This window comes from Nesoenas mayeri, assembly GCF_963082525.1.
Source record: "Nesoenas mayeri genome assembly, chromosome: 5".
Lineage (NCBI taxonomy): Eukaryota > Metazoa > Chordata > Aves > Columbiformes > Columbidae > Nesoenas > Nesoenas mayeri.
The window spans coordinates 36,956,362-37,027,751 of record NC_137548.1 but is presented as its reverse complement, the minus strand read 5'-3'; the positions used below and the strand labels follow the sequence as shown (position 1 = coordinate 37,027,751).

The 71,390-nt window shown below is 43.8% G+C and overlaps 1 protein-coding gene across 2 annotated transcripts; it reads left to right on the top strand.

The window, feature by feature from the left end:
- Positions 1-23,154: 23,154 nt before the first annotated feature.
- Positions 23,155-70,670, top strand: ACTN1 (actinin alpha 1). 2 transcript variants are annotated; one of them, XM_080345435.1, is made up of 20 exons: positions 23,155-23,439; positions 28,711-28,830; positions 36,191-36,277; positions 36,820-36,907; positions 37,826-37,904; positions 43,971-44,052; positions 45,678-45,763; positions 52,478-52,570; positions 53,690-53,920; positions 54,447-54,594; positions 55,196-55,346; positions 57,733-57,841; positions 58,322-58,462; positions 60,260-60,442; positions 61,178-61,312; positions 62,165-62,344; positions 63,267-63,413; positions 65,873-65,938; positions 67,434-67,592; positions 70,032-70,670. In XM_080345435.1, exons 1-20 carry the CDS (start codon positions 23,415-23,417, stop codon positions 70,188-70,190), a joined length of 2,469 nt encoding a protein of 822 aa, XP_080201561.1. In that variant the 5' UTR covers positions 23,155-23,414; the 3' UTR covers positions 70,191-70,670. The 2 variants fall into 2 exon arrangements, with proteins under 2 accessions (XP_080201561.1, XP_080201560.1); XM_080345434.1 differs by lacking the exon at positions 65,873-65,938 and adding an exon at positions 65,247-65,327.
- Positions 70,671-71,390: the final 720 nt, after the last annotated feature.

Sequence of the window (71,390 nt, the reverse complement as noted above, 5' to 3'; positions counted from 1 at the left end):
GGAATGGGGAGTACAGAAGGCACACTTAAGAGATGAGCTGTACTCTGACATATTATCTGTGACTAAACGATTTGGCATTTTCTTACACAAACATGTTAGAATAAAAGCATTTATGAATATGCATCAAAGCAAGTTCGATATAATCCCCTAGCATCATAAAAGCTCTTGCTGTTTTTCTGTGTATAGTAGAGATTTCTAGGCAGCTTCCCAACAGAAGGCAGCAAGGTCAAAGAGCTTGATGTGGTACTAACTTTTACAGCCAATCCTTGGGCAACAGTGATGAATTTGCCATTCAACCATGGTGACTGAAGAATGATGGTTAGCTTAGTCATTCTTCATCATGAAACCGTTCCCTTTCCCCTAAAATAATTGATGTGCTTGAGAGGTCTGTGACTGGCACAGTGTTTGAGATTTCCCTCTTGTGGAACTGCAACAATGTTGTTGGTGGCGTAAGCCCAAATATGAGTGAGGTATTGGTGCGTCCGCTCTTATGTACGTAATAGGACAGGGCAAAATGACCCGTATGCTGCCCGCAGAACTGCTTGCTCAAGCAGTATTGGCTGTGGACCCACCTGAATGGAAGATACAGTGAAGAAGGCTTTAATTTTGTCGTGTGTAGCTATGCCCATGTTCTAGAGAACACTGTGTTTAAAAAAAACTCAATGAAGGGGGTGAATCTAGTGGTCTTTAGGCCTAAAGTCTGAAATAAGAAATTAGTACTAAGCTAAACAACTGTTGAGAACGTAGGTTAGGCAATGCCTACTTCCACATGTCTCCTGCCCTTGCTACTGTAATCTTAACAAGAGGCTGTTGTAGGAGAGGCAAATGAGGAGCAGTTGGATGTCACAATACAAATACTATAAGGGTAAGAGCACTTTTATTAGGCATTACTTATTCATTGGAGAAATGTGTAAAGGCAAAAGAAGCCCACCTTGAGTTGGCACACGCGATGTACCTCAGCACGTGCGGGAACATTTCTACTGGGTTATCTGTGAGATGGTGCTTGACACATCTTACAGGCTCCTTTTTAGTTGGTTATTAAATTCTATGCAAAATTTGGATTAAAAAGTTATGTAAGGAAGACTCAGGGTACAGCTTAGTAGTGGTCTGCCCAGGTCTACTTGCCCAGTCTTGGAGTGAATGGTTTGTTTTTCCCAGTATCCCAGCATTGCAGTGAAGTTTTTGTTGCCCTTCCAGGCCAGGGCTCAACTGGAACCAGAGCACTGTCTCCTAAGTGCCCTTTCTTCCTTGCCTGTCCCACACATATAGGATGTGTCAGGGGGAACCAGTATTTTTCTAGGGTGACTATGTAGCTCAAATGGAAGTTCTCCAAGATGAGAGCTTCCACGTTTGAACCAGAAGGGTCTGTCAGGAAAAACACTTTCAGCAAGGTGTTATCTTTTCCTGAAATTTTCTTCCTGAGTCCTGTCCAGAGAGGGCATCCCTCACTGTGATTAGTTGCAGCAGCTCTGGTATGAGTGTTGGTGTCACTTGCTGTGCTTTGGACTTGCAGTTCTGTCATTCCAGCTGCCTCGTATGGGTTTTGTGTCGTTCTTTAGCAGGAATCCTCTTTGTTACAAACTATGGTAGCTCCCAAGTAAAGCTAGAGTCCCTGCTGCCTCAACCTACCCTCAGGTGCAATGTCTTGTGTAAATAATTTGCCTTTCCCTGGGCAGAGACCTCATTTTATCCTTCACATCAGGAGGGGGAGTTGCTCCAACCTCATTGCCCTACTGAACCCCTGGGCTTTCAGACCTGATAGCAGGGGATGCATGTTGCTCTGTTACAGATGTAGTGCTGTAGCTGTTGTACTGATTCCTTCCTGTGTCTCCTTCATTGCCATGTTGGCAAGCACAGTGTGAAACAGGCCTTGGGGACCCTCCATGGCTGCAAGAGGATGCAGGTGCTGTTGACAGATACTGGGGAAGCCTGTTGTACTGTGCTGTTGTTACTGACTCTCTTGTCTCTGCAATTAAGTAAAAAACAACAACAACAACAACAACAAAACAACAAAAAACAAACAAGCAAAACTGTTTTTAAAAAGTGCTTCTTGGATGCACCTGCTTTTCCAAAGGCTGCACAATTCATGGCAAACAAGTGATGTCTTACAAGATGGGAGGATGTACTCAGGTCGCTGCCAGGCCTGTCCCCAGTGCTGCGTGTCTGCCAGGGCCTTTGTGGTGTGTGTGACATCCAGGCTGTATCTGTCCCCTAGAGACCAGCAGTGTTGTGTTGGCTTCTGCCTCTGAGTTGTCCCTCTTCCACAGCTGCCTCCTCTCTTTCTTCCAGCTCTGGCCTATGTGCTTGGCAGAGCAGCCCATCAGCCCAGCACAGGGTGCCTCTCTCCCCGTGTATGGCTTGGTACCCCATCCCTAAATAAAGGTGCACCCCTGTGCTGGTGGCTCTGCTGCCTCCTGCATCTGTCAGCAGTTGTGACTGGGTTGAATAAATCCCATGCCACTTACAAAGAAATGAAGATTATCTTTTTCAGCAGTTATATGGGATTAGAGGTTCCTCCTGTCCACAAACAAAACCAAACCAAACATTCTGCTGTGACAGGGCCCCAGGGTGACAGACTTCTGTGGTAGCTTGGGACCACTGCTGTAGAGCACCTCTGCATTTTATTTTATTTTTTTTAGTGCCCCCCATTTTGAAAACTATTAAGTGCCCGGTTTTACTGGCCATTAATTTGTGCAGCAGAGTGTTTCGTGCATTACGGAAAATGAGATGAGCCCGTGTCCTAGAGCAGGGGTGTCAAACTCATTTTAACTGGGGGACACGTCAGCCTCGCGGTTGCCTTCAAAGGGCCAAATGTCATTTTAGGACTGTACAAATGTACAAATGACATTTGGCCCTTTGAAGGCAACCGCGAGGCTGACGTGTCCCCCCGGTTAAAATGAGTTTGGCACCCTTGCCTTAGAAAGTTTCTAGGTAAAATTAGTGCTTCTATCTACCCATGTGCAAGTATAAATCAGTGGTCCTTCTACTTTGTTCTGCCTGACACACTAGACCACAGATCATTTCCTGTGATCAGGACCCATATTTGAGAGTTCTGAGAACAACGTATGCAAGTTGGGCACCTTGTAACTAAAATAACATACATTTCAGATGAGATCAGAGTTTACTAGAAAGAAAAAAAAAAAAACCTAAGGAAGGATATTGGTTAGAGATATGATTGCATACATACTCAGTTTAGGCAAATAATGTGATGGTTCACTGTTTTTGATGCCCTGTTTTATAGGGAGTGCTGAAGCACTGCTCTTTGAAGCAACCCACTTCTGTATCCACCCAAAATTACTATTTTTGTAAGGCTATTTAAAAACTTGCAGTACACAAGGTAAAAAGCACCTTATCCTTCAAATGATTTCACTTCTGCGTATGAGAGAAGGGCACCTCCCCGTGCCACCCTCAGAGCTGCTATTGTCGGTGGCATTTCTCACAGGTAGTTAATATGTAACCACAATGTCCACAAAAAGTCTAGATTTCAACAATTATTTCTGTACCTTGACAATGTATTTTTCAAGAGTGGCAAGGGAGGGGCAGGAAAGGGGAGATTTACTTTGTATTGCCTTAAAAAAGATAAACCATCCAACTGTAAGTCACCTAATATTGATCTGACCTTCATGTAAGTCAAACTCTACATAAAATCTGCTGTATATGTATGGAACAATTGCTGCGTAATTATATTCTTCTCTTTCTTACTGAAGTGAGAACATCTGAATTGAACATCTCAGATGATTTAAGGAGTTTGCTTACAAAAATATTTTGTTCCTGCTCTCTCATTGTGCAGGTTCAGGACCCCACTGTGCTCTGCCTGCTGGCACAGCATGGAGCTGTAATGTCCATAACTATTGTTGATCCCATTCCTTCCTCACCTGTACTTGTGGTCTCACTTCTTGGGTATTGCTGTGCATTAAGTCCATTAATTGGTGAGTTGCTCAGGGCTCTTCCCTGTTTTGTCTGGGTTTGTTTTGAGTTACTTTAGGACCCAGAAAGATGTTTGAGTAATTCCAATACAAGTGAATCCTTGGGCATTTATCACTGGTGACTTTTATTTGTCATTGTGTTACTCACCTGCCTCTGATTAAATCTATTTTTTCACAGCTAGTCTTTATAAACCAAAATATATTTTTACCTTACTAATTTTTTTTTTTGTTTTGGTCACTAATAATTACTTCAGGTGATATTTGTGCTTGTATGAAATGTTGTGTAAACCCTCTGCCCCCTTAGTTCTCTCTATGATAGAGACTGCCCACTTTATGCTTCCACTTTCTATCTTCTAGCTAGTTTATATTCCAGGAGAGTGCATCCCTCTTGCCCTATGACTGTTTACCTACAAAGGGTCAATGATGTTGTGACAACAGCAAAGTTAGGAAAATAAGACAGAAGTTGGGCAATGAAGAAGAAAGGTGCACGCTGCATGCTTTTTTCCTGGAGGTGTGGCAGGATGGGACAAGGCAGAGGTTTCTTCCTTATTAGGCACCAGCAAACGAGCACCAGAGCAGCATAGGAAGCCAGACTTTGTTAGTTCTGCTGCTTGCAGAATAGCTTGTTATCAAAGAATAAATAGGTTAGTATTTGACTTTGGGAGTAAGGCATTAATTTTCAAGAAGAGCCAAAACCAAATAGCAATTTAATACAACAGTATGTAGGAAATGGTGCACTAGCATTATTTTGCATCTTTCAAGAATGGCATGTTGCCTGTTGCTTTACTAGTCATTTGTTTGAGTTGCCAAGGACAGCTGATGCTTAGTGGTGCTAGGCAGCTAATGCACCTTCCTGGAAAAAAAGCTCTAATGATACCAACGCAGCTGTGGGCTTTGGTAGCCCAACAAAGGGAAGGGTGAGTGGGGGCGCAGCCTCAATGATTAAATTTGATGCCATTTAATGGTTAGCTAGGATCAGTTAAAGCCTCAACTAGGAAGATGGTGTTGAGTTAACCTGTGGCAGGTGCAGTCAGTTCAGCTGTACCTTGGTAACCAACCCATATGAGCGTGGTGGTGGTGGTAATGCAGGGGAGCCCATTGTCTGGAGGGACAGTAATTCTTGGATGTTGTCCTCTGCTGCCCTTTGTGATGAGACCTGTATGTCCTTCAGTAATGGATTTCCATTACCCTGCCAGGGAGGTGAGGCCTGTGATGGGATACTCATTTTAGTCACCAGACATAGAAGGCTAGTGGATTGCTCTTCGCACCACAATTAAACTAGATTCTTGATTGGACTTTCTTTGTGTTGATCAGGTCTGGTAGAATTTTTGAAAGCTAAGTGCAATTCTTTGTTATATATGAAGTGCAAATTCTGCTCCTGTGTGACTCTACCACATCTCTCTTCAGAAGATAAAGACCTGGAGTAGGATAACACTTCAAGGATGTGGGGAAACTTCTCTAAGGCTCACACCTGGTTTGAAATAAGGCTGTGGGCTTAGCGGTAGAGCAGCTGTAGTTCAGGCACACACTCGTCCTTGCTGCACCTCTTACTGGAGTAGCAAGGTTCAGCACGGGGGTAGAGTAGAGGGTTTGTTTTGAGCTTACCCTATCCTTAGAGCTGGAAAAACAGCTTTTGGGCAACATTGTTACCCAGTGTGCAATTACATTGCTGCTTGTGTGCTTCTGCTGTACTGGATGATGTGCAATTAGCCCCTTGCATGTCCAACTGCCTTTAACTCTTTTACGGCTTTGCAAGTCTTGAGCCCAGGAATCCTTGCCTAAGTTTAGATGTAGCCACGGCACAATGCTGAAATGTGACAGCCTGTCCTGGTGATTAAGTAGGCATTGTGTGCTACAATGTGACACCCAGCTTTCAAAGTGTATCTTGCACGGAGCCTCACCTTTCCTTCCTCCATCACCTTGGAAGAACTCCAGTGGATGGATGGCACTACATTAATCCATTAGTATTTATGTGACCAGAGCAATGGGGGATGCTTTCGTGTAATGATTTCCCCTGCAGGATTTTCTTCTTGCCCAGGTGAATGAGCAGAGGAGCAGTTAAGGGCTCCTGGCACAATAGTCAAAAAGTCAATTCTCAGCCTTCAAGAAGAACACATGCTTCCCAAGGTGGTCATAGCATGTGGAAGGCTACTGAGGTCTTCGTTTTATTCAGGCAAGGGGGATAGAGGTGAAGAGCGGCACACAGGCCCTTTAAGAACAAATTGGCAAAAGAAGAACTCAGTATTTAAATTTAGTGCAGACGAAGAGGGAAAAAATTCCCTGCAGCATCTGGTTTATATTACGGCTTTCTGCTTCAGTAGAGGATGTGTTTACAGTGAAGCTCCCTGGTGCATAGCAAGGGGGGTGCTCAAGCTGTTAGTTTCTGGGGGACTCTGAGCTCAGGGTATGCCTTGCAGTTGCCCCCATATCCTCTCTTTGGCGTCCTTAACTGATCCCATCCAGGTTGTTGAGCAGAGGGGTGTCCTGGTGGGTCCGAGGTGTTTGAGCACAGAACTCTGCCTTCCAGGGCTCTCCAACAATGCTTACTGTCCTGGCTGCTTCCCATTTTGCTCATCCTAGAAACAGAGGCAAATAGTCCCCTGATTGAGTTTATGCGGACATATGACCAGTGGCTACCTATAAGGATTATAAAACTGCTGATGTGTCTGTGTCCTGGCTGCTTTAATGCTTTAAATAGGGCAGGTCACTTCTGACTTGTTCTAATGCAAGGCTGAAGCTCAGCGTGGGAGGTAGAAAGAGCAGAAGGATAACTGGGTTTCAGTTGTGGTGAAATTTTTCTTCTATGTGTGTGTGTGTTTTCTTTATTAAAGCGCGGTTTGTGGTCTCTGAACAGTTTCAGCAGAGCTGAGCGCCAAAAGGAAACCTGAACATAGTAACATTAGTGGAGCGATCTACTCGTCAGGAAGCAGTAGAGTTTTGTGCAAGATGTGCTTTGCCCAGGTCTCTGATATCCCCTGCAAGTTCTCCGTTCCACCTGTAGCTTGTGTATCCTGTAGTTTATCTCCTTGAGGACTGACTGCACCTCTGGACACATCTGCTGTAAAAGTGTAGTTGTCATACTCGGCAGTGAGCTCCTGTGCTCTGTTTGGTGCGCAGGGAGGTTAAAAATTTTCCTGAGTTCAGTAATAATATAACTGAATTGCAAGACTTCATCATATTCAAGGTTTGGTTGGTTTTTTTTTTTGACCCAGAGCTGTGCAAAAAGAATTCCTAGCCCCACAGGGCTAGTGAGCATTTCAGTGTCTGCTGTTTGAAGCTTTTGGGAATAGATGCCATATGCTTCCAGGCAGAAGGAAGAGGAATGGAAAATTCTGGATTTATGTTCGTTTATAATACAGATTTTTCATATGGTCATTTTCTCCAGCTGCTGCTGGACCAGAGCCTGTTGCTGCTACCACCAGACCAAGATTAAAGCGCATAACACAAATAAACTCTTCCCCTAGCTATTTTTGCAATTTCCCTCATCCAAGAAAACACAGAACTAGTCTCCACCTCCCTTTTTTTCCCTCCTTCTGTCCCAGAACGAGTCAGGAGCAGTTCTTGTATTGCAATTTTCATCATCCCTTCTTGTAAAACAGCAGCAGAGGCAAACAATAATTAATCTTTGCCTGACCTCATTCAAATCAGTTCCCCTCAACTACCAGTCATCCTTTATAACTGAATGCGTCTCCCTACAGATGAATCAAAAGTTAAATGCTACCCTTGCTGCTCTGCCATCCTCATCCAACCAACCACTGTCATTTGAACTGTGGGGTTCATTTCCTAGTGACTGTCTTCCTAGGGGCAGCCTGCTAGCAGGGGGCAGAAAATACCTTTTCTACACTTCAGAACTGCATGGTTGATGGCAAAACTGGCAGCAATATACCTGTGCTCTGTTCTCTTGATAATGCTGTGGGAAACACTGGTACCTAGGGGGTGTGCAGCAATTACTGCAAAGGATCAGTCCTTCTTGAACTGTTAGAAATGTTCTTTGACCAAAAATGCATACACTCTTAACTTTAGTTTTACGACACTTTTTTTTTTTTAAGTGAAAAGTGTGTGTTTTCTGTGGAGGAAAAGTGATTTTTGGGGTGATTTAGGTTTGTTTGGTTTTTGTTCAACAAAAAAAAGCCAGATACTGGAAATCCTCAAATCCCAATATTTTGGGCAGTTTCCTTTCCCTTCTGCAAAATTTGGGTATGCAGCTAATAGTTCAATTGTATCTGTGAGGTGATTTTCAAAGGGAATTGCATCTTCCGTGATTTGAACCTGTCAGACTCCTGTAAAGTACCATTTTCTTTGGTAGCTTATTGTGGAAGGTGCCTTTAAATGGGTTCCTGCACAGTAGAAGAAAATATGAGCATGAGACACCTGAAGTGCAGCTCCTGAAAGACATCAGCACTCCATTGCTGAAGCAAAATTCTGCAACTTGTGACAAAGTATTTCTCTTATATATGCCCTTGCTGAAAACAGGCCTTTCTCTGTCGAGCAGGGAGAAGATGTCTCTGATTCACTCTAGCCAATATCTCAAATTGTCAGAGCTATGCTGAAACTCACTTTTCTAAAAGGGATGAAATTGCACTTATTGATTGGGAACACTCACTATTTAGTAAGAATATAGCTGGGAGTAGGATTAAGGAAGGTACAGAAAGGAAGGTAAAATTCTAACAACTTAAATTGTCAAGTAATGCAGAAGTGTCTAAAAATAATTGAATTTTAACTTTGTTTCTGGTGGGTTTTTACTCTTCTCTAATCCTCTCTCTTTCCCAAGATATTTGCATTACTGCACAGCATCTTGGGACATTTGGAATGGCAAATAAGAGTTGTCCTAATCGTTTCTTCCTGCCTGAAGCTGGTAAAAAAAAGATATCTAGGTCTTTTTATTTGAAATAGCTAAGACACCATTACCTCTGAGGCTTATTAGTTTTCCTTGATCAAAAGACCTGATTCTTCTCCTCAAATATATATATATTTTTAAAAATTCCTTCCTCCCAGTTCTCTGCCTACCTGAAAACTCTTCCTTAGAGAGGGAAAACTTTGTTGGTTTTGGGTTTTTTTTTTTCTCTCATCCCTTGACTGGGAGTGCTAAGCTTTGGAAACAGTACTAACATTTTTATACCCAGTATGATGCTTCCTCCTCTGGCCCACTGAAGAATGTACCTTTTATACCAATGGCCTTTCCTATAAATGGAAAGGCTCTGGGTATACGCAGAGCACAGTGAAAAAAAAGTTAGTGCTGGCACTCGGCATCCAGTTGACATCATCTGTCCGCTCTTGTGGTGAGCTCTTTGACCTCATCTCCTAGAAATGAACAAACGCAAGAATGTGAATATGTCTGTGGCTAGGATTTAAATCACGCTCTGTCCTCAGCCATTAGAGTTGCTCCCGCTCAAGCTCCTGCCTTCGGATTATTCATACGCTTTCCTGACTACCCCGTGTGCCAAGATAGCTTCCCCAGCCAGATACAGTAGTGTGGTGTTACTAATCTAGGTTACATTTGGGCTTGTTGCATCTTTCCAGAGTGTGACTGAGGAGCAGACCCTGGCTTTTGCAGAAGGTGGTCCTGGGCTGGTTCTGAAGATCTCGCCAGTCAATGGAGACGTCAGTTTTCTCAGGGTATAGGTGCTAGGACTTGCCTCCCTGCTCTTCCCTCATGCTCTGTTTCTCAGAGAACATTGTTTGAAGCCTGCAGCTCTTTGAGGTGGATAAGTAGAAACAGCAAATGTTTCCTGATGGTCTGAACTGGCTGGTAGCAGCATTTTCCTCACAGTTCTTTCTGCAGTGTGTTTCTCCCTATGTTCCCATAGGTTTTCCTGTCATCAGGATGGTGGAAGTCTTGCTCTTAGGTTTAAAAAGATATTAAGTTTTTCCCCTTAGTATCTGGCAAAGTGTTCTGCGTGTCTGCTTTTAAATAACACAGCAGCTCCTTATGGCTCCTTTGGACTTGGTTGGAATCACCAGACTTTTTCTGTCGTTCTGCCACTGTCCTCCACAGCACAGGGCCTGATTCCAACCCCCTGCAGTCAGTGGGAACATTCTTCTTGGTAGCCTCTGGGTCAGGTCCAGTAAGTCTACTGACTGCATTTCCCAGGCTTTACCTAGGGCAGCTATTCTTACAGGCTCAACACTCAGAAAGTATTGCAGATCCCTGGTGCATGTGTCTTTAAGCCTTGCTTCCTTTCTTCCTTTTCATAGAAGTTTGGAAAATTAGACCATAGCACAAGCTTTTTAAAGAATAACCAATATCAGTAAATACTAGCTCAGAGCTACTGTGCTACCTAGAACTGAAACTGCCTTTGCTAATTGTTCGGGTTGAATAAAAGATCAAAGAGGAGGAAAAACCTCTAATGTTTCTCTTTTAATCCTTGATATCAGTCCCACATCTCACTTCTTTTAGAGTGAGTTTCTTGCTTTGATAAACTGCATAAACAGTTTCAAGACAAACAAAATAAGTAAGATCCAAAAAAATAAAAATATGAGGTTTAGGTTTTGAGATTAATGAAGTCTTTAAAGAGTATATCCCCTTAAAGTTAGGTCATGTTTTGCTGAGATTCCCAGTCTGGAGTCTTAGTGGCCATGGGCAGGGCAAGGGAACGTGAAGTTGGAGCAAAGACAGCAAGCTGGGGGAAGCAGAGGAGCCAGCATCTTCATCTCTCTTAATGCAATTGCTGTTCTCTTGAGGTGTCTGAAACATTGAACCACACCAGTCTGGGACAAAGCTCCTGCTCTAATTATCCCCATCATAATTTTCAATCATCCACTGCCTTTTTTTTCTTACTTTGCTTTAAGATCTCCATCCTGCTCTGAACACATAGTCTGGGAAGACCTGGCCTAACCTCCCCTGCTTCTTTGCTCCACTGCAGTACTGAGCCTTAGTTCTTGTGCTTGCTTTGTGCAATCTCTGCAGGGTGCCTGTGCCCTAGACCACCGGTGTGGCTCCTACATCAGAGAGCCCTTGCCAAGCTGTTTTTTCCTACTACCGCTGTTTCTAGTGTCTTGGCTCAGATATTAAAGCACCCAGACACCTCTACACTGATTTTCACTGTGCTGTCGAGGTGTACCCACAGACTTGGCATGGATCCCTCAAAGCACACCTCAGAATCAGTCAGGACTATGTATGCTGGGTGAAGATATGAGATCCCATCACTTGCAGTGCATGTCGTGGTCAGGTGGTGTTAGAACCTTGCAGTGGCATGTGGCTGCCTTGGGACCCATGAGGATGCTCACTAGTTAGACCACGCTCTGGGCTATGATGCACACTGAGAAATAGCTTGCTACTCAGTGCTAGTGTAGACAGTTTAAATCATGTTTTATCTTAGTTCTTAGAGGACACATTCATGTCTCAGCAAGGAATATGTCTTAAGATCCCAGAACATAACATCTTCATAATCTTGCCACCCACAGTAGCTTTAGCCTCCATATCCAATTAAAAACAAGTTAGAATGCAATTCTATTTTAAATATGACTGTTAACTTAATAAATACCTTTCCCCACAAGCACAGGACGCACAGACATTGATATATATGAGTTTGTGTTGTTCTTACCTGTTTCATGTGCTGGGTATTTAAACTATGAGTGAAAACATGATTGTATCTACAGCTGTGCAAATGTGTGTGCCCACCTGAGAGTTACAGGCTGGGAACAGAGATGCTTGTGGTCAGTTCCCAGTGATTCACTGAGGATCTGATCATCTGGACACTGCTTGTATGCACTGTTGGAGGCCAGCAGATTCAGTGAGACATGTAGTGGATGTACTGGCAAGCTTGTGCCACAGTAAGGGCCTACTTCTCTTCATGCATGAGAAGCTGCAGATCTCTGCACCATCCTGATTATCTGTGCTGGCTTCACAGAGGTAACAGCAGTAACAGGTGACAACTCCTGCTCCTCTGTGTCTGTGAATAAAAGGAACACAACTGCTTGGGGTACGTGGAGGAGCAGCTCCATGTTTTCAGTCTGTCTCTGCCACAGGGGTAGAGGTGGGAGGGAGAAGGGATGCCAGTATGGTCCCTCTTAGAGTACTTGAGGCTCAGTTCTGTATTTTGCCCTTTAGAAGACATTTACTAGTCATGTGGGTTAGTGGTGGGACTCTTTTTGCAGTGTCTTTATGTAAACATTGACTATCTTGCCAACACCCAGATGAGTTAAATCCTTTTATCCAACAATAGATATGGCATTTCCTACTCTGACATTTTGTTTCACTCCAGAATGGCTGATGGATCTCCCATACAGCTCCCACATTGCCTCTCAATTATCCTGTTTGAGTAATAGCAACATCCTTTTTTTTCTGACCAACGTGAAGCAATCCAATTACACTCACCCAAACAACTGCAGCGATAATTTTTGTCACCTATAACTTATAAACATGCCCTTATGTTCATGTCTCACCAGTAGCACTCCTTTCTTTACCTTGTTAACCATGAGGTACCTGTCTTTGTTTTCAAGGCGCCATGCTGCCTCTCCCATTCTTTTTGTCTTTCTGCCATGAGATGGCAGCTCTCACCTTTGTCAGCCCCTGATGCTGAATATCTGCTTATTACATTTTCAAACAAATGTTTTCTTGCTCTTATTTGTGCTGTCTCTCTTACTTAGGAGTAATCTAGAGACAACCACAGTTTTGTTGTTTCCCCTCTAATTAGGTTGCCAGCACCAAGTGTATGGATCAAGCTAGAGCAAATTGCGCTGTGGCAGTGGGATGTAGCTTTTTAAAAACAAGGTGATTGCACCAAACATAAGAGAGTGTGAGGAGATGAGTCCTGTGGTATTGGTGGTATTGCAAAGGAGGCTACTGTTCAGATGTGGTTATGTAGCTTGTAGGAACTGTGAACTGTTTGTAGCTTTTTTTCAAATAAGGTCAATCTCTTTTTTGGATTAAATCTCTTTAGTTTACTATGATCTTGGTAAAGAATGTGACAAGGTAGGTTGTAGGTGTGTTGAGACCACTGCCAAGCACCCTGACTAATGTTGCCTCGTTGATCTGAAATGTGCTGTCTCCACCCTCGTCTCTGAATCTCCAATTGAAAGTGCTTTGGAGCACAGAGCAGCTTTTCATCCTGTGTCTGTGTAGTTTCTAGCACAGTAAGGTCCCTTCCACTCTTCATGGCCCTTACTTCTGTGGTAGTATGGATACATCACAGTCATCTTGTCCCAGGAGCTATTTTCTTTATTTTGGAAAATCCTACATCAAGTGAATGGTCTTAACAATTTAAGACCTTGTTCAAAAGGAGAATCGTCTTGAGCTGACGGTGATGCATTTCACAGCTAAAAATGAGCATGAGAGCTGAGCATTGGCAGCACATTAAGTCAGGGACAGTGATAATGACTGAGGGGACATCATAAAAGTCTTATTTTCTTCCTGTACATTTTAGCTAAGAGTTTGTGTCACCAGTGATGGGAGCAAAGCCCCAGTACATCCATGCCATGTAGCCCTCAGCTCTGTTGGATACAGGTGTCCTTCCTAATTATGCGCTCTTAGAGAGCTCTCAGGTTCACGCCAAATACTGCCAAACGCTGCTTTGGAGTCTCTTTCTTGCTAGAAATGCAGCTATAGGTTGTTTTAGCTGGGACAATTGCCATCATCCCTTAGAACACCAGATTATTTCATTTTTTTTTCTGCCTTTCAGAGCTCCAGAGTCACTGAAGTTCTGCAGCCTGAAAAGCCCAGAGCAATGCTTTGTCCTAATTTTGCAGCATCCATACAGAACAGTGGGCAAATACATTAAGTTGTTTCAATTATTCAACCTGTATTTAGAAAGCCTGGATAAATGAAGTTGTAATTTCCTCTTCCTCCTTTCCCCTTCATCAGCAAAGTAAACAGCTGAGGAGTAGCCACAGGAAAAAGCAGCACCTGTGGATCCTCCCAGGAAGCCAGAAGCAGCAGCCCCTCCGGGCAGCAGCATACAAGATTGACACAAAGGCTCTGGGTAGTCCCAAATGTCTCTGAACCTCCACTGCAGAAAGGCTTTCAGCAAGATCAGCTCCTGCACTGCCAGCTTTGTGGACTTAGTATGACCTGATAGCCCCATGAGAGCAGAAGCACAAGATAAATCTTTAGCACAACAGTTACGTTTACATTTGTCTGTTGAGCAATGTGAGTCTGCTGGAGTGAGGGCACTTCCCTGGCCTGTTTCCAGTTGAAAGAAGTTCCAGACAAACCGTGGATCTGCATGTCATGGTTCATGTTATGGTGCCAGGTGTGCACTGCTTTTCCCCTCCAGCCTTTTCCTGGGGCTGAGTGGTCACATCTCACCTTGATATCAGTACTGGGTCTGCATAAACCCTCTGAGAGAGTTTGACTGGGCGGTGGGATGTGAGGTGCAGAGCTGCCACCAGAGACATGAAGGTTTGTGAAGGTTTTCGTCCTGGTGTCCTGGCCCAGTCCTGAGCTGGAGTTCAGCCTCCACGAATCATAGAGTCTTGCTTTCAGTGGTTTGTTGCCACTTGTCCGTAAATAGTGGCGTCCTCATGCTCAGTAAAATGATTTCTTCCAGCATATCTTCAAATGCTATGCAGCATTTAGGAAGCTCAGCATATAAAGTGCAGAGAGAAGTTCCATTTAGTTTTTGTTATGAGAGCGCTTGAAGCAAGCTGACATTTATGAGCTGATTTTGTAAAAAAGAGAAAAGCATAATGAAGAGTCTTGCTAGTCTGAGCTTCACAATAAACTCTGAAAGACCACACTTCTAGCCAGTTGTTCTCCTTGTACAGTCTTTTTTGCATGTCTGAAGACCTCTTTTAAGTTCCTAGCCATTAGTGCTCCCTGGTAACTGGGATAAGGAGAGCTTGCACTTTACTGATCGGAAATGCCAGTTGACTGACGGATTTAATGGTCAGTAGCTTTCAAATGCCAGGAGCAGATTCTTCCTAAAATGGTGCAGCTCAGTAGCAGAAATGGAGATAAAGGCTCCAGAGGTACAAATGTAGAGAAGAACAAATATTTACCCTGTGTTGGACAGGAAAAGATTTCTGCCCTTGCCACTTTAGCTTGTTGTTAGTTAATAAAAGGGATTGTTCTGACTCCAAAGCAGTTAATACCATGCCAGTGGAAAAACAGTTTGGAAGGGACTCTGGCTTTTTCTTTTTTCATCCTGTCTTCCAGGAGAGCAGAATTAAACATTTTACAAGACACAGAGAACTGTATTCCACTGAGCAAAAATAAAAACTCCTACACTGAATTTACTTGTGCTACTTGCAAGTGATATGCTGATTCATTGCCATCGTCCAAAAGGATTAGCTGGTCGTTAGGAGGGTTTATTTTCCCTGTGCAATGGTCCCTAGCTCCACTGGATAAGGAGAGGCTTTGGTGGTGAACTTCACATTCTCAGTGAGGTCCAGCCTGGCTTATGCAGTTACAGTCAGGGCTGGGGCTATTTCTGCTGCAATGTTGTTCTCATCCTGAGCTGCAGGGACAGGTTTCGGGAAGCGGCTAAGCAGCCATGACTGAGCTCTGTGTTTCCAAGTTACAGGGGCTGTGCCCTGGAGTTGTGAAATGTGAGTAAACTTGTGATTCTCCTTTTCACCCTCAGTAATTCCTTACATCACCACCAAATGGTGCTTTAGGTGGATGCTTGTAACACACAGTTCAGTGTAATGATACCTCACGTTGTCAGGACATAGTACCTCAGAAATAGCGTGGGCTGTATTTTTTTTTTTTCTTTCAGCCATGCTTGGAACTCAGTGGCTGCAATTAAACCAGAACAGGGCATTACCACTGATGCCAGTGAAACTAAACTCCTTTTGTGGAGGTGGTGAAACAGTGCTGCCGGCATCTGCAATGATTCCTTCTGAATATCCATTTAATTCCTTCAGCCTTTCTAAGATAATTGGCCAACTCCATTGGAAAGCAAAGCTCTTCATTGTGCAGTGTTGGTCTCTTTGACCATCATACCTTAATTCTTCAGAGATCAGCTGCTGATAATGTAATTCTTCAACACAAACCAAGGTCTTTGAACCACCCCCATGTCCTGAAGAATGGGCTTGGAGAGTAAATGCTGAAAGGGTTTATCAAATGCCTTTCTTCTTTTGAAAATTGTTAGATGGCTTCAAACGCAAAGTGACATGCAGTGGAGGTATTTCAGGTTAGAAAATGAAATTGGTGGGTGTGGCAAATGGTGGCTGATCTCTTAATCCAAGTGCAAGCCAAAGGCACTTTGGATGACTCCCTGGACTTGCAATGAGCTTTGTTTAGAGAATCTCCAAGCTCTAGAGCTCCTCTACGGGGACAGGACAGCCATTTTTGAGTATTTTGGGGCACCCAGGTACACCAAGGAGTAAACCAAGAGGGGTAGTATGCAGAGGTGACGGCTGTGGGGCTGCACTTCCTCCATTGCACAAATACATATGTGTAACAAAGGTTCTGTCACTTGCAGCCTGTGGCCACAGAAACTATTCAGTGGGCCAGGAGACTGTGTTTTGGCTTATTTGATCACAGCTGTAGTTCATGAAGGACCCTTTCAACACCTAGCTTTCTTCACTAGATTTGTTGGTGTGATCTGTCGTGTACAGCTATGGCCTTTCTTGTGCCATGGTGTTGACAGGATCCAGGATTACTTTGTAATTACTCCCTACTTAACCGAGCACCTTCTTGTCAGCTTGTACCACAGCATTGGGCAGGCAAAAATATTGCAACCAAGCATCTTTTGAGTCTGTGAGTGCAAGGAAGGTGATAAGTGGCCACCCACGAGACCCCAGCAATTCTTCCAGGTGCTTTAAGGTGTGAAAGGAGGATTCAGAGGTCAGGGTGCCACAGAAACTGTCAGAGAATACTAACACTAGTTAGGAGAAAATTGCATGAGAATCTGAGGGTTAATGCTGGTAATGAATTAGTGCTGAGTGCAGGGAAACTTGGACTGGGTTGTTGAGATTTGTTTCATGGCCTGCTCAGCCTTTCAGTCCAAAAACTTTTGATTAATAAGCTAATTGTGGCCTAGTCTGTTATAAGAGCAAGTGAGAGAGACTTGTAGTGACTGTGGGCTAGCATCCTCGTTACTAGATACAGTATATTCAGCTCCCAGACTACCAAGGTAGAAAGGATCCCATTTAGGGGCAGTTGTAACTGCTTTATTAGTAATTCTGTTGCTTTAAAAAGCCATATGTGCAGCAGTTTTGTCTGCTCTTAGTAAGCTATTAGTTATTAGCTGAGTGCCTCAGTTGTTGTTCCAGATAATTCGATTTAAATAAAATCCCTTGCAGCATGGAATCTGCTGTAGAATTTGTTGCAAGAATTAGCAGATCTGTCTCAGCAGTCTGTAATGTATTGTGGTGTAGGAAGCAAGCGCCACAGAGAGTTTGCTCTTCGGCCAGGCAGGGAGTGCAGCCTGGCTGTGCAGTCAGCAGCCCAGGTGCACTCCTGAACACACAACTAGCAGAAGAGCAGCACTTGCAGCTGGGTAAATTGATTTTGTTTTCCAGCTGTGCATGATATATTGTTTGAATATCCTGCTTGCTTTTCTGGTGAATGGAAAGGGGACTCCTCCTGTCCTTTCCACTACAATGCTAGAAGAAAGCCTGGACTAGCACCCGAAGCTTTTGGCCTGTGCAAGACCTCACTTGGCAGAGCACATGTGCAGACAGCATAAAACTGTGCTGCTAGCCTGAGACTGGTGTGCTTAGCAGCTCCATCCCCTTCTTAACAGGAGCCAGACCTTTGTGGACACATCTGAACAGCAAAGCTGTGTTGAAATACTTTATTAAAATTCATCCCCCAGCATAAATGCAAGGAAGGAGGATGCCTCAATGGCCACGAACACACTGCTTCTCTTTTGGTGCAGCGATGGTGTTCTGGCAAGGCAGTGCTCCAGTGAATTCTTTTTAAGGTTGCTTAAGCCAGACCTTTCTCCTGTCAGAAAGAAGGCAAACAGCACTGCTCTGGCTCAGTGACAGCCTTGCCAGGGCTGTTACACAAATATGGCAGTCTCTTGGCTGTGTCGGAAAGTTTACACTCGCCCTTGGAAAGCAGGGCTGCACGGAAGAGTGATTTAGCCAGGAGAGAAGAGCATCTGGAAAGGTCAGATAAAGCTGGAATGTCACTGTCGCAACCACGAAGAGATAAAACTGCCCATTTATTTTATTTAATATCTGTAATTTATGTGATTGTGGCAACGTTGACATTTACATTGCTAAAATTGCTCAGTGACTGAAGTGCCTTATGACTGTTTTCTTGCAGCGAAGAGCTCTCTAGATCTGCTCTCAGAAGTGTCATGGCACTGCTGCTTTCCAAGCAGAAACATTCTTTAAACTTAGAAATGTTGACTTACTGTCTTCCTTGCATTCCAGTAATGTTGCCTGAGCCACTTTGGTACCAGAAAGGTACTGAATTAGGAAAGGACAGCTTGAAGAAATTAATGGCTTTCAGGAACAAAAGCAAAAGTTTGGGAAGTGCAAAGAGTACCAGAGAGTGTGTGTGTGGATGCATGTGTGATACAGGGAAAACCAAAGATGGGTTTGCAGTTGGCAGGACTGGGAGGTACTTGGAAGGAGCCAGCTGACCATGGTATCTAATTAGAGCTTTGGCTGCAGGACCTCCAGCAATCACCTGGCTGTTGTTTTTAGTTAACTGCATGCCTAGGCAAGGGTTAATACGGTGAACTCTGAAGAAGCAGAGACTTTTCATGTTGTGTCAGAAAAAGGGGGTGTGTGCCTGTTAAAACAGGTATGCAGGTAGGCTTGTAGACGTTACCCAGCAGTAAACCTGCCTTATATGTTGAAGCAAGGGAGCAGGTAGTAATATTTGCTTGCTTTCAGTAACATTCGTTGTTCTCTTTATTATCTGACAGGTTATATTGTGGTAGAATATGAAGGTCTTATTGTTCATACAGCATCCAGCACACAAATAGCAAGAGTTGATCTCAGTGTCAGGGATCTTGCGGCTGAAGTGTGGAAAATAAAAGCTGCAAATCATAGCTAAATGGGAGCAGGGGGCCAGAGAGCAGTGATGAGAAATGCATGCATGTACACGCAAATGCTCACATACCCCTTGATCAGGCATCCTCCATTGTGAACACTGAGCAAGAGGCAGACCTGCAGGGGCGTCCTGGTGATCTGCTGTGTCCAAAAATGGAATTAAAAGTACAATATATGGAAGGATCCAAGGGCCAAGAAGCACAGCTTCATTTGCACCTCTTGTGCAGTTACTGTAGAAAATTTATGAAGTGAGATTTGTATGAAGAAAATGCAGTTGACGGTGTGTCTTTGTGCTATTATTTAACAGTAAGCGGTTTTCCAGCTTTGTAAAATTTCCATAAGCCTAAAGATTAACAGAGTATTTGTTTCCTCATCTTTGGGACAGAGAGTTAGAGGTAAGCAGGAGAATACTCTCCAGGCTTCTGCATCTGCAGGCAGCAAGGAGGCACATCTGCTGCCTCAGAGCAGTGGTTTGAGCTCACGGCTGAGGAGATGGTGCTTCGCACCTGGCAGTGCATTTCTGCCCTCTGAAATGGGGTGTGCCTCGCGTCACTCCAGCAAACACACATGGTTTTTGTGTTTTGTTCCTTTTTTTGGGTGGTTGTTATTGTTGTGTGTTTTGTTGTTTTTTGTTTTGGTTGGTTTTTTTTTGGTCTGGCAGCTCCCAGGCCCAGATCTGTGCCAGAAAGATGGCTGGCTGCTCTCAGCAGCCCCTTCTACTTTCAGAAGCTTGTTTGCTGTGACAGGCAGCACAGCAGGGCTCAGCGGCCGCCCTGACATGATTGTCACCGCTACCGGTGACTCAGGGCGTGGGGAGGAGCGGCTGTGTCGCCCGGAAGGTGGATGGGGTGTGTGGGTGGTTTCAGTAGGTTTCCTAGAATAACAAAAAAGATCCTGTGCAGATGCATGAAGCCAAGTCAGTAAAAATGGCTCCAAATAAGACTGCCAGGATTGTAAGAGCCAGCAGACAGCAAAAGTTTCAGCTCTCCCTTGTTCTTAGTCCCCCCATCTTTTCTACCACATTTCTCCAGCCTTCTCATATCTATCAAATCTCCTTCCAATTTACTACTTTTAAGTAAGAAGATATTTTATTCCTATGCAGTATATACAGCAGATGCAACACAAAGCTGTTTCCTGATTATTCTGCTGTGATGGATGTTGCTCTGGGTTGGTCTGTGGAGAATATAGTTTATGAATCTCACCACAATTATTAAAAGCATTCATAATCCTGCTCTCTTGTAAAATGGCCTGATGCATCCACGCTGGGCTGCTGGCTGTTACTGTTCCCATGCACTGTTGTGCTGCATATGGCATTGTGTTTACTGGAGTTTGTGTGAGACTTGAAGGGTGCCTTGACAAAATGTTTGCACATCTGGGAGTTGTCTCATGGGAACTGCGTGTGCTCTCTCTGTCAACCCTTCATGGTATATGTCCTTGAGCAGCTGAGGTGTCAGCTCTGCCACTGATGACTAGTGGCAGCGTTTTGCAGAATTGTCTCACTTCAGTGTGTCTGGGGCCATGATGTGGTGGAGATTGCTCCAGCAAAGTTCAGTTGCTGGCTCTAGGACTTACTTTTCCACCAAGCCCTAGGTGACTCTTGCAGTAATAAAAATACTCTCACTGATCTCGTTATCCTGCCAGACTTTATAATAATGCAGAGTTTAGAAGATTTATGGTTTGCTTTTAATTTAATCTGTGTTTCTTAGAAATGTAGACCCAGTAACCTTCTTCTGTCTTCAAAATGTGCAAAGAGATGCCCAGTGAAGCTATATCAGGATTATTTGTGATTTAAAGCAGAACTTTCTGCTCTGCTTCGGGCTAATGGGAAAAAAACTGAAATGGCTTTAGAGAAGTCATACAAGAAATAAAAGTGTGGCCTGTGAGTTAGATCTCAAGCTTCCTACTCAGTTCAACATGGGTTTTGTAACATGACCCAGGGCCAGTCACTTGCTCTAGGTATCTTGTCTGCTTTCCAAATACAAGGAGATTTATGGGTATCCACAACCTTCCTGACATAACTTGCTCTCATACTTAGATATGTGGTGATGATGATGTAGCTTTTGAAAGCATCTTGGCTCTCATTTGCCCCTCTAAAGGAGTGAAGGAGCCTGGCTGCAAAAGGGAGCCAAATAAATGAACCTCTTCTCACATAATACAGTGCAAGCAGTGGAATGAACTAGTGCAAAAGGATGTACTTCAGGATACAAGGCCCATTTTCAAATAAAAAACCGCTCTAATTTGAAAAAAATCTCACTTATATTTCTCAGGGGAATAACAATAAAAAGCAATAAAAGGTGCTTAATGACTTACTCTTTTTTTTTAAAAGCTTCCAAATCTGGAAGGAAACCAGGCCATCTTGAAAAGAAGAGATCCCAGACTTTCACAATACATGCATCCGTCCAGGGGCTATTGCCATGAAAGTATTTGCAGCTGCACTGTTATCCTGCTCCATCCCACAGCCCTGGCAGAGCGCAAGGCCAGAGTGCAGCAGTGGGAAGCTCAGCAGCTGTTGAGCAATGCTTTCTCCAAGGAAGGGTTCTGCTGTGCTATTTGCAGTCATGTAAGCACAAATGTGAGCAGGTTAGTAGAGGAAGAAAGCCCAGCTTCCAGATAAAAAAAAACAAGCCCTGATGCTCTTTGTCATTTGAAGTAATTTTTCTTTTGAAGTCTTGCACATGGTGTAAGCAGTGGTGGAGCATTTCTAAATTTTTGGCATGCTGTGCTTCAGTATCAGCTTAGTCCTCTCTGCTATGGTTCCCCAACAGCCTCTGGTGGCACGATTGCTGTGCTCCACTCCACCCTTCTGCTTGGCCCTCATATGCCAAATTTTCTCTTGCAGAGGCCTGTTAGACTCTGCTGAACTGCCTCCAAGCACTAACTGAGCAGAAGACCAGCCTTACCAAAGAAAGTAAACAGTGCTTTGCTGGGTCAGTGAGTTGAATTGGCTCTGGGAGCACACCTGGGAGAGGGAGGGAAGAAAGTCCTCCTTCCTTTGTGGAAGTGCTGAGCTTTTAGAGCTGCTCATTTTCTGAATTACTTCACCCTTTTATTTAAGGAGTGATTGAGGGGTTATCAGTTTCTACAAAGGAAAGAGTTTACTTGGTATCCTATTCAAACACTTCGAAATGCATTCATTAGCACTTGGATGAACTTGTACACCTTCAAAGAACTAGTTGCTACCGTTTACTCTTCAAACAATATTTTTGTGTCAAACAGCTTCTGCACCTCCAGGTTGGGCTCTCTGATTCACCTATTTAATACCATGCCACACCAAGGTGTTCCATGTTTCCTTCTTGTATTTTCATTATTTAATGGTAGCACTCTTTCAGATCCATTTACATGGTGCTCTTTTGAGATAATTCCTACTAGCACATCTGTTGGATGACATGGTCTCTTCCCTTTCAGTGCCCCACAGGCCCATTGTTCAGAACATGGTCTGACAGATTGCAACCACAGAAAATGTGTCTTGTCATCAGTTGTGGTGAAATTCATTTCTCTCATATAAGAGATCCTCTTATCCTGACCACTTGAGGTCAGAAGAAGTTTCCAAAAAGAGTTTTGTTTAGCCTGAACGCCACTGGCTATGTTGTATTTTGGACCTCGGTCCTTCCTGCACTTCAAACTCACATTATCACTCTAATGGTGATGTATAATATCGCTAGTTACGGAGTGGCTGTGATGTCTACCGTTGAGGCGGCTGCAATGATCCTTCTGCCCGAGGCTCTCAAATATTGGGAGTTTGTGACTGTGCTGGACAGTGGTATTGCTAAGTAATGCTTAACTTTTATCCTTTCTAGGACCTGTACTTCTCCTGAGACAGGGGATAGCATCATTATTCAGAAAGTGTTTACTCCTCCACATTAGGGGATAGGAAAGGTGGGACAGTCACTGAGGGGAGGGAGCTCTGCAGGACAGACACTACTGGGCCGTGGTTTGTGTGGCTGAGAAGCTCAGCACGCTGTCTCTCTGTGTCTAAGGGCTGCAGCGTTTGCTGAGGATGGAGTAGCCAAGAGGCAGTTGGCTGTAAAAAAAGAAAAGTTGATGTTTTTTGGTTTTTTTTTTTTCCTCAAGCACCTGCATAGAAATTTGGAATGCTGTTTTCTGTTCTCCTTCATACTATGTTAAGATGTATTGTCTAATACTGGAGTCCCTAGCAATCTGAGCACTTAGCATGCCTTAACATCAGTTTCGGGGTATTCTAAACCAAACACAAATTGTAGCGGCCTCTCCAGAAAATCAGACATGCTGGAACCATGAAGTGACTTTCTTTCTCAGACTCCTTCTGTCATGGGAACACCCTGCAACTTCTTTGGATATTTAGGTACATATTTAGATACTAATGCTTGTGCTCTACAAGGACAGCGGGTGGAAAGATGATAACTTAACCAGGACTGGAATCTCTGTCACGGTACCTAGCAGCACTGCTTTGGTTCTGAACTGATGTTTGGCTTCTGGGAAGATTACTGACTTTTTTTTTTTTTCTTCCTTTCTGTGTTTTAGACATTTACAGCATGGTGTAATTCTCACCTCCGCAAGGCTGGGACACAGATTGAGAACATAGAGGAAGATTTCAGGGATGGTCTTAAACTCATGTTACTTCTGGAAGTCATTTCAGGTGAGAGAGGTTCTGTGTGGTGCTCTCAAGTGTCCTGAGCATCTCTGTTCTGAAATCTGTCCTCCTCCTTTCCCACAGAACAGGGGCAGCAAGGGCTGTAATGCTGCCATTTTTTTTTCTGGAATATAAGAACAGCTGCTTTCTGATTCAGAACAAATTTCTCCCTAACGAATATCTTGTCTCCAGCAGTGACCATTAATTTGCTTTTGGAATGTACTCTGAGCCTCATGGCCTGTGCAGGCTGCCCATTGCATTCCTGCTCCTGCCTCTGTGCTTTCCTCTGCCCGTCAGGAATGCGCAGCCTCCTGTGAAGGCTCAGGCAACAGCTCTTACTGCTTGGCGAGGCTGACGAAGCGGCTCGGGGAAGAGTGTGGGAATGCTGCACTGGCAAATCATACCAAAGCCACATGACAGTGGGATTAGGATAAAAGTTATTGGAAGACAGAAGTCAAACCAGTAAATCTTTTGTGTCGTTCAGTTTCAGCTGTGACTGAAGTTTTTCCATTCTAGTTTCAATCCAAGTTCAGCTCTCAAGCCTTCAGTGAAAAAAAAAAAAATTCCAAGGATAAGCAAAATCCCAGAAAACACAGTCTGAAATAAAAACAGTGACAGGAACAAGTTATGTCAGATTTGTTTTCACTCCTGTCACAGATATCCCACTACTTGACAGATATTTCCCAGGGATTATTTCATATAAGCAGTAATCTCTATTGATGTGCAGATGAAATAAATACCTTAGTGTAGAGTATGGTGTGAGGCATCAAGGGGGGATAAGGCTGTCTGTATGAAATGGGTTGAATGCTCACAGGCTTTATTTTTGTGACTTTTGAGCTAGTAATAGTAGCTCAGTGACTTGCACTCCTGACCTTCTTGGTACATTTTCCAATACAATTGCCATGATAGAAGCACTCAGACTGCCTTTCTTCTGCCCCTTCCTTCCTTTCTTTCCCTTTCCCAGCTCCTGCAAAGATGCTATCAGTGTACATGCTTTTTAGAATTTATGAATATAGGATAAAACCTCAGGGCTTTTGCCCCTGCTGGTGGTTTGGAGGGATCAGAGTTCAAAATATTATCAGAGCTTTGCAGCACACACATTGCTTCTACAGTGCCTGTAAGAAACAAGGTAGCAGAATCCTATTAGTTTATTTTCTGTATTTATGTTCCCTTACAGAGGAAGGACTGCAGCAGGGAAGCTCAGGCAGTTGGGCTTAGGTGGCTTGATTTCTAATCACTGAATGGGAGACAGGGGAGAGAAGCATGAACAAGGGAGGGTAGATGAGGCTTGGAGCTAAAGCAGGGGGGTCTTCTATCTGCTTAATTTCCTTGCCTCAACTCCCATTCTTCCTTTCCTGTTGTCCCTTTGGGAGCCTACCAGCAGGGCCTGTCAGACCAACCTGTTTGGGAAGAAGCTAATGGCTTCCAAGTGCACTGGTGGTGTGGGCACAGCATTTCCCCACGTGCTGCAGAGCAGCTCTGTGCCTGCAGCCTGCTGAGAGGTGACCAGTGGGCAAAGGCATGGGGAGCAGCTGTGGGCTGCATCCCACCAGAGGCCATGGTCCTTCACACACAAAGGACTGAACACCCATTCCTTAGAGCCAGCAGAAGCTTGAAGTGCAGTTCTCCTAGGTACAGCAGAAAAAGAGGAGAAATTAAGCACAGTTGGTTTTTTAACCATTTTACTTCCATCATTGGTGGCTTCATTTCCAGTTGTGAATCGTGCTGCTCTCCCAGAGCCTCCTTCCAGCTGCTGGCCCCCCTACTAGTCCCTTTGGCCCATAGCTGGGGAAGCAGCAGCCCAGCCTGAGAGCAGCATGGGGGTAAAGGAGTCTCCTGCTGGTTGGAAAGGGCTCGCCTGTATGTTCCTGCCATGGTTCCCACTGATCACATGCCAAAAGGGTGAGTCTCTGGATGACTCTTAGCCCTCCAGTTCCAGTATCTGGCCTTTTCTTTCAGCTCTTGGTTCACTCCATACCTTCCTATATTTTGGGGGACTGTGGAGCTGCTGATGGGAATTTGGCATGGGCAGGATTGCTCTGTGGCAGGCTGATCTTTTCATCTAGCCCAGAGAGTGATGGCCATAAGACTTCAGCTGTTGGAGCACTGGGCCGGCCTGGATGAGAGCCGTATGGAACCAAGTGCCTCCTTTGCCTGCCCGTCTGCCCAGAGTGTGTGGGAATGAGGGTGTGCAATCTCCATCGCCATCTCCCTCTGCTGCAGCACTGTGCTGCTGTGGGAGGAAGGAGGAGCCTCCGTCAGGGGAGCTGCTGGAGATCCTAGGGTGGGAGAGGGACTGTGCTGCTGCATCTGTGGGAGACCTGTTGCAGGGCAGACCCTCCCATGTGTCCTAGGGACACAATGCTGTCAGGCAGCTAGGGCAGTTAGGAAGCAGTTTTCCCATCTGATGCCACTTCCCGAAGTATGGGAAGCAGTGATATTTTGCTAGAGGAGAGCATCTCAGTTTTACGCAGCCTGGTACCTTTTGGTGGAAAGCGGTGCTGCTGACAGGTCCCCTCCCAGCTCAGCCAGAGCCACCCCGGTCCTGCAGCCCCTGTACAGCTGGGAAACTCTAGGGACAGTCCTGGGACTTCCTCATTGCGAGTCCTCTCCCATTGGCCTTTGTGGTGGGAAGTAACCGTTGAGGGCCCTCCCTAGATATTGCCCCAGAAAATACACTTTCCTTCTTCACCAGGTGCATTTCCTTCCCTGCCACAGCCATTTCAGAAATAATGCTACAAGACTGAAAAAGACTAAGCTCATGTTTAGTATTTTAAAAATAAAGTCATAAGGCACTTTCTGCTCCTGCCCCCTCCCCCCCCCCCCCCCCCCCCCCCAAGAAGGAATGACTAATTGAACTTTTTCCTAAACAAATTTGCTGTAAACAACTTCTGTGCCAACACTTCCTTGCATTGTTTGGCTTTTAAAGTACAGCCTTGGGCTAGTACATGAGAACCAGAGAATGGAATTGAGTAGACCATTTTCATTGTCTCATCTGGGAGCAGAACTGAGAAATAAAGCAATGATGCGAATAGCTGAAAGTAGAACATATTTCTAGCATGCTTCCCATTTAACAATCTGCATCATTAATAATGTATGGCATGGAACCAGATGAAGCTTTTCTCTGGAAATTTGAATTTGTAATAAAGTCTGAGTCTGGAGGAAATAGCCATTGGGTTTGGGGACTTTTGAAGTAAAAAAACCCAACCAAACAAAAAAACACATAAAGCAAAAATCCTATGGTGGTATTTGAGAGAGGAAAACTGCAGTTTTGCAATCACCATCGACTGCTCCAGTATTGCGTTGCTGTCAGAGGGAACACTCCTGCTCTCCCCAGCGCCAGGGGAGAGCAACTCTCCCTTGAGTTGGCGATGCATGTAATGTGGCCACAAGGTGAATTGGATCAGTTTGCTGTTCTAGGTGAAACCTAACCTCTTGTCCTTATTTTTCCTGTTGTAAGGCTAGCTTACAGTCACATAAGCTGAAGAAAATGGTTATTTTTTAGCTGGCTCAACCCCTTTATTGACATTTAGCAGCATAAGTCTGCTTAAGTCTATTGTGAAACTATAAGCAAAGAATGTCATTGTGAAACTGTCACCAAAAATGCTTCCACTTTTATTTAGAATGACTAGCATTATCCAAATGGAAAAAGAAAGCAACATACCATGACGTGTACTTGAGGCTTTATTACAGCAAAAGATTTTTTTAATCCTAGGATGGAGGTAGTACCATAAATACAGCATTTTACTTAAATTGTCAGACATCAGTGTTTCGTTTTGAAAGTGAATCTGTTTTTATCCTTAAGAGCTAATGACACCAGCCTACAGTAATCACTGAAACACTTTTAGAGGATTTTTCATTTCTAGACTTCTTTTCTTTATAGGCCATGTCTATGGTGATAATCTGGCTTTCTCCCTTTTAGCTTTTCCTCACACCTTTGTTGGGAAACAAGCTATCCAGTTTTACTATGAAAGAGTTATTTTTAAAAGTACTTCTCTTTCTCAGCCTTAAGCCTCAAATAAAAGTTTTGAGTCAGCTCTCATTTAATTAAATATTCAGGTTCAAGATATAACCAGAGACTTTTGGAACTGAATAGGTCGGGTAAGTAATTACTTGCATAGACTTGCCCATTTGATCTCTTTTTAATTATTCCGTTACTTTTTTTTTTTCAAAGTGCAAAACTTGCTTGCATTTTGCTCATTTATTTTTTGTATTCTGGAAGCTGTGGTCTGAAAGCAGCTGTTCTGCTCATTTTTTGGTGGTGTGTGTCACAGGTAGTTCCTGATGTCCTGTCTAATTATATTTCTATCAGGTGTTCCTTTGAAAAGCCTACTTGTCTGTCCACGCTTTAATTTGCTTACTCTGTGTGTCAGGTTAGTGTTAGTAAATGTAGGCTGTGAGTCTATTTACAGGCAGCCTATCAAGAAGGGCATGACTGCACTTAATTCAACTCTTTCAAATAAATAAAGTCAAGAAAGTGCTTTTACAAATCTTCCAGCTTTGTTCCAGTCAGGACTCATTTCTATGCGAGATTTACCTGGTCTTACCTGAGAGCTGGGCTGCTTCCCTCTCTCTCCCTCATTATAAACATTTAAAATGCATACTACCATGTAAGAGATCATTGTATAGAGTTAGAAGTACATCAGACATGTAATGGAAAGGAGTTGAGATGGCAGTCCTTACAGTTATAAAGCCACTTGCCAAAGCAGCAGTTTAATTTCCTGATACAGGGACTTGTGTCCATTCAGTGCAGAGACTTAGAGAGGCAGGAGGTCTGTATCCTGGCTGTGGAAAAGGCAAGATACAAGATACCCTCATGTTATTTGACTACAGGGAATTCCAAGAAGGAGAGATTTGTTTTGTAAATTGGATGTTGTAAACGCTGGAAGGGACCTCCTCACCTGTCTTTGTGCGGGTGGGAAGTTTGTGCCACTTCCAGGCCTCGTTGTGTGTGGTTAACAGTACTGCCTCAGTCAGTGTGGTTTTGAAGGACTTTTTCATCTCTGATATAAACCTCTTGTGGAAAGGACTCTGTGCCAACAATTCCCCTGTTATTAAATTATCTGGGGTGCAACAAAAATATGCTTCTCTATCTGATTCTTTCTGGGGGTACTTAACAGTGAGTGTGGCTGTCCTGCCTTTGTTGAGGAAGGAGGCAGGAAGATCTATCGTTCGTCTGGCTGAGCGGCAGGACCTACCAGCATGGGGAAACACCCACCAGGGAAGAAAGGCTTCAAAACTGTTTTCTAATACTTTTGTTTTCTCTTTTCTTCTTAGGTGAACGTTTGGCTAAGCCTGAAAGAGGCAAAATGCGAGTGCACAAAATATCCAACGTGAACAAGGCCTTGGATTTCATTGCTAGCAAAGGAGTCAAATTAGTATCTATTGGAGCAGAAGGTAAAGAAACCAGCTGATTTGTCTGGGCCCAGCCTGTGCTTTGCCATTGCCTTTCTCTCATGGCTAGATGTCATTTGCCTTTGCACCTCCCTGTGCCTGTCCTCTACGAGGACATGGTAGGGCTAGTACCATGTCCTCGTAGAATAAGCTGTGGAGGAAAAGAGGGGAGGTATTAGGCCTTTACTCTGGATTTAAATGCCACCTTCACACCAAGATGCCAAATCCGATTCCCACTTGGGCTTATTGGTCAGATCCTCCTGCTTTTCTCCCGGTTCTTGTGAGTTAATTAAAACATTGAGCAGTGGCAGGAACAGATTAATTGGGATGTTTCTTTCTCAAATGAAGAAAAATCTAAATTGAAGCACAGCAGCTGCTTGTGTTTAGCTTGCTGCAGAGCTCTGGGAAAGATCCTCTGTTGCTGTAGGGCATCTCATGGGTCAAAGCCAAGTGTAGTCCTGAGCACAGGTCAGGGACCCCAGAGCCTTCAATTTTCAGAGCTTCTAGGCTCCTTGTTGTGCATCCCAGAAAGCTGAGTGCTCTGCCTGGAAGCTGTGTTATTATTGTGTAGAGACCATTGTGGGCAGCACCAGGGGTGCCGTCAAGACAGACTTGCGGATCATGCAGACAGCAGGGGTTTGTGTAGCATTTTTGTCTTTTTAGCAAAAATGGGGCGTTTTGCAGATATGTCACCCAAAACCCAGGAGGGCTTGCAGGTTAGTAGGGTAGTTTGCTGTTTTATAAACCATAACAACTTGTCATCTGGATTGTGTTTGTATGACACTTGTTTTCCTCTGCTCTGGACCTGTGTGTAAGTCCTGCCTATGGACTCATGTTGTCAGTGTTGCTGTGGCGACACTCTGCTTCTGTGGTATTTCTATGTTTGTCTTTACAGTGACCACAGAAAATGAGGGAGGTTTGTTATCTCCATCTTACAGATGGAAATACATGGTTTCTCCAAGGAAACTCATGACAGAGCCAGGAAATGAGCACATGATACTGTCCTGGATGAGCATTCCTCCTCCAGGAGAGTTGTCGAGCTGCAGAGCCGAGCCCTGCCTGTTCTTAGCCCAGGAGGTCAGAGCACATTGGCATGCCATCCCCAGTTCTGGCATTTTAGGTGTGCTTTTAGGGACATCTCTGGTCCGCTTGTTCTGTGTCAGATCTGGCAGAATACCTCAGCTGCTGTGGGTGCTTATGTTTGCCTTGCTGAGACCTTTACCTCAACGTGCTGCTTTAACTTTATGAAGACCTTGGAACAATTTAAACTAGTGTCCAGGCACATTGCAGACACTCCTTTAATGTGTCTGGTATTTAAGAGCAAAAAACAAGAGGTGGATGGCTCAATTATGCTGATACTTTGCGTGCAAAACTTTTCTTCAGTTTTCTCAGCTTTTTCCACAGGAGCAACCTGAGTGTGTTGCTGGCCCTGAGTACAGTTTATGTACTACAAGTGCATATCTAAGGTAATTTTGTGCCCTTGCAAAAAAGACTGATGCATCCAGTGTCTGATGCAGTGGTCCATGTCTGTATGGGACCCTTTTCAAACTGGAAGCTGGACCTGGAGCCGGAGGTCTTCTGCCTTAAAACAGCTCCTGCTGTCATCTGGATCTTGGACAGACTTTTGGATCTTTCTGGGAGTCTAGAGCATGCTTAAAAACTATTTTCCCTACTATGTTCCTTTTTTTTTATTTTTCCTGGTTCTGATCTCCTTGGCACTAGTTCGCCTTTTCCTCTCCTTCCACTGGATTTTTCTTTTTTGATCTCTGTTCCTGAATCAGCTGTGACTCTACCCTCATAGCAATTAGAAATAATTTACAAGTAAAATGGTCTGTGACCAAAGATCTCCAGGGCCCAGTTATTCAGTATGGATTCATGGCAGTTACCCTGTTCAGAAATATGCTGTAAGTCGCCATTTTGTGACAGAAGCCATGGTCTGTGTCAGTGTAAACAGTGCTCCTGACTTCCCTTGCCCATGCAGCTGCATGGTGAACCCATATAGGTTTCTTTTTACTACCAAAGGGTAGCACTGCATTAAAGTTTAGACCAAGGTTAGATTGATTTCTATACAGAGTGCTTGGGCCTGTGCTGCGATGCCAGCTTAGGCCATGTAAGTGATCACACAGTGTGGGCTCCCCCACCCCAGCGCCTGCTCTGCACACAGACCCAGCCCAGGCCACTCTGGTTGTCACCAGGAAACATAACCTGCTGCAGGGGCTGCTGCCTATTCCATCCAGGTACTTGGTGTACAATGAATTACGTATCAGCTATAAAAACTGACTTTTCCTTTGAACAGCACAACAGCAACTCAGTCCTTGGAAGGGATTATAAGCCTTCCTGGAGCATGAATTTTAAGGGCTTTCAGACTTTAAGACGGCATCACGCAGCAGCGAAGTAGAAGATAAAAGCCAGTGAGGCAGTCATAACACTGCACCAAGAAAATGAGGTGTACATGCCTCAGTCAGATTGGACTGATCTAGGAAGTTTTCCAGGTGTTTTTTCCCCCAGAAGAGAAAAACATGATCCCACACCAGCATGGTAGTACTGGCTGGAGTGTAGTGCACTCCTCACCTCGAGGTGGCTTGTCCCATCTGTGGGTGTCTGCTGAGCAGAAGGGTCCTGTGTGAAGGATCTGCAATGTAGCTGTAGTTCTCTGTATACATCAGACAAATTGCATTGGCCATCAGTGTCCTTTTTTTTTTTTTTTTTTTTTTTTTCTGGTTAAAAATAAGCTCCAGAAATAATCCCATGGGGTCTTTCAGGTTGGCTTTAAGCCTTGTTGAAAATTCATGCTTAATCAGTGTTAAAGCCAGCATCATCAAATAAAGATCCCTCTCTGCTGTTTACAAGCCAGACTCTGCAGCCGTGTCCCAGTGAACAAGAACCAGAGTGGAAGAGGATTTCCTACACTTGCATAAGTACAGGATGTATTCCACATCCACATTAAAAGGAGGATGAACTGAGCAAACAGAATAAGAAATGAGAGTTAAGAGCTGCTTTTTACAGCTATATTTGCCTGTTAACAATTCATGATGATTCTGAATGTCTTTGTTAGCCAGATTCCATAGGATCAAAGCAGTTGTGCCATACAGCAGACCTGTGTAAATCTGGATCAAGGAAGTCTCGAGCCTAGTACAGCTTCCAAATGGTTTTTCATCTGCTTTTAAACCTCACTGTCATTTGACACCTCAGGAGCCTTCTTTTGCTGTAATAGATTCCATACTGGTGTCAAATGCTCCTGGGATTTAACAGACTGAATAGGTCAGGTATGCGACCCAAAGACTGTTTTATTTGCACCTCTAATCTGCCTAGAACTTTGCTGCTTTCTTAGACAGATGTGGTTCAGTTCAGCATAAGGATAACTTTGGATGAACTGATCCCTGGTCTCACTTGTGCAAGTAAAAGGAGAAATAAAGCTTAAAGATTTCAACAATTGCAGAAGTCCTATCTGAGCAAAACACCTAGTGAAGCACCAGGCAGAGCAAGCGCACATTTTACAGTGGAAAGAGGAAGGCCAGCAACTCCATGTTAGTGGGTGAAACATAGCATTATACTTATCCCTGTCTCCTGCCTGCTCACAGGGAGATAAGATCTACACCCCCATCAACAGTGCCAGCCAACTGCCCTAAATCTGGCTGGACCATCATTAGTAACATGCTTCCTGAAGACAGGGCTTTGGATGCTCATCCTGTGTTATTTGGCTTTTGTTAGGATAAACAAAATGCAGAGCAGCCTTTATTTTATGTCACAATTGTTGCTCTGTCTCCAGTTCCCAGATGATAATGCTATCCTGCCAGTTGTTCATCCCCTGCAACTCCTTGTCTCCATGGACTAAGCAGCAGCTGTATTCTCATGGGCAATTCAGAAGCAGGCAGAGGGAATCACAGTTTCCGTAGCATTGATTTCTGCCCTAGCTTGGGTAGTTAGAAGCAGAAAGTACGCTTAACTGTTTTTGTGGTTTTCGAAATGACTTCATGCATTTTAAAAACCACATCGATCTAGCCAGCCAGTCTTGCACCTAAAGATTGACTATTTGTCAGGCCCTTAATTGACTGTCAAATAAATGGATGAGAGTACTGTGGTTTTTGCTTATTTTTTCCTGGTATTTGGTACAATAATGGGAGCTCAGTGGAAGCATATTCACTGGTGCAAAAAATTTCCTTCCAGTGGATACAGATGCCTCATCAGCTTTAGCTAGCAACTCATCCACCCCCAAGTTGAATGTAAATCACAATAATAACATGTTCTTGCTGCCGCTGTTCAGACAACAGCTGCTGGTGTGGAGGACACACAGACAACACTCGCAGAGGTCCTGCCTAGGAAGAGCACTTGAAAAGCATAGTCAGGCAGTCTGATTATTAGCCTTTTAATATCTGAACTGCTCTCATATTACTGAGGCTTGCATATATCAGCAGGGAACAAACACAATGGCTTTATTAAGTGTTAGGTTGTTCTAGCTTTGTAGTGTTACCTTCAACTTTTTAACAATTCCTGGGGAATTTCTTTCTCTTCATTACCAGGAAGCAGAAGGCTTCATGCAAACCTGGTTTGCAACCACGTTTTTCACTTTTATTTCTTGGCTGTATTCCACTATATTAGAAAGAGACTGGCAACAGCTGAAAGGCACTGAAGGGGTACTAGAGGAAAAGGAGGCTGTCACTGGGAGATTAAGGGGTGGAAAATGAAGTGAGCGAGGGCCAAAGAGGATATGGCCTTTCTCATTGGGCTGGCTGACTTTGTAACCAGGTTGCCGTGAGATTTTCATCTCTAGAAATGAGAAATGCTTACCTGCTTCAAACAAAACAAAACCAACCCAACACCACACACAAAAAAAATAAACTGGGAATGGTGTGTTTGGTTAAATCTACCTTGGAGCAGGGAACACACACACACATTGCTTTTTAAATCAGTGATGCAATGAAGAGGGCTGGGGGAGAAGAGGTACTTTCCACCTTAGCTCCATCAGCTAACTTTATAACTGGAATTTGAGAATGTGACCAGAGCATAGGACTGAGTTCTAATGCCATATTAGCAACTTAACGCTACCTGGTTTTATGTGAGTATCTTGACCTTTATTTTCAATTTAAACCAATGGAACAGTAATATTAATTGCCTCTTTCAGCTCACTGATTGATTTATTAGTGTCCATAAAGCATTTTCAACATTGAAGTATTGCCATCAGATTTTAATCTAGTCCATTAAATTAAAGGGTTTTAGATCTTAAATCTACACTAGGGTCCTCCTGCCAACTGCTGTGGTTTTACAAGCATTGGGCTTTTTTGTTTTTTGAAAATCCTCACAAAGATTTATCACATGAACAAAACAAACAAGGTGAAAACATGGATGCTTTCTTTTATATTTTAGCTGTAGTATGTTAGGTATTTGTAACAACAATAAAGATTTTCCTTTCAGCTGATTGTGTTGCTTTATTGGAGGGGTAGAGAATGCAAAAATACAGAACTGAATATACCTGGCATCACATGACATTTTCTTACATCAGCCTAGTGGACAGCCCCCTGACCCCAAAATACCTGTAAAAAATTAATTTGTGAGAAAACTGTCAACAGGCAAACATAGTTTTTCCATGCCAGCAACAATAACTGTAGTCTTTTTATACTGCAGTGACAACTTGTTTGCTGTTTAATTCTGGGCAAATTGATGCCCCACCAAGATATCTGTGTGTACTTTCAAGTGCAGAAAGGAGCAGACATGGGTTTACTGCAGTAGAACAAGGTGGCATGTGTTGTTGTCTGTCTTCTAAATTGGTAAATCCATGATGCAGATGTATGTCAAAACACAGCTGGATATCATCCACCTGATTTACACTGGAAGTTGCACTGCATGTATTGCGAAGTCACAAGCTTTTGGGAATTTGGACCAGATGGACACATCTTCTGAAACAAAATGTTTATGGTGTGTGCTACTTGTCTCTTGGTTTTGAATACACTGAGGTTCACATTTTGAAAGCTTTCATATGATGAAAAGCATTTTTTAACAGCTTAAAAGGAAAATTTTGAGTATTGTTACTTTTGTGACAGGATCCAGACAGGTGGCAGTTGCCTATACTGCAAATTTCTACTTGCCCCAGAGCACAATGTGTTCTTGCCAGGCAGCTTTATGGAAGCAGTGGCACAGAGGTGTCTACAGTAATACAAAAATGTTTTCTGGCAGCCTTGTTAGGACTTGAATTATTCTACCTCCAAACAGTAGGTTAATTCTAACCCTTTTCTTACTGAAAATTCTCTTGTAACTTGTCAGTTGTTTGTGAAAGATCCTTCTGCTGTGCAGGATCCTGCCAGAGAAGGAGTAGGAGAAGGCAGCTCAGCTAGTTCCACTATCCAAAAAGTGAAGACTGTAAATTTTGCAATGTCTATATATAGTCCATGTGGAATTTTTGTAGATGCTAAGGATCAGCACTTGAGGCCCAGCTGCTCACTGTTTGGGCTGTTTGGTGCTAATCTATACATGGTGGAAAGCCCATTTCTGGGCTAGCATTCAGCACCTCCCCCCAGTACCTTGATTCCCCATCCTAAATAGATCATATCTCACACATGTAAGCAATTGCTTTCTGAAATCTACAAATTGTCGACCCTTGCTGATTTATGTTGCGGAGTCCACAGCCTGCTTAGAATCTTAGTTTATATTGTGGTCTGCTCAGGCTGGTCAGCATGAGCCCTTACTTCATCTTCAAGGAGGATGTGTGTACTTTGAGGAATGCTCTGTTGTGTCTTTTGGAAATTATATGACCGAAAGAAGTCCTATACTGGCAGTCTGTTGTATTTAGGCTTGTTTGAAATTAAAATGTTTATATATATATATAAAAATAAAATTTTATTTTGTTTGTTTGTTTTGTTTTTGGTTTTGGTTTTTTTGTGGTGTCTTCTTCACATGACAAAATGAGCTGCCAGAGCTCACCTGCACGGGGAAGTCTCACTGGTTCTTTTGGTATAATTACACTAGGGCAGTTATATAGGTGACTTGTAGTAGGCATATCAGAGTAAGAGAGAAAGGCTTTTGTTTTTTTCCCAGTTTGGCTTATATGACTTCTAAGTGATCGGAATTAAACCTGAACAAGGTGTTTCTAGGCCGCTGTGGGGAATTACACTGATCTAAATTGGTCTTTATTTCTGGTGTTCTAGATCATCAGTTTTTGTTTCACACTCAGTATTATACAGTCTGATAACTGGGTATTACTGGGCAAAACTGTGCTGTACCAGCAGAGCATGTGGGGAGGCAGGGATGTACAGTTTTCAGCTGGAATTCTAGTTCTCTCATCTGCAAAAGGAGATGTTCCTCAATGCTCCTGTTTTACTAGGATTTGCACTTGCAACTTATTCTCTTTCTGCCTTTTTTTTTGCCATAGAAATCGTGGATGGCAATGTTAAAATGACTCTTGGAATGATCTGGACCATTATCCTTCGTTTTGCCATTCAGGATATCTCAGTTGAAGGTAAATCTCAGTTCTTTTCAGCCACTGTTCAAAAATGAACAACTGGGTCACTAAATAGCACTGCCTCTTAAAGGCCCAGATTGTGCTCTTGAGTCACTGGAAGATCCAAGGGAGCTTCCCCATCTGCCCTGTCATCTCACTGACATTTCTGTACAGGTACAAGAGTGCTGAGAAGAGTTTTTCACATCCTCTTCTCATAGCAGATTTTAAGAGCATCTCAAAAGGATGTTGGAATCTATTGCATTTCTTGCAGGCTGATTCAGGGACTAGCACTGAAAATGGATTTATCTCTTAAAGTCCTACAAAACTCTCTAATCCTGAAAAGCTATCTTCTTATTATTGAACCTTATTAAAAAATAATAGTAGCAAAACTATCCCAGTAGACTCTTCAAGACAAGGAATTTTCTGACAAGTGAAATTAAATAAAGCTCAATTCAGTGCAGTCTCTACCGAAGAGAAACTGATCATGTTTTTCTAGCATTTGCCCCAGAGACTCCTGCTTTCTAAGAAAATAAGTTGATTGGTGTGCTTTCTTTCTCTAGAGACATCTGCTAAAGAAGGACTTTTGTTATGGTGTCAGAGGAAGACAGCCCCATACAAAAATGTAAACATCCAGAACTTCCATATCAGGTGAGTTACAAGTCAGCACTTAGCCTTACAATCTGTGTTATTTTCACATGTCTCTTGGTATATTCAACAATGCTCATGACAGACCTACCAAGACAATGCAGATGCATGTTGCACAGTAACAGCATAGTCCAGACAGGCACCTAGAGGCAGAGGTTATTAGAGGATCCAAGTACCTATATCCCAATTCCTTATTCTGGTTACAATTGTTGCTTTCATAAAGTTCTTCAGAACGTTAAGTTATATGTACCATGGGCTAAGCAAGACAGCTTTTCCTCTGTGAAAACTCAGAACACTTTAGAGGCCATGAAATAAGGGCTGCACCAGAAACTTTGTAGTATGGCAGAGCTGGAAAGGAATGAGAGGTTTTGTTGCTCTGCTCTTAACATTTCCAAATTGGCAGATGTTACAGTGAAAATTCTGCATGATAGTGCTTTTTCCAGCACATCTTGGAGAGCTGTATGAACCACATGAATCTAAAGCACTTCTTTAGAGCTTAAGTGCCATCCACGCTAGCCAGTACTGTAGTGGAGCTACATCATCGGCCTTTTCCCTAAGGAATACACTTGTTCCTCCTTTAGGGCTTTTATCTACACCTTTATCAAGCCTGAGCTCTATACCTGTCCTTGCAGGACATGCACGGAGTTCAGCACGAAGAACTGGCAAAAAGGAGGTGGCAATGCAAAGGGCAAGTCCTAATCACAGTGAATTTTTGTAGGATTTGAAAGGCATCTTTATTGCAGTCTCATGCAGGTACAAGACATGCCTCCTTCCCAGCACTTAGAGAAGCACTGTTAGCTAGAAACTGAACCAGAATTAGTCATCCTGCTGTCTTGGTGCCTTCCCTCGTGCTCATGCCTGTCACAGTATCTCTCTCTGGCTGAGCATTGTTCATTGTGCTCTCTTCTGTCTCTCTTGTAGTTGGAAGGATGGCCTTGGTTTCTGCGCTTTAATTCATAGACACCGTCCAGAGCTCATCGACTACGGGAAACTACGAAAGGTACAACTCAACTTCTTTGTCAGACCAGACGCTTGGCTTCTTGGAAGTAAAGAGGGAGAAGAATTAGCTTGATAAACATAATTGAAGAACTTCAGCACAAGCTGGTAGTTGCAGGATTAGGGGGAAGGAAGGAGGGATGAATCAGTACATTCAGACTTCTTAGTGAAGCATGAACTTAATGAGTTCCTGCTTTCAGACTGCTTTATATGAGACCCACGTGTCCTAATCCCAGCTGATGAGCAAAAGCTGGCAAATTCACTAACACCAAATGTGAGACTAGTTCTGTGCTAATGTCACAGTCTAGTGAGTCAAATCAGACTTAATATTTCTGTGGAGAGCTGGATGGAAACCAGTTACCTGATGTTCAAATGAAAAGCTCATTGTGGGGGTGTATGTGCCCTCGTTGGACACTTGACACATGCTTCCAGTTCAGCACTGAGCTACCTGCAGTACCAGGCTTCTCCAAGTGTATAGGTGTCAGGTGCCAGAAAAGCATTTGATGTAGCACTCAATTTTACTTTAAAAATTGCCACTGGTAGCATGACATCTAGCTGCTCCAAAGTTTGCTTCCTGTGTGTCTTGGAGGCAAGGCTGATGATGAGAATAAGTTTTCAGTCATTTGTGCTGCCAGCAGCATCTTGACGTAACAGGGCGATGGAAGACCAAACTGGGTTCTCATCCTACTGGCGTTCCTGCAGTCTGCTGAGATCCAGTCTCACTGTGTCTGGGCACATGTGGAGTGAAATGTCACCAAGAGCATAATTCATGTGTCATTACTGGGGCTAATACATAAAACATTTGCCCATCTGATCTCATAGGCTGAGTGTTATGAAGTGCATACGTGCTTGATGTTAGCTGGGGAAATAAACATAGGAGCCTGTCACTAATAGACCTGGGCTCTTGGATCACTGTGCAAACAGACGATATGTAAATGAGTTAATCATATTAGCTGCATCCTTGAGGCAATGAATTGTACAATGCCTGATCTGCTTTAAGTAACCTTTTAGATCTTTACTGTCTTGCAGAGCAGTCAGTTATATTATCTGATCAGTCTTCGTGTCTGGAGTCAGCACATGATGAATAAACAGTGAGGAGAGACTGTACCTGTTTACATAAACAGCAGCAATAAAAAAGGAGTTATTAGAGCTACATTTTCAGAGCCTGATCTTGAGAAAATAAAAGCAGCTAAGCAATGAGAGTCTGACAAACCCAGCTGGGTAAATGCTACAGCAGTCTTTGTTATCAACAAAGCCCTAAGCCAAACTCGAGTGAAACAAGAGTGAGGAAAAGAAAGTTATTTGGTCATATTGCCTGCAGGCTTTTTAAGGTGAAAGAGAGAGTGATTGTAGTAGCCAAAATCAATGTAGATGGGAAGGGATTTGTCCTCTGTAGAGTAAAGTTAAAAGGAACCAGCATCTTTTGTTCTCCACTTGTCTTTGATCCCATCCTTCATCAAGTTCCCTCTGCCCTCCTGCAGTCTTCTGACTCTTTCTGTATAATTTTTATTGTTCCTCTGCCTCAGTTACTCTAAAGGTATGAGATAAAATGCATGTTTGAGAACTCTACCACAGCTGAAATCTTGAGCAAATAGCTGGAAGAACTTAGCTCAGAACCTAGCCTTTAGCTCCGGCAGTTGATACGTGCTGAAGGGAAGTTGCCTTTTGCCTAGATCTTTGACGTTCCTAAACACAGTGTTTGCCTGGAGTGTCTCTGTCACTCATTGATTCCTTTATTTCTTCTTTCCTCCTCCCTTTGGCTCAATTCAACAAATTCCTGCCCTTCTCCTCGAAGCTTACTTCCCCTCTCCCCCTTCCTTCAAAACCAAGCAAACAAACAAACAAAACAACCTCAACATTTTGAATCATCCCTGGCCCTGCAGAGGACTTATCTTGCAGAGAAAGACATGAGAAAGGCTGCTTAGAAGCAGTGGATAGTAGATTAGAGGTCCACCTGCAGGTCTCTTCCAACTCTAGGGAGTGATTAATGGCATCTCAGTTGCACCTTTGATGTTGTGTGTGTTTCTGTGTACACACACAAATGTGTAAGATAAAGAAGTGAACATCAGTCCAAGCTGCCAAGAAGTCTGCATCATACCTCCCATTTGGGCAAAGTTATTGTGCAATTTAAGTGTTTTCTGCTCCTTTGCAGGGGCTGTGTCTATGCTACAGAGGCTGTATTGGCAGCGTTTGCTAGCACAGGGTAGCCAATGTAGCTGCATGTCTTCCCAAAACTTTGCAACTTCTTTTGTCAGCACAGTCCAGCTGTTTTAGTGGAGCAAGCACAATTCTTTTCTGCCTACATGCACTGCTTAGCTGAAGTTGCTTGCATAGTCCAGTCCCCAAAATAAAAGGTGCAAGTCCACCCAGGTTGAGCTATCATTCAGCTTACTGTAGATAAGATCTTGAGATTCAGCTCCTGGTCTGCATCTGAAGCATGTGCAGAAGATGGGATTTCTTTTCCTCCTTTTACCCCTGACGGTAGCTCAACTGCGAGACACATCTTTTTTATCAAGCACAATGGTTGACTAATGTCTCAAACACTCCCTCATATACCGCAGTCCATATAGAAATGTAGTCTGTGTACTGCTGTGTTAGATGCATTTATTACAGATGTTCCTGAAAATGTGAGTTGTACCAATTGAATTTCTTTCCTAGTTTCTTCAGCTCTGGCAGGTATAGTAAGTGCTTGCTCTCTCTTGATTTTCCTCCTCCTCCATCTTCTTTCCTGATTGCTAGTTAATATAAGTTTTTTATGTCATGCTGCAATAATTGCCATGGCAACCTTGTGTGCTGCAAGGACTTGGAAATAGCTGGAGAAGCAGAGAAAACTCCCCATGTGAGTTAGGGTTGTGGTGAAAGAGGAGGAGCCATGGTAGTCTTTAGTCAGCAAAAGCAGAAAATGTGCCTGGTGGGCATCTGTTTAGGGCAGGTTTGCTATCTGCCACTGTTAAAACAACATAGTTACTCCATGGTAAAGGTATAGCTTACCTTGTGCTTGGCCCAGCTAGAGCCTGGGGAGTTGCGGCTCCTGTTCATGTATATGCTGTTCTATTATGTGTTCACATAAGCAGAGTGGGAACTGAGGCACCTTTGCAGAACCTCATCTGGGTCAGTGCTCCTCTGGGGTGTGTGTTTCAGCTGTGGAACAAATCAGGGGACAGGTGAATTGGCTTTTGTTTGCTGCCTTTGGGTCTCTAAAGTGTGCCTGTAGCTGTGGTGCTGCACTGTGAGGCTTGGGGCTGCCAGGCCAGTCTTCATTATTTTATCCCTTTGCATGGGAGTCAGCTGAAATGGGATTTGAAATAATAATTAGCTTGTGTATGATGGGATAGAACTGAAAGTGGTAGAGTTTGGAGGAATTTCATAGGGCTCGAGACCCTGTTGTAGTCTTGGACGAGCCCCCAGGGAAACCGTATCTCTTGCATAAAGAAGCAACACCTTTGTAATGAACAGCTCCACTATCCATGAGGGGTGAAGCTTTTCCCACAGGGAACAGGGTCTTGCTCAGGTTTAGCTACCTGCTTATCTCAGACCTCTAGTCTTGGATTTAGGTACCTTGCTTTCAGTAGCACTGTCTTTAGCTTCATTCCCCAAGAGGTTATGTGATCACACATCTTTCTTACATGTGAAGTCTGATAGCTTCATCTAGATGAGTTTCCAGTTTCCCACATGTTAAGACTTCCAGCCCTTCCTTTGGGAGTGCCCAACTCCAGTAAGTTTTCCCATCAGGAAACCTCTCCCAACTTCCAGCTTAAAATTTCTTTTTAACCTTTGGCAACATTGCTGCTGGTGTTGTTAATTGCAAACTGATAGGAAAGCTATCTGCAGTGATTTTTGCCTCCTCCCTTTCCTCCAGGAGAGGCTGACCGACCTTCAGGCAGCTCATTCAGATGGCTCTGTGCTGAGGAAGGGTCTGTGTTCACACACTAAACACTCTGTCAGGGCATTAGCAACGCCAAGGTGGTCATGGTCAACATAGGCTAAAAAAATGGTGGAGACATTTCTACAGAAGTAGAATATGGCTTATGGACTAAGGGAAGACTGGCAGGCGAGCTGCCACTTGGCATTTCTGGATGCTCCTGTGCTTGAGTGAAAGAAAGACTGTTACTCGTCTTTCCTAAATGAAGCTAAGGCTCTGTCTACACATAGTGAACAAGGTATGTAATATACTAGCTAGTCTCACCTCAAATAAGTCTTTTGGTTACACTTTGGGTTTATAGAGATTTCTCCACAGCAGGAACAGGAGACAAGTAGGCTGAGATTGAAATGGTACCAGCGTCTAATTCCATGGCACAGAGTGGTTCCTTGTGGCTGCAGGATAATAAAAATCCCCTGCCTGCACCACTGCTAAGCTCTGAAGAGGTGGATATAATATATCTGATGTAGTCACCAATGAAAGTGTATTATATAAGGATAAAGTTCTATTTGGTACCGAGATGGTGACCTGTTACTACATGTGACAGCTGCTGGTTTTATTGCAGCATGCCTGTGCAACATTTCCTCACTTAATATTGACTTGTCACAGTGGACTAAATGTGCATCAGTGGTCGTGTCTGTTTTGGTGGCCTCTGTGTGATTTACTTTGGTAGGTGAAACGTTGCTGTCTACTGGAGACATTCACCCAAAGGAATATGATGCTGATATACTGCAGGAAACTGTTTTTCAGAATAGCTCACTTTCCTGGTTTCATGAAGGCTGTAGGGCTGAGGGCTATATAATGATCAGTGCCATAAAGGAACTTTTCTGCATTCCCATACCTTGCCTGCCCAGCCTGCCTAGCTTCGTCTTCCATGCTGGATGGGTTTGAAGGAAATTGCCTGTTGATTAGAGTTCAGGCACAGATTAATCTTCCAAGTTGATGTAATAAGCAAAGGCACATGATCTCAAACAGAAGAGAACTAGAGACATGGATGCCACTCTGCAAAGAAGTTGAAATAATTATATGCTTTATTTCCTAATTTTTAAGGTGCGTCTCAAGTGTGAGTGGCACAAATGACAATATAGAGAGTACCACCCCATCCTTCCTCTTTCCTGAAAGACGCTTAGCAAACATGGTGACTAAACACTAACAGTTTATGCACCACCTTTCCTCCCGCAGAAGCCACTTGTCTCGATGTTAGAAACCGATAGTCCAAAGTCATTTGTCATCCATGAAGTGACTGATCCTTCAGAATAACAAATTATCATAGATATACAGGAATATATAAATCAGGCTTATATGAGGGTCTCATACATGTTGATAGATGTCCTGTTGCCGATCATTACGTTTGAATGCTGGAAACAGTTTGCAGAGGTCTTTCATTTCCAGTGACATCTGTGTTTCATATTCTCTTGTGTGGCTCTTTAAAATCTAGTTACCTTTGTGATATGACTCATGATGTGATAAGTCACATTTAACTTTGTTTAGGATTTGATTACTGTGTATTGATGTCTGTATCTGAAGTGCATCCTGCCACAGCAGAAGGTTTATATAATATATAGATGAATAGAAATGACAAGTCCTGTGCAGCGCATAGAAGGAAAAGCTATACTCAGACAAAATGGGTACTTTTATATGTATTTATTTTGTAGAGATTTCTTAAAACATTTCTCTTCCTCCCACTCAACTGGTGTTCAACAAACTGTACGCTAGTTGAGGACAGCAGCCATTGCAGATGTTGTTACTATTTTAGTATTGCTCAGATGTTCTAACAGATACACTGTTCTGCAGTTCTTTCAAAGGGAAGTTGCAAACTTAATATAAGCATGAGATATAAATGTGAAATATGGCCCTTTACTACCAGTATGATGTGAAGCTAATTTTACTTTAAGCTAGGTTCAAGACAAAATATGTTATTCTTTCTTGTTGCAAGTGCATAGATTATGTGTTAATTATCATGAGTCTCCAGGCTCCGTTTTCAAAAGGAAGCTAATTATTTCATCTTGCTACATGAGGATTCACACATAAATTTTGTTTGGACAGCACAGTTACCTGAAGGAAACCAAGCACAATAGCTCTGTTTTGAGAGAAATGCTGTGGACCTTGTTACAAGTTGATGCTGATACTCTGACTCTGTTTCTTTCCCAGGATGATCCTCTCACAAATCTAAACACAGCTTTTGATGTGGCTGAGAAATATCTGGATATTCCCAAGATGCTGGATGCAGAAGGTAAAGTAGAACCCAGTGGCTTTTAACTTGCTTTTTCTCAAGAAATTTCCTACTTCTAGGTGGACTGGTATTTTACAAGAATTCAGCAACCTCTGAATGTTCCCTCCTTCACTGTGTTTTAAATGTATAGGGGAAAAGTTAAATTGGAATAATGAATCGTATGTTCTGCTTCCCTCTTCTTCATGTGCCCCCTCAGTCTTCCAAGTCTGGTGTGGAGATCTTAACCTGGGGTTGACACACCAGGCAGAGATGAGTAGTGCCTGGCTATGTCCACTCCTGACTGAAGTGTTCCCTTTCAAGAACCAGGCCTAATACTGAGTTAACATATGGTGTAGGACTGCGTTCCTTTTGCTCCAGAATTTTTCTTTTCTGGGCTCTTTCTGACATTGTGATCCTCCTTTTGGGGGCATGATATTGTTGTTAGACACTGCTGCTTCTCAGCTACTCAAAAGTGTTGGGCATGGAGATCTCTCACTGACTGAGTCTGGAGACCAAGGCAGAGATCCATGTTCAGAGGTGCTTTTGCTCCTGACTGTGACTGCTTCCCTGAGGCCACTGGGCCAGCAAGGATTACTTTTCAGAGCCTTGTCAGGACCAGCTTGGCAGTAGACTTTGAAAACTGTAACCCTGGAGTATGAACAACAACCTGAAATTGTTCACTGATTGTTGGCTGTTCACCTGAAGACAGCTCGTTTCGGTGGTAAAAGCTTCATTTCAGGCTTGGTTTGGACAAGAGAAGCAGCTAAAGGCTTTTGTTAAATAAGAGAGTGTGAGGAACAAAGGGGAAAGGTGGAGATAGGACAGCTGAACCCAGAGAACCTGTATTTGGGTAATGAGGATGCTCATATTCTTAGGTAGTATTTCCCATGCCCAGGGATGAGTTTTGCTTTCTCTGCATTCATCATGCTGAGGTCACAAAAAATCATGAGGTTTCTGGAGCAGATTCAAGTGCTTTCTGCCGTTCTGTAGGAAATAAAGCCTCCTCTGGAGTAACTGGATCTAGCGTCAGATCTCAGCAAAGCTAGCAGTGATGAAGAGGGGCCTTTGAAGGAGCTTCCATTACTCTTCCGTGATCATTCTCCTCCCTCATGGAGTGAAGCTAATGTGCATTCCTCCACACCATTAATTGTGATCTCTGGAGGTGTTGAGTTTACTCTGAAACTAGTGAAAGGGACTTTAATTCAAGCTATCATTGTGTTGAAATGGAGGACAGGGGCATGGAAAGGAAGGGAGAAAGCATATTTCCTGAAGAACTGCATGGAGGAATTGCAGTATAATACGTCTGTAGAAGCCATGTCAACCTGCTGCCAGTTTGGATTGATTCAACCCACAATTCACAGTAGTGTTCTCAGGACAGGGAAATGCTGTGACACATGCCATGTTGATATATGACTGCATTAGCCTGACCAGACCCTGGAAGCAATTTTATCATGAGGGAGGGGAACCAGTAGGGTGACCCTGGCCTCTAAGAGAAACACATCATCTGGGGAACGCTGGGAAGCCCTGTGGAGTTACTGTGACAAGCATATACCCCAGCAGGCCTCCTGGACAGTTGTGGTTCTCCCTCTCCTTTGCTTTCCTCCCATCAGTTGATTATGCTCTTAACGTGAGGTTTTTTTTGACAGACATTGTTGGAACTGCCCGTCCTGACGAGAAAGCCATCATGACCTATGTTTCTAGCTTCTACCACGCCTTCTCAGGAGCCCAGAAGGTATCACAGGATCCCAAGTTCCCTCCACAGAGCACACCTGGTGCCGTTGCTAATGTCCAAACATTTTTTTTTCTTTCTCTCTCTCCTCTCTAGCTACGGGCATCTTTATTATTACGTTCTTGGTAGAGTTGGCTGTTGGTTCAAAGTGGTGCCCCAGACTTAATACGTGTGGCAAGGGAGCCAGGAGTCCCATTTACCTATAGTCAGTTGTACTTCCAGTGGCACTTGGCATATGCCAGCACCTTGGCATACACATAAATCCAAGGGAGTGAGGAGCTCTGCCTTCTCCATTTGTCTTCCAAACTGCTGCCCTGACAGCTGAGGGCTTGCGCCCCCTGTTCCTGGCGAAGGCTGAACTATGATGCTTGGTCTCAGAGCCGGGGAGACTGCCGCATAGATGCTCTGCTCGGCAGGACACTGCAGCCTGCCCACACTCAAAACGATGCTGACATCTGGTCACTTTTTTTTTCTTTTTCAAAGATGGAGGAACAGAGCTAACTTAGTGGTTTTATGAAGGGTTCAATGAATACCCAAAGCTTTATTTTTACCTTACAAATGCTGCAGGTTCCTACACCATTGCTTCAAGATCCGAGCCTGCTGCTTTCTCAAGTTGTGCCACAAATTCAATCCCAGTTCACCTGGGGCTTACAAACCATGTCTAATGAACACATCCATGGTGATTTTTCAAACAGGGCATTGCTTATCATGACTGAGGTGCCTGTTTGTGTTCATTTGCTTCTTTTTTTTTTTTTTCCCCCCTCTTTTCTCACCCACCATGCTGGAAATTGGGCAGTTGAGTCCTTGCTGTGTCTGGCTTAGCCATTTTCCTGTTGGTAATGGAGTCACTTAAGGAAAATATTTTGTGGGTGAAACCTTGTAAATATGTCTCACCAAAACCAAGCAGCCACAGGAACAGGCAGTGCATGTTGCAGCAGAGCAGATACTCTGTAGGAAGTGCACTGCATAGGAAGGCTCTGATCTCTAGCTCCTCAGTATATGGAAGAGCCTTGAGCACAGGCATTCAGACCTCCAAACAGACTATTAGCGTCCTTGGGCCAGGCCCCTGGACTGCAGCTGTGAAGATGCAGAGCCCAGATCCTCAGCTCGAGATCCCCCTGGGTTGAGGGGGTGGGAGGGAGGGGTGCCTCTTTGAGCCACAAGCCAACACTGCTAGCTACCTTCTGATCTGAATTCCCAGCTCTCCGCATGGAAATCTGTTTGGCCTGTCCTGCAATGCATGATGGGAAGTTTCTCCCCTCTCTCACGCCACCCATGACTGTTTTGTTTTATTCTATGTGCTGCTTCTTACTTTATCCTTTCAACCTCTTTTCCTTCTCTGCACAGATATTTTAGGCACGCTAAGGCCGGATGCGAAGGCCATAATGACCTATGTCTCATGTTACTACCACGCCTTCTCAGGGGCGCAGAAGGTGAGACTTTACCACTAACAACCCACTCCCTGCTCCCTGCCCTGCCCACCGCTCCTCTCCACTGAGGAACGTGCCAGACCCCCATCCACGCCAGGCCGTTTGCAGGGAAGCCCAATGCATCCAGCAGTGTGCTTGGATGTGCCATCTGTAGTCTTGCTGGAGAAGCGATGTCCATGTCCTTTCAGACAGACTTGACCTGCTCCTTCCCTTCAGTTTCACACCTCAGTGGTGGAGAAAGCATTTGGTAAAGCTGGCATCTAAAGATGAATGAATAGATGCTCTGACAGAGTCAGTGTCCTTTCAGTGACTAGTGGGCATCATCCTGGCCAGGCAATGTGCCTCCAGAAGTACCACAATCAAATCAGCCTCCTCCAGGAAATCACAGCCTGTCCCTCTTGACCTGCCATCCTGCCTTCCACACTCAGCCCCAGCTAGGTCAGTGGTCTTTCTCTAGGCTGAATCATCTGTGAGCTGGTTATGTAGCCCTTTTGTGCTCCAGCCACAAAGTCCATTCCTACCAGGCCTTGAGATTTCCCAGACTCACACACTTCTTCATTCTTTGCTTCTCTCTGGTCATTCTCTGTTTCCCAAACCACCTCTATGTTTTATTTATCTTTCTTCTGCTTTGCCCATTTCCATAATTTCAGTCCTTCTTCCTCTGCTTCTTCTTAACTCCAAAGTCTCTTTGCCTGGTATCTGGGCGTTTGTCCTCAGAGGAACTAGAGAGTCACGGTTTGCCTTTGGGCAAACTTCTTCCAAAACGACAATTTCCCTGCAATCCTGTGAACAGAAGGAAAAGGTCCGTCCTTTCCTCCCATGCTATAGCCTTACTGGTCTGCGAGATCACTGCTAATTTCAGATTGTAGGCTTTGGGACAATAAAATCTGAAGTTCAAGACTGCATTTTTCATGTTACAAAGAGATGTAAAATCTCTCCATTTCCCCTAGCCACAACTGCTTACTCTCAGTAGGCCTTATCTATTTGAGGTGCAGTCCATGTGTTACCCAGCCTGAGGGCTGACTTGACTCCAGAAGAGTCCATCTCTTTTGTGCAAAGCAGTGCTGGTGGTTGCAGTGTTGAGGCAGCTACCATGCTGATGCTGGCTTTCAGAGGGCACACACAGGCAGTAGGTTCCAGGGAGCAACTCTTTAGTTCAAACTTTTTGTTCTCTGCCTTGTTTCATATAAATTACATGATACTTGTGTTGTTTCCAAGTAAATGGGAATACGTCCTACGGCAGTGTGGTAGACTTGCCCCTTTGGCATAATTTGTGTAGTCATTACTTTTTCACTAGCATCCTGCTTTGTGACTAGTTCAAAACCCTTAAAACTAGACTGGAAGCTCTGGCCAGCTGATACTTGCCCAGGAAGATGGTAGTCTCAGAACTTGTGCCAGCCTGGTGATAAGGCCTGCTATTTGCCAGGTGCTCCAAGCGACTGCTCCATGCTGTCTGCTTAACCCAAAGAACTTCAGATTGAGAAAACAACAAACCACAATATGAAGAGGGTTGTGGCCTGCTGCAGGAGCAGCCGTGCCCCTTGCCAATCCCTTCCTCTTTCCTCTGCACCCATTCCACAATTTGGAAACCTGCTCAGCAGTTTGCTCTCATCAGCAATTCAGGTGGCTGCTAGATCTCCAGGGATAACCGAGAAAAACCTTTTACTGCCTCAGGACCTGAACCATGTAGCTAGGGCAAGAACTAGAGATGGAGCTTCTTAGTTATTAGAGCTTCAATCCCATGTAGTCCAACTGGCTTACAGGGAAGATTAAAGAGATAATAATTTATTTTTCAGCTGTCCTGATGGCCCAGCAACTCAACTGTGCTCTGGCAGGAGGGGCACAGCTCCTTTTTGGAGCTGCTCTAGCTGCATGTTAGCCAGCTGCTGAGTGACAGATTTAAATCCCCAGGCAAATGCAAAGTGAATACTGAGTGCAAGCCCCAGACCAGATTGTAATGTGTTGCCACCTCGTGCACGGTTAGGTGACTTACTGTGATATCACTCCATTTTTCGTTCAGATTTTTCATTACTGCCACCAGTCCTGAAGGGGAAGTCCCATGAGCCGCTTTCTGCTTCTTTCACTCTCTTATACTGAGCCTTTGAAGGTACAGGGTCCCCTGCCTGACGTGTGTGTAGATGGCTGCTTTTTCTTTATGCCGTTTTATATATCTATATTTGTAGGTTTACTTGCTTTGGTTGGTTTGCTTGTTTTCTAACCGCTTCTGACTTTCACACTAAATGCATGCAGCTACTGGTTGGCTTAATATTTTGTAAACTTGATTTCTGGGGTGAAAATTTCTAACTCATGTTTTACCGTTTTATTAAGAGATTGTGTTTGGCATACAGTATTCTGGAGTGGTCCTCTGAGGCCAGAGGAGAGCAACAGGCATTTTCCCTACATGACACACCGTGAGAATACCTTCCTTTGTTATTGTCCTTGGCGTGAGACCTGGATTTATGAGCTAGAGAGACAGCTAACTCCACATCCATCCTAAGCAGCCCAAGTCAGGGTTAAGAAGTGCAGAAAAGACAAAAAACATAGAAATTACTGCTACCTCGGCTATTCAGATTTCCATTTTGAGTCCATCCAACAGCACATGTATACCACACAGCAGTGTGGCATTGAGCAGTATGCCCTGGGCTTGCCCTTGCCACGGTCTCTGAGTACAAGCAGTGTGAAGTGTCAGCATGATGCTGCCCTGAAGCTGGTCAGCTCACACAGGCTCTCTGAGAACAGAGGTACACAGCTTACAGACCCCAGGGTGGTACATCCTCTCGGTGCTGCTCCATGCCTTGTGGGCATCCTGGCTTGCCTGGAGCCAGCCTGAGCACCCTAATTGCATCATTGCCTTTAGCAGTGCGGGGAAACTGAAATGGTGTTTTCCACTTCAGTCCACTAATGAAGGTGTTGGGGGACCTGCCTTGGTTTCATGTAAACATCTTAGCATGCCACTCCTCTTTTACCTGAAGGTGTTTCACTGAGGTCGCTCTCACCACAGATCAGCTCATTAGCAGCAGTGTGGGAAGTATTTGTGGAGATTACTTGAAAGCACTGGGATCCTTTAGTCCTACCTTGCCCAGAGCAAGTCAGTGTAATGAGTTGCTCATGACATCAGGGGTGACAGTGGCCACAGAGCCGTTCCTGCAGCAGCAGCGGCAGCTCGCTGTTGCATAGAGCAGTCTGGAGCAGGGAGGAACCATTGGGAAGCAAGTACTGGTAGGGAAGAGGAAGCCTCTACACTTCAGCTGTTAGAATAATACAAATAATGTCGTAATTGCTGACATTCAGAGGGCCTTTGTGTTTGGACAGATGCTCAACACGTATATACACACATATTTAAAAACTTGGGCAGCTGGAGGAAATCTATCGTCAGATACATGTAAATATGCCTCTGCATAATGGGGTCCCTCCTGCACAGCTGGTTGCTGGTGCAGTGAGCTCCTGGGGTGTAAAAAGAAGAAAGAGTGTGCAGGGAGCTCCTCCTGGGGTCATCAAGATAAACATTTGGCACCACCAGTTCCCTGCAGTCATTTACGCACATCATGTAGGGCTTTGGCAATGTCTTTTTGACATACTGTTTGGTCCCATGTATATAAAGTTTTCTCTGGATATCAAAAAGCACTCCATGAAAGTCCAAACTCCAATTTAAAACAGATCAAAGTACAAGCTTTCTTAACTGTAACCATCGTTTGCACTTTTTACAGATTTTTTTTTTTAAGGGAAATTGCTCTCCTGTACAAGTCCTTCTGATGTGTATTTTAAATTAGTTAATATCTGTGTATCTGCAAGCTGGCCCAATTTAATGAAGGCACAGATGACTGAATATATGTTTTTTACAGCTTCTTACAAATTAATAATATTGCCAGATCCTCTGGGACTTTAGCAATCCATACATCACTGGTTAGCCTATGACTTTACTGCTATTATTGCTGCCCAGCATCAGCTGCAGATATTAGGGGATTTTTCTCAAATGGCCTTGGAGATTGAATAAACAGATAATAAAAGGCCTTTTAAAAATAGAGGTTGAAACTTGCCAGCTATAAGCTCAGCAAAACTTCTTTTGGGATCAGTCTCACTCATAGTTTTAAGGCAGGACACAACATTTTCAATTGGTAGTGCTGGCATGTACTCTCTCCTCTCCATCTGCACTTGCCTCTGTGAGGAAGAGTACTGATCCACAGGGGTCTGTGGGCAGCTCCAGCACCTTCCCCAGGCACCAGGGCAATAGCTGCACTGGGGTGAGAGGGTGTGAAGCAATCCCTTAACACCCAGCACAGGGACACATCTTCCAAGGCTTCGTGGCAAGACACCTACCACAATGATGTCAAAGGGAGCTGATAGCTGCAGATACCTGTTGTGCAAGGATCAGCCTACTGTGCGTTCCCTGTGCCAAACACATGCGTGGCACTTCAGGGCAGACTGACTGCTCCTGAGTTCATAGCTGGGATTTTTCTGATCCTTGTTTTATTCCTGATTCATGTTTTACCATGTTAAGCTCCCTGCAGAGAACAAGGTTTTGGACCCACAATGGAAAAACAAGCAAACTAAATAGTAACAACAGGCTCTCTTTTTTTTTGTGAGATTTGTTTTGGGAGAGTAAGCATAAAGATTATCCAGAAAGGGAAAAAAAAATCCTCAGCTGCATCATGAGACCCTGAATACATGGTAGGTGTCACGCAGCAAAGTGCGGGAGGAGGTGGCCCTGTAATGAGTGCCAGAAATATAGGGAAAGCTGGAAGACAGCTCTGCAGGGCAGGATTTAAGGTTAAGAGGAGTATTTACCACTTTATCTTCCAAACAAAATTAGGAATTTTCCAAAGTCCGGTCTATGGATTAACTCTGTGTAGATAGTTCTTTCCTGGGGTGAAAGCCAGCAGAGAATTTCATCAGCTTGACACCACTCAGTTACTGGTGTTGCAGCTCTGAATGCTGGTGAGCAGAGTGGAGGTGGTGGCAGTACCCCATCTTTCTAAGGAGACAGCCAGGCTCCCTCTGGAAGGAAGGAAACAACTGGCCCCTCTTGTAGGAGCAGCTTCAGAAAAGGCACTGAAATGTGTTTGTCTCATAACACATACAGTGGGAAAAATAAATTATTATAGAAGGTCAGGTAGAAAGCAAAAAGGTCACGGCAGACATTTCAAAGTGCAGACAGGTTGCTAGAGCCAAGGGTAGGAGACTTTACCCACAGGTGCATAGCAGGACGATAAGCTGCAAGCTTTGGTTTTTGTTTTTTGGGGTTTTTTTTCACACTTTTCCCTTCTTCTGTTTTTCTTCTCTTCACCAGGCGGAGACAGCAGCGAATCGTATCTGCAAGGTGCTGGCAGTCAACCAAGAAAACGAACAGCTCATGGAAGACTATGAAAAACTGGCCAGTGATGTAGGTGTCTGTGGTGCTGTTGGTTTCTGTGTGGTGAATGTGGAAAGGAATTGCATTTAATACTGATAACTAATCTTGGGGAATGCTATTGGCCCATGTCGCCTTGGAAAATTCTATTTTTTCATCTTCTAGCTTGAGAAAAATTAAAGATCAAACTTACCTTAAAGCCAAAAGCAATCTACTTTAAAACAGAAACCTTCTATAGCACAGCTTTGAGTTTCTCAGTTTATTAAGAGCAGTGACAGAAATGCTAAAATTAAAGGAAAAATCAAGCTGGTTTAACTTTCCTTCATCAGAACTGTACAACTTCATAACAACTTTCATACAAATTGTATGCCGATATACTGCAGAAATCAGGAATTGGATCAGAAAGAATGGAAATTAGAGATGATTGAGGAAAGAAATATGCATTTGCTGATAACTGGAAAGAATCCGTGTAAGATACAAGCTGGAGGCTGCTTTGGTTAACTGAGAAGGGTGACAGACTGGCAGCTGTGAGACTACGGAAGTGACCAAATGTGGACTGGAGTGTGTTTATGGAAGACAAATAAGGAGGGGAAACAGAAGGGCAAAATGTAGCCCTTGAGCCTGGTTTCAGCCTGGTCTGAAGAGTAGACGACACTACTCCACTTACACTCTAGAGTGCCCATTGCATTAGTGTTTTGCCAGATCCCCAGATAGGTTTGCTGAAGAGGGATATTCGAAGATCAACACTGACTTCAAGGAAGCTAGAGTGGAAGAAGCATAGCTGGAGGCCAGAAGTTAATTTCTCCTGTTAGACCCTTCTGGAGATAATATGATTTACAGCATCCTTTGTTTATACAACAATCCAGCAAAACTCTAAGGCTTTAGTGTAATCTGAGGACATAGTTTGGTCCTTAAGCATGTTGGATTGGCAGTGCTGCAACAGGCAGCTCTATTTAGTGTGGCAGGGACTAGGCTGGTCAGTAAAAAAAGTACTTCCATAAAAACTAGCAAACTTGCATTTACAAGCCCTGCTGGTGGCAGAATCTTTCTGACAACAAACATAAAAGTAAATGGTCTCTAATGAGATCAGAGCAACACTAGTAGTTTTAACATGTTTTTCAGTTCAGGCCTTCTTGTCATTGCTCTTTGCAGTTGCTGGAGTGGATCCGTCGCACCATCCCCTGGCTGGAGAACCGGGCCCCCGAGAACACCATGCAAGCCATGCAGCAGAAACTGGAGGACTTCCGGGACTACCGCCGCCTGCACAAGCCCCCCAAGGTCCAAGAGAAGTGCCAACTCGAGATCAATTTCAACACCTTGCAGACCAAGCTGCGGCTCAGCAACAGGCCCGCCTTCATGCCTTCAGAAGGGAAAATGGTCTCGGTGAGTGGGGGTAACTGCTCATATATACCCCAACCATGCCTAAAAAATGGGACTCCTTTTCTTCCCATGGGCTGCAGAGCATGCCTCACATTCAGGGTGAGCTACTCTGTAGTGGAAACCCTACAGAATATAGTTCAGTGAGGCCATAATGAGAGGGTCAAATGATCATTGCTTCCTTTTATCTGAAGCAGACTGAGGCTATTCTCAAGTTGCATACCTTTATGAGGAAATGTCTGGGCGCCTCTCGTTTTTTCTAATTGAAAGATGGTTGGGTTTTGTTGAAGTTTAATGTAGGGAAATGTTTCAAGGGGAAATGTCATGCGGACAGGTATATCCTGAGACTGGTAGTCCTGCTTAAGTCTGGCACCTCATCTTCCTGATCTGTCTGCCCAACCCTGTGAGACTGAAAGCCTACATGCACTCCCTCCAACCCATTGGAGCCATGTAACTCATGGAGACTGATGCTGTCATACATCTTCTCACCCATCTTCTAACCTGCCTTTTCTTCTCATGTTTCTGTCTCTAGGATATAAACAATGCCTGGGGTGGCCTAGAGCAGGCTGAGAAGGGCTATGAGGAGTGGTTGTTGAATGAGATCCGGAGGCTAGAGAGGCTGGATCACCTGGCAGAGAAGTTCCGGCAGAAGGCATCCATTCATGAGTCCTGGACAGATGGTAATGCAAACCTATGTGCTTCCTATTGCCTGAAATAGTGCTGTCCTTTATGTAGGGAGGATGAGATGGATCATCCATAGGTCCTTCCATGAGAATGTCCTCTCGAGAATGCTAGGTTCGTTTCTTATTTTATTAGAAAATAACACATGAAAATCAGCTTGATCTCTGTTCTGCTACATCATGTGGCCACATTGGCATTCATTCTCTAATTGTTATGTAGTGAGAACTTTGGACAGAAAAGAGTTACAGAGCAGAGGAAAAGTTATTGTACAGTAAATGAATGCTTCATCTGGCATTTACAGGACCAGCGTAGCCCAGTTTGCACATACTGAGACGGGTCCAGTATAAACTGTGACAGCACTGGCTTGAGCTGCACTACGTGCCCTTCTCTGTTGTTAATAGCAAACTCGTATTCTGTCATTTGAAAGTGAGGATTGTGCATCTCTAGGCCAGCACATATGAGGGCAAGCTTTGGGGAGGGTATCTGGAGCAGGGCAGATGCCCTTTTGAGAGCCTCTGGGGCTGCCTCGGTGTTGGGGAGCTGGCTTTGGGGGCATTGCATCCTGCCTTTCATTCTCCTGTCCTTTGGCTCCCTCCCCAGGTAAGGAAGCAATGCTGCAGCAGAAGGATTACGAAACTGCCACCCTCTCGGAGATAAAGGCCCTGCTGAAGAAACACGAGGCCTTTGAGAGCGACCTGGCTGCACACCAGGACCGTGTGGAACAGATTGCTGCTATTGCACAAGAGCTGAAGTATGGCATTCCAGTATAAGTCCCATCCTTGGGGCTAGAGAGTCATAATCAGCTTTGCCCTCTGCTCTCTGGACAGCCATAAATCAATCCCCACACAAAAATGTTGGGAAGTCCCAGTGTTTCCAAACAGTATCTAGGATACTACTCTGCAGTATCCGGATGCAGCAGAGGAGTAGGCCAGAAAGCTGATGAGTCGTGGGTTCTGATGAGGGGGCGGCAGAATTATATTCCCAAGCCAAGTTTCCATCCTCTTCCAGCTCGTTATGCTGCTGTGAACCCCTTCCTACAGAGTCTGACCTGCCGCTGGCGCCTGCTAGGTTTCAGAGTTGTCATACTGTCATACTTTTCCAGGAACAGAAGGAAACAGCATAAGATAGCAGGCTCTCAGTTTGCTTTATTTTGTCAAAAAAAGTCCTCCTTATTCTGGCAAGAAAAAAATCTGCTGGTTCTTGCACCCATCGTGGCCTCTGCTGCCACCCTGGGCCCTTTGCCCCAGGGGTACTGTGCCTTGAGCACTCTGGTCTGCACTTGCTCCAGGCCATCCTGACAGTAGTTCTACTCCCTCCCTGCTTTCCCCTTGGGAACCTTCACATCCACTCCTTTTGCTGGAGAGACAAGTGACACAGGTTACCAGGGGGCTCCTCAGAGTATGAGGTTGATTGCTAGGGCTAGCAGGCAGATAAAGAGCTGGCCTCTGCAGCACAGGGAGAGAGATTTTGAAACCCTGTATGTTTCTTGGCAAAACCGGTCTGAAAAACTTGTCTTTGACATAGGCCTATCTCAAGTTAGTGTCTGGTTTAAGATCAGGACCTTTGGGCAGAAGGACTGTTTTTCTCTAAAAAATCAGGATTATCAGATCAAGATCATGCTTTCCTTTAACAACACATATTTACAGAATTGTTCCCTTGTCCATCGGAGGATTGACCCTGGAACAGGAGGAGGGTTCAAGGCAATCCTCCATGTCAGTAAGATTAAAACCAAGGCTGGCTAGTCGGCAAGCATTAGCTGACCTGCCACTTCCAAAGCACATTCTACATGCCCACCAAAACAGCTGCAGCTCTAAGAGCAACAGGGAAGGCTGAGCCCTAAGCTGGGGGACAGGTGATTTCTTCCAAAGTGTGAGAACAGCAGGCTCTGCCATCCTTCTAAAAGCCATTGTCCATCTCAGCAAAGAGGCCATGCCCTGAAAAAACATGGCTGAGCTATTTTCTCCCGCAGAGATATGCTGCCAGGGAGCTAGAGAGGGTCTGGAGGAAGCCACTGCCAGGCATATTTGGAGACATGGCACGTTCCACTCCTCCACCATAGTTACAAGCCAGGCTTTCAGAAGCAGTTCTTTCATCTGCAGCACTGGCTCTGCAGCAAAGCAGATCAAGGAGCTGATCTGGATTAAAACCCCAGCAAAGAAAAAGTTATTTTTAGCCCAAATCAGTTTCTTGACTAGTTTACCACAAGATTCCACCAACAGTTGTGCCCACATACCTCAGAGGGGCAATAAAATGGTGGGAAGAAACAAAGGCTAGAAGTCAAAAGAAAACAGTTGAAACCTGCATTACTCCTTAAATAAATGCTCATCAGATGGCCCAAGGTCACTCAGTAGCCCAGTGCGTAATTCTGCTTTCTGTTTTGAGGCTAACACTTCCCAGCTTGTCTGGTCTCCCTCTGCCTGCAGGTTCCTCTCTCTTTGACCATGTGCAGACCCAAGACCACAAGCTTCAGCTTAGCCCTGTGGTCTCCTTTCCCCAGCCATATTCTTACTAGCCCATCTTCCAGGACTGCTAGCTTATAGACATCTCAGCAGAGCACTCCTTGTCAGGCATATAGAAGAGAAACCTACACTGTGATTCTGGGATTGTCCTAAATAAATAATGGATTGTGTTATTTAGCTATTGCTTGCTGCCTGTACTGTGCAACTCTTAGAACGATCTTAAGCAGTTTATTTGTGTTCATATTAAAATCTTTGCTGCCCATTCTGATGTACAAGTTGCAGGTAGCTAACCTCCATTGTGTTCTTAAGCAGAATACAGGGGCATTTTGCTCTGCTCACAATCTGCTCATTCCCAGTTTGAGCAAAAGTCTGTACTCCCTTCCCCCAATGCCAAGCCATTCTCATCAGGCTGCCAGCACCAGTGTTTGTTGAGGCCTGGGGTGGTGGTTATTATTCTTCCTGTTCTGTGCTGTTTGATGTACCATAACATGCAGTGTCTCCAAAGCTAGATAATGCTGCCTTCCTGGCTCGCTTTACTTGCAGAGACCATGAGCTCTTTGTCTGAATCTGTCCTCAAGGCTGATAAAGGTTTTGAATGGATTTCTCTTTCTTCTCCGAAAGCTCTTTATTTGACTACTTCTTCTCTTTTTTTTCTTTTTTTTTCCCCTCCCCTTACAGTGAGCTGGACTATTACGACTCTCCCAGTGTCAATGCCAGGTGCCAGAAGATCTGTGATCAGTGGGATAATCTGGGTGCCCTAACCCAGAAACGTAGAGAAGCCTTGGAGGTGAGACATTACAAATTGGACATTTGGGATTACATGGGCAGGTCATTTGTGGGAAGCAAGCTGCAGTGGGCATGAGCAAACAATTGCAGCTCTTTTGTGTGCTCCTTGAATGTCCTGGACTGTAAATGAGGGTTACATTTCAGTGTATTTAGCCTGCTTTTCCCCTTCCAGCCCAATTATGGTGCCATTCGTTTGCTTGGGCTATTGATTTATTTCTACTTTTCTTCGTTTTGTAATCTCATTCTGCTTGAAAAAAATGTCCTCCTTGTATTTCAAAGGACCTCAGATTTTTCTCTCAGAGGAAAAAAATCCATCCTGTGTGCAATCTCTTAACAGCAGAGAGACTTTTACTGTAGTGCTATCCTGGGAACACCAAGGAGGTCTGAAAGGAAGGAGTAGCTCAGATAGCCCACATACCTATGTGATTATTTTTCTCTAACCATCTTTCCTGATTTTCTTTATTTTTTGGTGCATGTCTAGAGGACAGAGAAGCTACTGGAAACAATTGACCAGCTGTACCTGGAATATGCCAAACGAGCTGCCCCTTTCAATAACTGGATGGAAGGGGCCATGGAGGACCTGCAGGACACGTTCATTGTTCACACCATTGAGGAGATCCAGGTACAGAACAGTCATTTGCACCAGTCAGGCTGGGACAGAAAGAAGTCAAGGGGTCTCCTGGATTTTTAGTGGTGCTGAATTTGTAGGACATGTTTTGGAGCTTCTGCCCTAGTGAGTGAGCCTCAGCAAGAAAAACAAAAAGGAGTCTGTTTTTCATTGATTTCAGGGTCTTGTGTTTTGGTTGTGTTTTTTTTTAATCCATATTAGCAAGGCTCATTTGGTCCTCTGTGACAGGATGTGCCATGATGGCAGTTGATGAGCTGCCAGATGGCTTTCAGTACTGAGCACAATAAAATTGAGAACTCTTCACTTTGGTGGTTGATTACCATTTGAAGTTAAAGTCTTCTTGCCTCCTGCAAGACAACAGAGACAGTTTCTCAGTTTGCCCCCTTTTGAAAGGGTGTTATGAAAGCAACTTGAGGTATCTACAAGGAATTTTCAGATCTTTGAGAGCAGGAATTACTCTTCCCTGGATTGCAGTGGGGACTTCTATTCCTCCTACTTGATGGTCATATTGAAAGAATCCAAATCAGCTCTTTTCAGCAATGTCTGACAGCAACGTGGCCTTCAGTGAGGCAGGGAATGGGAGACCAACAGGGGACACTATGCAGGCAGTGGGGCAGAAAGCGGGGGGTGAAATAGCCTTAGCCTGGTATCAGCTCTGTTACTGAGCTGCTACTTGTTTTTTCCACCCTTCCCTCCTGAACAAAGGGGTTCATTAAGTCTTTATAATGCAGAACAAATCTGAACAGCATTTAAACACTTCCATAATCTCTTTGTGACTGTTTGCAGTATTTTTCCCAGCCCCTCAGACTTGCATTACATCTCTATGGCCACTGCAGCAGCTGCAAAGTAATGAGTCACCACGTAAGGAAGCAATTTTACAAAAGTAGTTACAGTGTGTGTGTTGTAAGAGTGGTCAGTCATGTGGTTTACTTTCATTCCCTCTTCTGTCCACATTGTTCCCTCGATTGTCCCTACACATACTACTCTGTCCCCCATTCATTTTGCTGCATCTTTCCCTGCATTTGCTTCCCTAGTCTTGATCTTCCAGGCTTCTGGGATGGAGTACCTTAAAGGCCTGTAGAAGCAGTGAGAGATGAGCCAGGACCAACTGGCTTGTCAGCTGTCCACAAACTACCAGTGAGCATGCCCCACCGTCGGTCCTTGGAGCACAGTCTGGGCACTGCAGCAAGACGTGGAACAGAAAGGGCCTGTTGTGTTCAGGGAGAAGGAGCTGTATTTGAGCAGCAGGAGCATATGTTGCCTGTGCCAGTTTGTTGTTGGCTGGAAGACCTTCACCTGCTTCTCACTGACTCTGATCAGACTGAATCTGACTCTTAATATTCATCTGGAGTTATCTTGGGTGTCGAACTAGTATATACCTACTTAGAGAAGAAAAACATAGTGCATTTATACTAGTAAGTCATGACTGCTTTAAGGTAATGCTAGTAGTCAGATCTTCTTCGCAAAGGGGCTGGCAGGCAGTCACTGAGCAGTGTTGGAGAAATAGTTCCCCCTCAATTATGAGCCAGAATTATTCCACCGCTTTTTGGGATGTGATCTCTGTCACTGGTCAACATGGGACAAAAACAGAGGGAAAAGAAGACTTCACATCATCTAACTACTTAAAACAGCCTGTTTAGTGATGCTCAGAGAACCTGTATTAGAGTAGCCTGCTTTGTATCCTGGGAGTATGTAAGCTTTTACAGTCACTTGTGCAGGGATACGTTTGCTGAAGAGGCTATTTGGTGACTAATGCTCTTACCCTCTCTTTGCTGCTCCTTCCTTCTGCAGGGATTGACCACAGCCCACGAACAGTTCAAAGCCACTTTGCCAGATGCCGACAAGGAGCGACAGGCTATTTTGGGAATCCACAATGAAGTCTCAAAGATTGTCCAGACATACCATGTCAACATGGCAGGAACAAATCCTTACACTACAATCACCCCACATGAGATCAATGGCAAATGGGAACATGTGAGTTCTTTACAACCTTGACAGTTAGTGCAGGAGGATGCTGCTGCTCAATCACTGGGGCCCCGGGAAGTGGATTATTTACTTTTCAGTTACTGTGTCATGCTTACTGCTGAGATTTTTTTTTGTTTTTGGTCACTTGTTTCTGACTCAATTGCCATGTGCTTGGAAAGTGATCTTTCACATAAATGCCTAAGGGGTGTCAGATCCCTTTTACTTGCTATTTTTATAATGCAAGATGCTGAATTAAAAGCTTTGAGGTTTTCAGTCGCCAGCTGACCTGTCAAGCAAGTAAGTATGGCATGTGAGTCAGTATCCTTTTTCACTGATCAACCCTTCGGATGTTTTATCTCCGTAGCCAAGTGGCCTTCCCTTGCTGTAATCCTAAAAGAGCAGCTACTCTTCATACCAGCTGTGCTGATGATTTTTGCTACCAAATGAGATCACCAAAGTGAGATCTGAGCAGGGTCCTGCAATTCAGTTAACAGGAGCCACCAAAAACCCACGTAGTGAATGGAAGCTACTTCTGGTGTTCCATGGCCTGAGATGAGTTTGCAGCATGCATCCTATAGCAGATAGGATTCACATTCCATGAGCCTTCCCACTGTGTCCTAAACCATATGACTGCTTGTTTTCAGTGCAAACACCCGCTCCTCCCTTCTTTGCGGCAATTTCTGCATACACTCTACATGTGTGTTTCTACATATAAACTGTGCGCTTTGTCACTCTTTGCTGCAGGTGCGGCAACTGGTTCCCAGAAGGGATCAAGCCCTAATGGAAGAACATGCTCGCCAGCAGCAAAATGAACGGCTTCGTAAACAGTTTGGTGCACAGGCCAACGTCATTGGACCCTGGATCCAGACCAAGATGGAGGTAGGGCTTTGCACAGTTTGAAACAGTCTGTTTTCCTCTGTGATCTTCACTGATCTTCTTATCCTTGGTCTTTCTTGACCACTGGTAATGGTCATTCTTCCTTCAGCAAGAGAAACTTTCATAGAAAATATGGCGAATATTGGAGAATCCCAAGACTGATATTGGTTACTGAAGGGCTTGTACATTTCTTCCTTAATGCTTTAGTACAGAGATAAAAAACATGACTTAAAATGGGGAATACTGGTATTTTCATAGAGTTTTGTTTATATGCAGCAAGCTAAAGACCCTACATCAGAAACATTTTATGTAATTGCTTTCACAGCAATGGTCTTGATATGCATGAAAAAATAAATACAATTAGCATACCAAACATCAGTAGAGGAGACATTTTTACGGAAAATCTTCTCTCTTTAGGTAAGATTTGAGTTAAAGTAATTGGAGTTGGTGAAATGGAAAACTGTGAAGCTATTGCTGATGGCAGGAGCTGTAAAGAAGCGAGCAATTACAGAAATATGTCTGTATGAAGGGACTAAGACAGTGGTAGACAGTACATCAGAAAAAGATCCAGCTTGGTACATTACTAGCTTATGGTCTATAGTTTCCTTTTTTTTTTTTTTGTATCCTTGTATTAGACACATCTCCTGATTCACCTCACATGGAAAATGTTCAGGGCTCTGCTAAAATTTTTGCTAACACTGTCTCAGCTCATTTAAAGTAACTGCTCCATGAGATTTTTTTTTTTTTTTTTAAAGTCATCATCCTGCATGAGCATGAAATAGCTGCAATAAATGTCAAGCATGTTGAGACTTGTCCTTCCAATGAGGTCTAACTCCTTTGGTTTTGCTAATGCAGGAGATTGGCCGCATTTCAATAGAGATGCATGGGACCCTGGAGGACCAGCTCAACCACTTGCGGCAGTATGAGAAGAGCATTGTGAATTACAAACCAAAGATTGACCAGTTGGAAGGAGACCACCAACAGATCCAGGAAGCACTTATCTTTGACAACAAGCACACCAACTATACCATGGAGGTAACAGTTTTGGCAGCAGATCAGATAGCCTCATCTGCTGTGGCTGGTTAACGTCAGCCACATCTAACTCTGGCAACACGTTGTGGTTCTCAGGAAAATGCAGAGCTTGACAATGTGGCCAAGCGTGCAACAACATGTCACTGAAATTCTTTTTTGCCTTGCTGTACTTCATGCCAACCCATTCCAATGCACTTCCAAATATAGACAGTAGAAATAACCTGAATGAGATCAACAGTATTGCTTGAAAAATCGGCTGGTTTCATTTCTCCTGCCATTAGACTGTGGCAGCCTGTTAGCTGGGATTAGAAAGACCAGAGGAGTGCTGGTGATTTTGAACTGCCAAAGCCTGATAGAAGAAAAGAGTCCAACAAAAGCTTTTTAAAATCAGAGTCTGGCTTTCTGTTGACATGAGGTTTCTTGGAAGCAATCTGAGTTCGACGTGGGTCCAGCAGAACACAGACAGGCTTTGAAACTTGTCTTTTGGTTTCTGGCCAGAGCTCCATTAAGCAACAGCAGAGTCTGTGGAGCACCAGTGTCTTCCAAGGACTGTGGTTTGTTTATTTTCTTGGTAAGGGCAGTTTTCTGCCCAACTAAGTCCTAGAAGCACTGGGTTTGATTATCTTTTGTGTTAAAGGCCCCTAATATTTTGCCCTGACAAGACAAAGGAACTTTGCAACAGGATCAAGATTTTCTTAAGATCAGGAATTGGCCTCCTCAATATTTTTTCAGTCAAAATTCAGATTTTAAACACCTGATTTGCCTATACTGCAGATGAGAAGGAAGTTTTTCTGAACAAATGGACTTCTAGTGACTTGGCCACCAGGATCATTTAATTTGTAACAAGTAGCTCATTCAAGCCACTGGCTTCAGAGGCAGAAGAGCTACTTTTCAATTTAAAAATTGTCCTGTCCTCTTTTTTCAGCATATCCGAGTTGGGTGGGAGCAGTTACTAACAACAATTGCTAGAACCATCAACGAAGTGGAAAATCAGATTCTGACCCGTGATGCCAAAGGAATCAGCCAGGAACAGATGAATGAGTTCCGAGCTTCTTTCAACCATTTTGACAGGGTAAGTCAGTGCTGGCTGCAGCAAAAACAAGCAGTCGCTACGATAAAACTAGATCAATAGAAGACATTTCATTCTTAAAGACACCACTCCGGTGGAGCAGTCATTCCTGTGAAGACTGCTAAGTGATCATTAGGCTGGGAGAAGAAATACACCTTCACAGGAAACTGCTAAGTTTCTTGATAAAGCTAAAGTATGGAAAAATTTGAAGGCTTGTTTAGGAAATCAGACTTTTGCCCCATCTTCTCCAGAGAGCAAATTATCTTGATTTATACAATTCTTTGGAGCAGCTGTCCTCTACTCTGATATACCCTCACATAAACCTGAATTGAAGAAACCAGTATTGCTCTTATATGGAGCGAACAGAATGATCTATACACACCACAGCATTGCACTAAACTCTGACATAAAGCCTGCCTTGCCTTACTGTGGGAATACATGCCAAGGCACTAATAAGTGCAATAAGAAAGGAATTTCTTAAAGGAAGTTCTCCTCCCCTCAATTTGCCAGCCTGTCTGCAGCTCTTCCTTCTACAAACTGAATCACAAAGGTGTCATACAGGGAAGCAGAGACAGCAGCCCAAGCCTGAAAGCAGCTCTATTATCAACCCCTTCAATGTCATCTGGAAACCCGTGAGCAGCCTGCAGAGACACTAAGTCGGTGATGCTGGTGGCTCTCCACCACTTGCTGCAGCAGCCACACTGTTTGAAAGGTCTGCAGGCAAAAGGGCTGTAAGCCTGCCCTCAGAGATCAGCAACACTTTGAGGCTATTTCAGCCCTTCTCTATCTGCCTGAGAGAAACAAAACCCATTACTTTTCTTAGCACTCCGAATGATAATGCAGAGAGAATGTGAGTTTCCCATCTTCAACTGTGTATTTGATTTATGAAGGCTTAATGCTGACTTTAAAAGCTGTTTTTTTGAGAAAAGTCACTTGGAGTTGGCCCCACCATCCTGTCTGTAGCTTCCTTGATCTGGCCAGAGATGGTGGCGGCAGGCAGGGGCTCTTCAGTGCTTGGGGGTTGTCTTGAGGTAAAGTTCTGCAAGGTGGATGGGATTCTCAGTTTCTATGGTAGCTCGTGTACAGTTTGATGGGTACATCCAAACACCGGGGAAGCGAGCAAAGGGAAGAGCAGCTGCCAAGCCGTGTTGAGCTGCGCTTTACAGCAATGCTGTTTGCAGAGCTGAGCACTTGAAATAGGCTTAGCAGTCAAAGCTCCACCTCATGCGCAGGTCTTAAATACAGCCATAACACTGCTCCCCTGAGCTTCAGCTGGTTTTCCTAGTCTGTTCCTGGGATGCCCTGACAGCTAAGCTTCCTTGGGTGTGTTGCCAAACATATGTGCCCTCACCTACTCCCTTAGTGAGATGTTTGACTAGAAGATTAAGGCAATGCTTCCCACTGCCTCTGCCTGCTTACCTGCACTCCAGGTTACTAGTAAAGCACAGGGCTTCTGGCACCATGGATAACAAGCAGTGATGCAAGTAATTCACTTGGGAGATGGAAATCTTGAGGCTTCTGAGCATTGACTGTTTTTGTCATTCAAATGCTCTCAAGATGTGATGAGCGCTCTGAGAAGGAACTGTTCCAAGAGCATTTTTAGCACATCCTGAAATGTCATTGTGATATCTAATGTTGTGCACTTTTTATTTTTCTTCCCTGTCTTTCTATCTGCATGTCATTCTTCCTCTCCCTCTCTCCTCACCCACTGCATGGTGCACCTGTTTGTTGTCCTTCCACCTCCCTTTGATCTCCTCTGTGTCTCCCTTCCTTCTGCCCCACACCATCACCCCACTGGCACTGCATGTCCTGCTGCCTCGCACACCGCATAACCAGGACCACTCCGGCACACTTGGCCCTGAGGAATTCAAAGCCTGTCTCATCAGCTTGGGTTACGATATTGGAAACGATGCACAGGTACTGAATGCTAATGGTGAACACAGACAGATGTTAAAGTGTGAAAAAATAACAGTTTTTTCCTTTCTTTTCTTGTTTGTCTTAATCCATCTGTCGTTGCTGTTCTTGTGTTTGACTATATATACATCACTTTCCTATACTACTTCCTCTCTAAATGTGCTTTGGTATCCTTTCTTAATTCCCTAATTGTTTGTCTTGGGAGAATTTCTTTTATGTCTTCAAACTATTCTATTTACTTCTGTGTCACTTAATGCTCCTTTTTTTATTCATTCCTCAATCTGTCTCACTTGATATCTTCTTTCATTTTTTTCATCATCAATATGTTTCGTGTGTGTAAACTGTTCCATGTCCAAAACCACCTTTGCTTCTTCATGATTTCGTATATTACCTTTCCTCTATTGTTCTTCATTGTCCTTTATATCCTTCCGTCCATCTCTTCCCTGCTGAAAATCATTCTTTGTAATGTCTCCTGTGGGTTCATTTCTCCCTGGATTGGTCTCCCTTTTTTTTCTTGGCTTTTTCCATCTTTGCGTCAATCCCTGTAGAAGAAGACTGGTATGATGGATTGTGAAGATTTCCGAGCCTGCCTTATCTCCATGGGTTACACTATGGTAATGTAGAACCCTCTGTCACTCCTGTTCAAAGTGATTCTTGTAGGCACCTTCAAAAATAAAGAGAGAATGTGTCATGAATCAAGGTAAATACAGCCGTATTTTCCAGAATTTATCATCAATGGATGTTAAATCTAGTATTAGTTGTACATGTAAAATTCTTGTCTCACAGCGGTAGCTGAAGATAAAAAATGGAAATAATTGTCTAATTCCTATTTATTTCAAATAAGAATTACATTTATCAAACAATGTAGCTACAAGTGGAAGAAACAATAAACCTGCTTGTGTTGGTACCTGCACTCTGCACAGCACACAACCTCCCAGCCCTAACTATCAGTGGAGCTCATCTGGAAGTAGATACAACCTGATTTCTGAATACACTCCAATACTGTTCCTCTCATTCCTGCCATTTGTTTAACATCTCTCTTCTTGTACATGTAAGTTCAAGTTCCAGTCATACTCCCTGTAGCTTTTCTCATACCAGAGTTACCTACACATTCAGAACAGGAACATGTGGCACCTTGAGAGGCACAATAACTAACAGGAAGAACTTCACCAAAGACTGATGGTCATCAAAGGGCAGAAGAGCATAGTGCAGAAACATTCCGCTATGCTCTCAGTACCTCTGCTCCTGATGTCAGGCAAAGCAGTGTTCATTCATCTTATCAGCCCAGCATAAATACAGACTCTTCAGTGTAGCGTGCCAAGCCACAGTAACATTTGATTAGATACCTTAATTACTCTTGAAGGTAGACTGTTCTAGATGTGTTAGAAGAGCCTGTTCCCAGGAGAAGACTCAGGTCTGCTCTCGTCCTTACCTGAGGAAGAAGGAGTCCCAGAGAGGAGAACAGATGATCTTCTGTTTATATGAAAAAAAAAAAAAGGGGGGGGCCATAAAACTAGACTACAGGGTTTTGGCTTCTGCAGCAAACTTCTCTGTAGGATCTTCCCTGTAAATACTTCTTCCCTAGCCCACTCCGGTTATGTAAGTCCTTCTTTCCAAAGCCTGTCTTGTTAAGATGAACCAGATACTGTTTAAGACCCCAGAGACATTTCTTCTGGTGGTTTCTGTTCTGGCAGCTGAAGAGAACTGTAAAAGTTCTCTTTTAGTAAATGAAAGTAAAAGTATTTGAGGAATGCAGATCTTCAAATATTGATACAGACATCTAGCACAACATGTATTAAAGAGAAATTTGTGTCTTCCCTTGAAGTCTGTGTGATATTGTTCCCTGATAGGAGCATTGTCCTAGAGCTAGGTGGAGCTGGATGTTGACCTAGGGCACAGCTGAGAATATTTTATTCCAAAGGACAAATGAGTGGGAAGTGTTTGTACATAGCAGCAAGCTAAAAAAGAATATCCTGATAAAAACAACAGAAGCGGTTTCCATTTGGCTTTGTTTTTCTAGCTGCAAGATATGCTGCTGAACAGTTTCTCCCCGCTTTCATACCACTGCTGCCCAAATGTCCAGGCTTATGTGATGCTCTTGTCCTCCAGGGAGAGGCCGAGTTTGCCCGCATCATGAGCATTGTTGACCCTAACCGCTTGGGTGTAGTGACGTTCCAGGCCTTCATCGACTTCATGTCCCGGGAAACAGCAGATACAGATACTGCTGACCAGGTTATGGCTTCCTTCAAGATCCTGGCTGGAGATAAGGTGAGGCTCCACACCTTCCTTTCCTGCATCTGCATTGCTCCTGCTTTCCTTTTGCTCTCTTGTGGCCAGGAGAAAGTGTTGAGGGAAGCACTCTCTAGTGTGGAGGAGATTTTGACAGGAACACTGTGCGATGCAGGGGAGTGCAAGGCTAAAGTGTGGGTTAATGAGCAGCCTGCCAAGGCACTTGAAAGTCCCTTTCAGCTGTCAGTCAGAACTATGCTGCCCACTCATGCTTTAAATATTTAATTAAGGGCTTTCTTGCAATTTGTTATTTTAAAATGTACTAACAAATTCAACAGATGGTTCTTGATTAGTCTTGACAAACTATTAATTGCTGACAGCTGTAAACTTGAGATGATCTCTGTCAGGTATACATGTGTCACTATCAGTTGTTATACAATCAATAGTAGATTTTCATTGAGGATATGCTGTATCTCCAATAAGAGCATCTTTTAATCATAGAAATTGGTTGAAAGTAGGAAAACTCATAGGTTGATAGTAAAAGTATTCATTTTCTAAATTTGCTGCATCAGTGGAACCAGCTGATAAAAAAATTATGTAATCTTATTTTTCTTATATAACAAGGCCGACTAATCTTTTACGTAATTGAAAAATAATATGTACATGTAATATTAATATATCTCTCTGTTTGCTAATGATTTTATTGATCTCACTTGAAATGTGGGATACCATTACTCGGATAGTAATGAGTTACCCTTAAAATTCAGTACTGATTTCCATGTTTCACTAATAAACTTTTCTGTGATATAGAAACACATGATATCCATCCTTTAGGCATCTGCCAGACTGAAACCAGACCTATTGTCTTTCAAGGCTTGAAAATTCCAGATTATTCAGATAAGCTAATCGCTGTATAAATAGGTACTTTTGGATACAGTATTACTTATTAACTTGTTTACTCTGTACAGTACATTAAATATACTTGTCAGTGTTTAATGCACTCTAGTGACTATCACATGAATCAGACTGTATTTCATTATGAAGAAAAATGCCTCTTACTCACTCCAGTCATTAAACTGAAAGGCGGGGAGTGGGGAAAGAATAAAAAGTCACAGGAAAGAGAGAGAGATGGTGTGAAACATGAACCATTATTCAGGCAACTGCAAATGCCCGTGAGTCAGTCAGCTAAAGACAACATGCTGGTTAGCAAACAGGCAGTTACTGTTACCTACTTCATGGAATGAAGCCAAGCTACCCCACCTCAGCTCAGTGAGCCTTCAGAAGCCAAATTTACAGAAGTTTTGTTTGCTTATTAAAAATGTCTGTGTGAAAGGCAAGGATTGTTGGGGGAACTGTGGAAGCAATACAAAGTGTTTGTTTATCTGCTGCCTGCATTGGTGCCACCATCCAGAGCTAGTGGGGATGGCTCCCATCCTTGCTCTGAATAGAGGGAACGCAAGGCCAACTGTACCATGGGCTGCATCAAAAGGAGCGTGGCCAGCAAGTCAAGGAAGGTGATTCTGCCCCTCTGCTCTGCTCTGGTGAGACCCCACCTGGAGTCCTGTGTCCAGCCCTGGAGCCTTCAGCTCCAGCAGAAACACTTGGACCTGTTGGAGAGGGGCCAGAGGAGGCCACAAAGATGATCAGAGGGCTGGAACAGCTCTGCTGTGAGAACAGGCTGAGAGAGTTGGGGTTGTTCAGCCTGGAGAAGACTCCAGGGAGACCGTATTGCAGCCTTTCAGTACTTTAAAGGGCCCTATGGGAAAGATGCGGACAGACGTTTTATCAGGGCCTGTAGCAACAGGACAAGGGGTAATGGTTTAAAACTGAAAGAGGGGAGATTCAGGCTAAATGTGAGGAAGCAATTTTTTACAGTGAGGTTGGTGAAACACTGGCACAGGTTGCCCAGAGAGGTGGTGGATGCCCCATCCCTGGAGACATTCAAGGCCAGGCTGGACAGGGCTCTGAGCAACCTGATCTGGTTGAAGATGTCCCTGTTCATTGCAGGGAGTTGAACTAGATGATTTTGAGGGTCCCTTCCAACCCAAGCCATTCTATGATTCTAACTCCCAAGCAGCATAAGCATCTGTTACCTCTTGCCAGTAAGGGACAGTATTGAAATGACATTTCTACTTCCTCCCATTTGCTTTCAGCAGGAACTCCACAGTCTTACACCAACACCTTACTTACCTCCAGGTCTTTTCTTCAGGCATGCCAGCATCTCTCCTGTGAAAACCATCTTTCTCTCTCTGTTGTAAAAACTATTTTCTTGGACAAATGGTAGGGAGAGTGACTGCATTTCCTCCCGGGGTGTGTGTGCAGAAACCTCCACACGTGGGTGTGCAGTGCTAGTCTAGTTGTTGGAGTCCTGTCCCTGACGGTTGTCTGCAGCACTGGAGGGGCAGGGGGTTGTTGTCGCTCTATGGAAGGTCAGTTTTCTGAAAGTAACAATCACCTTATCGTTTGTCCTCATTGCAGAACTACATCACTGTGGATGAATTACGACGGGAACTGCCTCCTGACCAAGCTGAATATTGCATTGCTAGAATGGCACCCTACAATGGCCGTGACGCTGTACCCGGTGCCCTGGACTACATGTCCTTCTCCACGGCACTCTATGGCGAAAGTGACCTTTAACTTTTTTCTGTCCCACCACACGCTCCCTCCCCTCTCCCCCGTCCAACACACCCTTCTTTCTCTTTGCAAAGCAGCCTCTGCTCCGCTCTTTTTTGTGTTTCCCTGTTTTGCTTCAGATAACAGATCACATTTTTTAAGTGGGGAGGAGGACATTGACATGGCACCACCTACCTTGCCCTTGAAGTGACAGTTTACAAAATTATTTTGTGCAAAATAGCTACGTTTTAAAAAGAACAGACATATTTTATTATAGAAAAAGGTATTTTTCTCCACCAGATTGAAACTTAAAAGGAAAATATTAAAATATTGCACCAAATATTTTTTGTTGTGACATAGAAAGTCAAGCACAATGTTACATTCCATCCTTTCCAAAAGAACCAAACAACAACAAGATGCCACTTGTTCTGTTAACTTTTACATTTGTGTATGTCTCTTACCACATTTATCTTGGGAGGGGGGAAGGCACACAAGTGCATGTGTTTGCTGGTTCACTCATTTCATGAAAATATTTTATGATAAACTTTTGAAATTGCTGTGTTTTCTAGGGAAAAAAATAATGTACACAGCTCATGTTTTCATATTTAATTAAAAATACAATATGCCTCCTATGTTTATCAGTGCACAACTTTTTTTGTTGCTGAGAGTTGTCTGGTTTCAGAACATGAAGCTTGAGAGCTGATAACTTTGATATTGCTTGTCACAAACCATATTAAAAATTTCTTGTGATAACAACTCTAGACTTTATTCATTTGTATAGTAAAATTTTTTAAACCTATTTAGTTAAAACAACAAACATGATGAAGAGAATCCAAAATTAATGGGTTTTTAATTGAAGTTACAATACTTTCAAGGTAAACTTCCCCCCTTAACCTTGTAAATATTTTCAAATGATGTTGAAATTTTCACAGCTTTATATGACCACTTTAAATTAATGACTTATGTAATTATTAACCATCTCTGATACACCCACATCTCTATAAACAATATTCTTGTTATTCCTTAAAAAACAGCTGTTACGGTTTAGGGCAAGGCGGCAATAAACCGTGGCAGACGCTCTCTGTTATCCCCTTTGCCTCCCACCACCCCTTCCTTTAGATCGGAAAGATAAGGGGAAAGGAAGAGAGACTTAAATTTCAAGTTGGAGAGTTTTAAGGGGTTTTACTAATGCTCCTAATAAATAGAGAATATGTATACAACATA

What these genes read in the sequence shown, in the direction of transcription:
- ACTN1 (XM_080345434.1), top strand. Translation starts at nt 23,415, where the DNA reads ATGTTACTTCTGGAAGTCATTTCAG. An exon ending in TCATGAGTCCTGGACAGATG is followed by an intron (nt 54,595 to 55,195) that starts GTAATGCAAACC and finishes CTCCCTCCCCAG; the next exon opens with GTAAGGAAGCAATGCTGCAG. An exon ending in ATATTGGAAACGATGCACAG is followed by an intron (nt 65,328 to 67,433) that starts GTACTGAATGCT and finishes CTTGTCCTCCAG; the next exon opens with GGAGAGGCCGAGTTTGCCCG.